The sequence below is a fragment of the Lithobates pipiens genome, unplaced genomic scaffold, assembly GCF_037356315.1.
Source record: "Lithobates pipiens isolate NorthernLeopardFrog02 unplaced genomic scaffold, aLitPip1_a1.2 Scaffold_75, whole genome shotgun sequence".
Lineage (NCBI taxonomy): Eukaryota > Metazoa > Chordata > Amphibia > Anura > Ranidae > Lithobates > Lithobates pipiens.
In genome coordinates, this window is record NW_027507898.1 from 1,102,160 (window position 1) to 1,174,248 (window position 72,089).

Here is a 72,089-nt window from a genome sequence, read left to right on the forward strand (position 1 = left end):
AAAAAAATTAGGTTAAATTTACTGCTTTATTTTTTTATTCAAAAAAGTGAATTTTTTCCAAAAATGGCACCTGTAAAGCCGCGTACACACGGGCGGACTGTCTGGCCAACTTAGTCCGTCGAAACACATTTCAGCGGACAGTCCGCTCGTGTGTGGGCTTCAGCGGACTTTTTAAGCGTGCAGTCTGGCGGACTAAGTATTTCGGAATTTTCGAAATACTGTCCATCCTACTTTGGTTTCAGCGGACAATCCGCTGGTTTCAGCGGACAATCCGCTCGTGAGTAGGCTAGTTCAACGGACTAAGTATGGCGCATGCTCAGAAAGGATTTACACGGCGAAAGGTTGCATTGCTGTGTATTGGACTTCCGATTTCTAGTCCCGTCTTACGTGCTGTACACGTCATCGCGCAAGCTTTCGACGGACTGTTTGTTCATCCGTGTGTGGTCAAGTCCGTTCATTCGAAAGTAGGACGGACTGTCCGTCGGATTGTCTGACGGACTAAGTTGGCCATACAGTCCTCCCGTGTGTACGCGGCTTAAGACCGCTGCACAAATACGGTGTGACAAAAAGTATTGCAATGACCGCCATTTTATTCTCTAGGATGTTAGAAAAAAAAATGTATAATGTTTGGGGGTTCTAAGTAATTTTCTAGAAAAAAAAACGTGTTTTTAACTTGTAAATACTGAGTCTGAAAAAGATGCCTCGTCTTTAAGTGGTTAAGGTAGCTCAATATGATTTGTGGTAATTGTAATTGTCTTCGGGGATTATTCTGCAAAAAAATTTAAACTGATTGATACACTAAAGATGTCTGGTTGTGCATTATGGTCAACACCACAATGTTTTTGTATTACAATTATTAAAACTAACATTTATCTCTTAATTTCCAGAACATTAGGAACATGGCATCCATTCCTGGAGAACTGACAATAGCTGCACTAAAAAGGAGTCCAAATTGGGGGCTCAGCTGTGAACTCAAATTCTGAAATTGTGGGTTCAGTCGCAGATAAGGGAGTTGATTTAGCAGGTCAAGGAGTGACATCAATGTCTGGAGTCCTGGGAGCAGAAGCTGGGAAGAGTTTAGCTGCTTTTGGAAGCATGCTGTCTGCAGGAACACAAACATTGGCTCCAATTGTAGCTGCTAAACTAAATGCTACTGGTTATGGTACCATGTTGGTGACTGCAGCTGAGAGTATGTTACAATTGGCAGAGTCCAGTTGCTCAATCTACAGAGGCAGAGGAAGCCACAGCTAATAGTGTTAAACAGCTGGGATCTTATATCTCTTCAAATTCATTGGCGGCAGGGTCAGCTGTAGCCACAGGTTTGTCTTGGTGGTTAGGTTCAGCTTCTGCTGCATCCAGTCTTGTCAGGTATCTCACATCAGGAACAGAACAAGCCAGTGTTGAGAAACAGATAACTACCGAGCAACCTGAGAAGACTGATACTGACATACAGAAATAAATGTATCTTTTACATATCTAAGAATGTATTTTACTATTTTGTCTGTGCTTTATTATAAATACTTATCATATATATATATATATATATATATATATATATATATATATATATATATAACCTAGTGTTGATTATACAATCCCTTCCTCATCATTAGTGGTGGCAACAAACTATGTCACAATTGAAACAGCAGATGCAACAAATGTTAATATTAATAATTGGGTAGCATGCGTATTAAAGGGAAAGCAAGAGCAAGCATACAGGGGTATCATTAAAGTGCTACTAAGATCAAAATAAAAAATTACATATATGATGCAGTCTGATATTGACATTAAGTCTTTGTTTTTATGAGTCCCCCCCTAAAACTTGGTTTCTTTACCTGTAGATCCTGCTGTTATTTTTCAACTTCCTTTAAAGTGGAACTAAATAGAATTTGTAAAAAACTGAGCAGGCAGCTCTTTATTGCAGAAGTGACATGCTATGTCAGTGGGTGGGGCTTTGGCGCCCTAGTGGGGCCTAGAGGAACTGCACTCACTAATGCCTGAACTTCAGTAATGTGACATGTGAACATTAAAGGGGTTGTAAAGGTAAATGTTTTTTCACCTTAATGCATTCTATGAATTAAGGTGAAAAAACATCTCACACTGCCGGCGCCCCCAGTTCCCCCGTTTTACTTACCTGACCCCTCGAAAATCCATCGCTCGCTCCCGCCGTCCTCTTCGCCGCTCAGCCTGGCCGCTGATTGGCTGGAGTGGATGGATTGAAAGCAGCGCAGCCATTGGCTCGCGCTGCTGTCAATCACATCCAATGACGCAGCACGCCGGGGGGCGGGGCCTTGTGATACAGCGAGCGGCTATAGCCGCCAGCTGTATCACGGGAGCGCGCCCGCAGGTGCTTCTCACCAATGCGAGGGAGCTCGCATGAACGTGAGAAGCACCTGCGGGAGGAAGCAGAGACAGCCGCCGAGGGACCCCAGAAGAGCAGGTTCGGGGCCACTCTGTGCAAAATGAGCTGCACAGTGGAGGTAAGTATAACATGTTTGTTATTATAAAAAAAATTGACTTTACAATCCCTTTAAGGCAGGTCTCCCAGACTTAAAAGTGAGCTGCAAGGGTACTGTTAACTCCTGACGTTTCCTGCCGGGAGGGCGTCCCTGGACGTCCTATTTACTTCCCCTCTGTGTACCACCGCGCATCGGGGAAGTTCTGTGCTGGCCGTGTCCCTCGGACACAGCCAGTCACAGATCGCTGTAAATGGCCAATCACAGCGGCCGTTTACAGCGCGATCTGTGTGTCCAATGAGAGATGATCTCATATGTAAACATATGAGATCATCTCTCAGCATCGCTCTCCCTCCTCACACAGACAGTGTGTGAGGAGGGAGAGACGAACGGCTGCAGCGGCCCTAAGTTTAAAAAAAAAAAAAAGTAAAATAAAGTTTCATCCGCCCCCAGTGCCATCTGTTAGTGCCACCTGTCCCCAGTGCCTTCGGTCCCCAGTGCCATCTGTCATCAATGCCATGTATAAGTGCCAACTGTCATCAGTGCCACGTGATATTAGTGCCATTTGTCATCAGTGCCACCTGTCAGTGTCACGTGTCATCAATGCCACTTATCAGTGCCATCTGTCAACAGTGTCACGTGTCATCGGTGCCACGTATTAGTGCCATCTGTCATCAATGCCACGTATTAGTGGTATCTGTCATCAGTGCCACGTGTCATCAGTGCCACGTATAAGTGCCATCTGTCAGTGTCACGTGTCATCAGTGCCCCGTATTAGTGGCATCTGTCATCAGCGCCATGTATCAGTGCCACGTGTCATTGTCCTGGTGCTCCAGGGCCTTCAAAAGTGTAATAGGTAGTCAACAATTTAGATGTGTAATTTATGCTCCTAGAACATGTGATGGCGCTCCCTGCATGTTGGGCCTCTCTAAGTGGCCAGGCTGTGAAAAAGTTCCACACATGTGGTATCGTAATACTCAGGAGGAGCAGCAGAATTTATTTTGGGGTGTCATTGGTGGTATACACATGCCATGTGAGAGAAATAACCTATTACAATGACAATTTTGTGGAAAAAAAAAATCTTAATTTTGCAAAGAATTGTGGGAAAAAAATGACAACATCAAAAAGCTCACCATGCCTCTTACTAAATACCTTGGAATGTCTGCTTTAAAAAAAAAAAAAGGGTCATTTGGAGGGTATTTCTACTTTCCTGGCATATTCGGGTCGCAAGAAACGAGATAGGCCACCAGTACATCAGATGTGATCAATTTTGTGCGATTCGCACCACAGCTTGTAGACTCTCTAAGTTTCACAAAGGCCAAATATCTACTAATTTGGGTTATTTTTACCAAAGATATGTAGCAGTATAAATTGTGGCCAAAATTTATGAAGAAAAATTAATAATTCACATAATTTTATCACAGAAACAAAGAAATTTTTTTTTTTTTTTCAAACTTTTCGTTCTTTTTTTCATTTATAGCGCAAAAAATAAAAAAACCCAGAGGTGATCAAATACCACCAAAAAAAAAAACTCTATTTGTGGGGGAAAAAAGGACAAAAAATTCATTTGGGTACAGTGTTGCATGACTGAGTAATTGTCATTCAAAGTGTGAGAGCACCGAAAGCTGAAAATTGGTCTGGGCAGGAGGGGTGTTTAAGTGGCAAGTGGTTAAACGGGTCATTTTATTTGTTTACTTGTTGCCATAATTTGTTTTATGATTATGCCATTCTGCTATGACTTACAGTAACAGAATAGGAATCCCATAAGAAAGTACAGAAATTTGTTTTGCCTGTTCATTCATGTTTTATTTTTAAAGAACATGGAACATGAAAACGTTTGAACACAACTGTATAGTGCCCACAGAAGAGCTTGAACAAACTCTGGAGTTCTATGTTTGAGAGTGGAAACTACATGTCTGAAGTTCAACAGTTCATTAAAAAATTATTGTGAGGATGGAGGAAGAAAAGTTGGAAACAACACGGGACAACGTTTTTTTTTTTTAGGACTTTATATGTGCACAATTGCTTATGGACTTTTATTTATTGTATTTAATTGTTGCACTATATAGTAGCAGCAGACCTTTGTTTACATATTTTGATATTATAGTGCGGGGATATGCAATTAGCGGACCTCCACCTGTTGCAAAACTACAAGTCCCATCATGCCTCTGCCTCTGGGTGTCATGCTTGTGGCTGTCAGAGTCTTGCAATGCCTCATGGGAGTTGTAGTTCTGCAACAGCTGGAGGTCCGCTAATTGCATATCCCTGTTATAGTGGTATTAACTTAAAGGGGTGGCTGCACTGTTATCAGTGTTATATTTAAAAAAGGTTGTATAAGAAGCACAATAGAGATAGAAAAGGATGGTGTCACATTAATGGTATATTTAAAACAGGTATACAGACATCTTATTAAGGTGTATTTTCAATATATTGATGATCTTAGCTTCATAGTAGATAAAACTTTGGTGTCGGAACATTTCCTTGTGTGTCTGAACACAAACTCATCCAATTTGGAACTTACTGTTGAAGAGCACCACAATAAAAGCAATTACTTGGATATCACCTTAATTGCTCAACAACAGTTGATGATGCAGCGCGGCGTGAGGACGTGACACGATGGAGACAGAAGGGAGGGGCCAGGTGATGCCGACAGAGAGTGCGATCGCATGAGGGAGCTGAGATGGGCGGAGATGAGCAGCACCTGTGAGTGGAGGCTGTACGGGGTGAGAGCCCAGGAAAGCAGCGCTTGAGAAACACGCTGACCCCGCTGGTCCCTTCAATTGCTTGGCATCCCGCATGTGTGGCGTGGAGGTGAACAGGAAATTGGAATGTCTGGAAAGCTCAAGATGTGGGGCGGCTCTACCTAGGCAGTTCTTCCACTGAATCACCCTGCTGTGATAAGACCCTCCTCCATCTATCCGTCCCGGTTGGGTAAGAGACCCTGGAGTTCAGGGCAGTAGAATATTGACTGTCTGTTGTGCTTGGCTGACCCTCCCCTCCTGGGATGGTATGTGGGGGGGGCATAAATGATAAAAGTGACATCCTGCTGCTTCTCAGAGACTGATAGTATCACTCAGTATTGATCCCCTATACCTCCCTAATCCTTTCCTGCTCCATCCCATCCACCCCATAGAGTGTGGTTGTGTCGATCGATTACCTCTGATGTAATATCGTATCTGCCCTGAGGCGATGTGAATTAAGTGGAAAAGTTGATTTAATACAGGTCGGAGAGACTATCTGGGCTTAACCCTGCGGGGAATGAGAAAAATCAGTTGGACTGGATTCAACGCACCTCTAGAGGAATACCAGCTAATGCAGCAGGGGGTAATTTGTGCGGTGTTGATTTTGTATGGATAAACTGCGCATTATTCCTATTAAGAAGGTTGCTTGGCCGGAAGTTACTGGAGGCGTTAACATATGGTATATATGGTGATGACGAAGATCAGCGTTCTTAGACCTCAGGGGGTCATCTGGAATTTGAACTGTGAGCTAATTATATTGTGAACCATATATTGTATGGCCCCTATATAAATAGGGGGCCTTGTAAGAGCTAACAGGCGACCCACCCCCAGAAGGGGGGGAGGGGGAAGTATTGATAGCATCAGCATCTGGAACTGGTAACCAAACAACATGAAAGGCCACACGCAGAGGGGGGTGGACTCTAAAAACGCACGAGAAAGTTTAAATGCCAGTTCAATTCAGAAATATTTAAAGTGGTTGTAAACCCTTACAACACACTTTGACCTACAGGTAAGCCTAGATTACGGCTTACCTGTAGGTCCAAGAAATATCTCCTAAACCTACACGGTTTAGGAGATATTTGCCGAAAGACAGGTACCGCTGTCTACGGCGCATGCGCCGTAGACAGCGGCGCGCAGGCGCACTCAGCGCGCCGCGGTCAACGGCCATATGCCGCGAGTGGCGGGTCCTGTGCGCATGCGCTGGAGTGACGTCATCGCGGCTTTGCCTGATGACAGCTGGCGGAGCAGCGAGATCCACCGAGAAGATGGATGCGGCGGACTACAGGGGACAGCGGTGACTTCGCTGGCTCCTGTGTCAGGTAAGTGACACATAATGGACTACTATGCGATGCATAGTAGTCCATTATGCTTTACCTTTGCAGGGAATGAAAGAGGAAGTAAACTCATCAGGGTTTACTTCTTCTTTAAAGGAGGGTAACTTAATGAGTCCGAGGACAGAAAAAAAAAAAAAAAAAGAAGCTTGAGAAACAAAGGATAGAACAGGAAAACCGAACCTGGGAAGAAACGGTTATGGAAGGGGCAGGATTAGGGACGGAGTTGGAGGAAGGTGGGGCGAGGGGAGAAATGGCACAACTGCCGACAAAATCAGAAATGCTGAAAATGTTCAGCAATTTAGAATTCTCTATTAAGGTGGAAATTAATAATGTTCGAATGGATATGTCCCATCTTTTAAGGAGGGTGGAAGAAATAGAGGAAAAAACAGAAACACAAGCACAGGAATTAAGGGGACTGAGAAATAAAGTGGAGGATATGCAAAGAAAACAAAAAGACATTCTATACAAATTGGAGGGGCAGGAAAACCAAAGCAGGCGCCAAAACCTGCACATCAGATCATTGCCAGAGCAGCAAGGAGAAGACCTGACAGGAAAGTTAAATACAAAATTCTTTTAGGTGTGCCCCACGAGTCGGGTAAGAGAGGTGTGTCTTTGTTGTCCCTTTTTAAGGGGACGGGGGGAGGGGGAGACACGGGTTATTTGTGTACAAGCTTGTCGAGAGAGCAGGGGGAAATGGTTGAAGAGCTCCGAAAAGACAGTGGGGCTCCTACGGATCTCTCCTGGTAAATAGGGGGAGGTTCTGGGGGGGGGGGGTGAAAGTTAAGTTGGCAGGGCCTGAGTCTCACCCTCAGGAATAGGTGTCTCCGTGGGTATGAGTTTAGATACCCAACGTGAGATATATGACCGGAATGGTCGTGGGAAGGTCGGGGGGGGGGGGGGGGGGCATGCACGTATCTCAGATAAATATGTAGAAGGACAAGAATGAATGGGAATCCCTAGAGTAACCGGACCCAACATAGAACCCGGTAGATGATGGAGCTAAAATACATGACATATAATGTGCAGGGATTGAGTTTGTATGGGAAGAGATTTAAAATCCCCAAATTAAACAGCGAGCTGTAGATGTAATTTTTATTCCAGAGACTCACCTAACCCAGCAGACAAATATTAAAATGCATTCAAGGGACTATCCTACCTGGTTCTATGGGGACTCACCAATAAGGGGGGCAAATGGGGTGGAAATTGGATTTTCGGAAAGCGTTAAATTTAAGATACTAGATAGAAGGATAGACCCGAAGGGGCACTATATGTTCATTAAAGGTAAAATGGGAGAAGGGATATATACCCTGGTCAATGTATACTGCCCAAACAAGAACCCTGTACATTTTTTAATAGAATATTGACCATATTGGAGGGATTCCGGACGGGAACGGTGGTCCTGGCGGGAGACCTAAACTCTGGTTTGGACCTTTTGCTGGATAGTACGTTGCATGCACAGGGGAGGAGTAAGGCACAAATTAAAAAGATAAAAGCAAAATTACATCAAGTCCAACTAATGGACGTCTGGAGGAAAAAACATGATGGTGTTAGGGACTATACTTTTTTCTCCCCTGTGCACGGGACCTATTCAAGGTTGGATTACTTGTTTGTTGAACACAAAGTATTGGAGGAGGTTAAGATTGAAATAATATCAATATCTGACCATGCCCCGGTCACTATGGAGATGGGGACCCCGGGGATCCAAAGGATACCATATACATGGCGGCTTAATGAAAGTCTATTATTGGATAAAGAGACCGAAATTGAGTTTTATTTTTCAACTAATGATATGGGTAAAGTAGCGCCCAATATTCTCTGGGAAACACTTAAGGCGTATATAAGAGGGATCCTTATCTCCATAGGTGCCAGAAAAAAAAAAGGGTAAGAGAAACGTATATTGAAAAACTTACGGAAGAAATTCATGGTTTAGAATTACAACATAAAAATAGGGGGGGTTTTCACAGGCAGTCTTCCACGAGTTGGTCAGTAAAAGAGAAGAATCACTAATCGAACAAGGCAGGGTTGCCCCTTGTCCCCCTTGTTGTTCATACTGACATTGGAACCTTTATTGTCTTATATAAGGAATAGTGTGGATATAAGGGGGATAAGATGGGCCGAGAGGAGCATAAACTAGCAGCTTTCGCTGATGATGTACTTCTCTTTATCTCACATCCTAGGACATCGCTGCCTAATTTGCTGGGAGTCTTAGAAAATTACGGAGAACTTTCCAATCTCAAAATCGATCCCACGAAGTCAGAAATACTAAATATTAATATAAACCATATAGAAGAAAAGAGATTAGCAAAAGAGTTCCATTTTATTTGGAAACAGGACATAAAGTATTTGGGGATTATATTAACTGATACTCTGAGGAAAATATATCTAATAAATTATATCCCGCTGTTGGACAAGACAAGGAGAGAAGTAAATAAAATGTCGTCCGCCCCCCTCTCGTGGTTCGGTCGCATAAATGCGATAAAAATGATGATAACCCCAAAATCCTTTATAAATATCAAATGCTCCCAATAAGGAGCTTGCAATCGTTTTTTTACAACATTAAAAAGGTATCATCTCGCGTTATATATGGTATAACAAAAAAAAAGAAAAACCCGTATCACGGGTGCCGTTTTGTGTCAAAGTAAGAAAAAGGGAGGTCTGGCTGTTCCAGACTTTAAAAAATATTACTACGCGGTGGTAATATCACGGTTGGTTGAATAGACAATGGAGAATAGCAACAAAAGATGGAGGGATATAGAATTCAACATGAGTAGTACACATTTGGGTCACATAGTATGGAATCCACCACATTCTAGGGAATTAGGACAGAACACTCATGAAATCACTCATAATACACTGAAAATATGGGATAGGATACATGCACAAAAAAACTGGAAATACAACTCCCCACTAATTTATTTGAAAGACAATGTTTTTTTTACACCAGGGATGAGGGAGCTGGGGGGAAATTAGATTAAAAAAGATGTCCAAGTGAAGGACATAATAGATAAAGGCAAAATACATACTTTTAAAAGATTACAAGGCGATACTGAGCGGTGGAGACTTGATACATGGAGGTACATTCAGCTGGAAAAATTTGTGGAAAAATTACCTGATCCAATTAGATCGGAAAAGGAATATACAAAAATGGAAAAGATGATAATAAAGGGGAATATAAAAAATAGTATTGCTCAAATATATAAAATTGTGGTGGAGGAGGAGAAGGGGGATGCCCCTCCAAGTATCAAGAAATGGGAAAGGGAAATAGGCACGAGGTATGATAGAGATAGATTGGTTAAAATATGGAGATTAGTACATGAAATGGCACCGGATACGAGGACGGTAGAAATTAACTATAAATGCCTGGCGAGATGGTTCCTTACTCCGGATAGATTGAGTAGATATCAATCTGAAACATCATCTGAATGTTGGAGAGGGTGCAAAATGGCAGGTACAATGTTACATATATGGTGGGAATGTCCCACCATAAAAGATTATTGGATTAAGATTTTAGCATTGATAAAAGAGAGGGGAATCTATCCTTTATGACCCATGGGTCTGTCTGTTCCATGGGACGGACAGATCGATAGGGCCATATAAAGTTTCATTGTTGCCAATCTTGTTAAATATAGCGAAGGGATTGATCCCAAAAAATTGGCAGAAACCAGAAAGCCCAAAGATAAGCAAGTGGATAAAGGGAGTTAATTATATTCAAAAAATAGAGAGGGAACAAGACAAAGAGAGGGAGGAGGGAAAGGTAGAGGAAAGAAAAGATAAATGGAAAGACTGGGATTGTTTAAAAAATTCTTGGAGTTATGTGTGGGAGATAACCTGAGAAAATTAGAACCGGAAAGAGTATGTAGCGTGAGAGGAGGGGTCAACTAGGTGAGTTTATAGAACTGAGGAGACGTGTGGGGGTTGGGGGGGGGGATGGTGGGACAGGGGCGGGGTTTGGAGGGGACTGCTGATATATAACTGATGTAATTTATTATGTATAATGTCAGATACGCTCTTGTTTTTATGTGTAGAAAATGGAAATTATAAATAAAGAATTAAAAAAAAAATGCTCAACAACATCAAGTAACTGGAACTGCATATAGAAGGCCAACATCGAAGAATTTAATACTTTATGCATAAAGCTGCCACCCTGGGCATGTTATTCATACTATATCGAAATGTCAATTTATTTGTTTAAAACTGTTTAAAACTGAATTGTTCTTCAGCTGGGGATTTTGAGAGGGAAGCAATGTTCCACGAACGTGGCTAGAACAAACGTAATCAAAAAAGCTCACAAATCTGTTACTAATCTATTTCGACAGAACCTGCTAGAAGAGAGGAAGAACAAAATCATGACAGACAGTATTGCAACTTTGTTTTTTTTCAACATGTTACAGTAACCAGTACCATAACAAAGCATATCATTTCCAAATACCTACCCATCCTTCATGAAGATCCTGGATTTAAGACCTTTCTATCGAAAGAAATCAAGTTCGTAGTTAGGAAGACTCTAACATTTGGCAATCTAATCTCTCCTAGCATGTCTAAACAACCCATGCATACCTGACTGCATACCACAGGCTTTTTCAAGTTTAATGCTACCCGTTGCTCAAGTTGACGTTTTACTGGAACTCCTCATACAGTTATCTCTTGTACAAACAATTATTCATTATAAACAAAAATATCAATCTTGCTAGACATTTCAGATTCTGACATGATTTGGACACCAGATCCCTCAAAGTTCAAATCATAGAATGTGTGGACACCATTGCTTGAGGGGGGCCGGTTTCCTCTGCTCTGCAAAAGAGAAGTGTATTGGATATTCAAATTGGACACATGTATTCCAAAGGCATTAAATTATGAGTACAAAGTCAGTCATTATTATGAATGATATCCCCTCCCCCGTATATATTCCATTTTCTCTCCTTCCCCTCCCTCCCCCCCCCCTTCTTTCTCCCCCCACATACACACACACACTTTCCCCATCCTCTCCCTTTCCCCTCCATTTCTTTCCCCATTCTTTTACCTCCCTTTTTTTTACGTCATGGAGTATATAGAAATATTAGGGACTTTTTCCCCTATATGCTGTCCATATCCTACATGTAGGACATGTCCTACATGATGTTTCTGATGAGGACAACAGAGTTGTTGTTTTTGTTTTTACACAACACATACTTATTACTTATATTTTTTACAAATATTTTCATATATAAAACACTTTATTTCACATCACGTTTTCCCTTTTGACATTTATTTTTATTGCCCATTTTACTTTCTTCGCTCCATTTTTATTTTCACTTTTTCATAACATGATCTTTTCTCATGATTCAGTTTGTTTTCTTGCTTTTTTTTTCTCCGGTTCCACACCATCATTTCACAGTCTTCATCATTATGCATCACACACATTTACGGATGATGCTCATATAAACCTATGCTTGGCGGGGGGGCGTGGCCTGACCAGCAATGGAGTAAGACATGGGTAGAGTGAGCTCCCAGCGCCGATTCTCCTGATCGCTATCCTGCACGTTAATTGGTCTTTGTAAGACACCACATACTGCCTCATACCCGAGTGGACCAAACGGGGAACATGTCTCCGCCGAAACGAAACACTCGGACCACGGACAAACTGGCTCAGTTCCGCCGGCTGGAACCGGAGCAACAGGCCGAAGATGGCGCGGGCACTTGCGCGGGTGAGAGACAACATGCACCTGATACAGCCAAGGTGTTAGACGCCATAGCGGCGTTGCAGGGTACGCTGACGGCCAAAATTAATGATATAAAGACTGACATCTTCCTGCTCCGACAAGACCTCTCCAAACTAAAGGACAGAGTCACAGAAACAGAAACGAGAATAGGGACGGCGGAGGACCTCATCCACCCGTTGAGACACGCCACGGAGGATATGCAGCGGCAAATTCAACAACTGCACTCCCACCAAGATGATATGGAGAACCGCTTGAGGAGGTGCAACCTCAGATTCATTGGTCTCCCGGAGAGAGTGGAGGGTACAGACCCAGCAGAATACCTGGAATCCCTCCTGATTAAGACCTATGGCAGGAAGGTATTCTCCATTATGTTTGCGGTGGAACGTGTCCATCGCATTCCGATGAGACCCCTACCGCCCGGAGCTCCTCCCCCGCACGTTTATAGCTACGTTTTTGAACTTCCGAGACCGGGACAAAATCCTGCGATTAACCAGAGAAAGGAGAAATATTCAAGTGGAAAACAACCAGGTGGCAGTGTTCCAGGATTTTTCCAGCGACGTACAGAGGAGGAGATCCCGCTTCCAGGAGATCAAGTGCTGCTTGAGAGCACAGCATCTTAATATATATATATATATATAAATATAAAATAGAGAACTCTAGTGTAAACCCATTTATTACTTTAATCTATCTCACAAACTCCTTATAGCGTCACTCTGATTAAACGTGTAGGGCAGGGCTTGGAGCGTCATCGCGGCACTTTCAGTTTCCTCAGGGCATCCTGGCCACATTGTATATTGCATGCATTTTATCTTCCCTCTTTCATATAAGTGAGTTTTTGTCTTTTATAAGAATAAATGTAAAAACTGAATTACGCTACGAGATGCGTTTTCTGTTCACCCATCCATATGAGCACATCCACTGACTATATACTGTGAAGAGGAGGATGAGATATCAGATACCATCCAAAGGGATTTGGAGCATCTACAGTATGTTTGGTTCCTTTGACCCCTGTTGGGGCTTAACCATCTGGTGGTGAGCACAGACCTGGAGGGGGGAGCACGAGTGATTTCACCTATTCACCAGCCGCTTGTACATGCATGAATGCTTAAGCACCATCCATTTTGGATTGGAAGAGTTTATATGGACTAATGATTTTTACATTTCTTTATGGACCTTTAAATTGTTTTGTTGTACATAAGTTTTTGTTTAATGGGCATGAGAGTACTTTCATATTGAACATTTACCAGTATTAATTGTATTTATTAAATGTGTTACAACTGGGAAAATGTAGTTTGAACAACAACACACACTTTTCATTCAGTGCAGCATTTAAAGGGACAGCAGGCATAAATTTGTTCACTCAATTTAGCTATTTATTTATTTAGCTACTAAAAGGGTAACATGGTATAAATAAGTGACACAAATCAGTTAGAACACATAGTTTTATTAGCACTAAGTTAAAGGCACCATGCACATGAATTTATTTATTTAATAAAATAGACACTAGTATTGGGCAGCACCACACATACCTCTCTTTTAGACTTACCTTTATAGACTCCACCTACAGGTGGGGAAGTTGAGGTAAGGCAGCAGCCAGATTTCAGATTATAGACCCTTAGCGTGGAATTAATACTTATTCATCAATAAATATGTTCACAGTTTGCTGTGCAATGCCCTTGCCCCTGGGTTCAAATGTTCTATTGTATTGCCGGCCTACCTCCTTTCTAGTAGGGAATACTACTCTTTTATTCTTTTCAGTTTCAGATTATTTTGTTCCCGGCACCATTAAATATATTCCAAATTCTCTCTTGCAGAATGGCACCAGTTTTCATGTTTTTGACCAAGGCAGGTTTGCAAAGGAAGTTCTACCCAAGTACTTCAAGCACAATAACATGGCAAGTTTTGTGAGGCAGCTGAATATGTGTAAGTACAGAACAGAACGGAAATATTTTATGTTTTGCATGCAGTGTCTACATTCTGCGAGGAAAGGACTATTCAACGGAGGAAAGGTTGTAGAATATGTGCACCAAAGGAAAGACTAAAAGTGTAAATGTCTAGGTGCCATGCATATTCCAGTCAATGTTTAAGGGTAGGCCCTTACATAAATTCATGTCCCCTGTAGGGCAATGCTAGTGTATGCACTATGACAATAAATCTATGGAGCCTCATGGTAGTCAATAAGTATGAATCCTAAAAATGAACTGGCAGAATGAGAGTCCCCACCTATTGGTGAATAGTGATGGACGAACTTCCGACGGGACGTTTCGCGAACGCGGACCACGAACGCGGCCGATAGTTCGCGAACTGGAACGTTCACGGCGGGCCCCATTGACTTCAATGGGAGGCGAACTTTGCAAACCTACATGTCAAATTTGCAGCCACAAAATAATTAATAGCTGTGCAAACATAGTCCCACCACATGACCAATGACATAACACATGTATGAGGTGAATCTGGGATCGACAACTACAAGCATTCTTTTTTTTATATGGGAAATTGTTGTGACAATTCAGGACTGTGGAGCGCATGAAGGCAATGGAGGAGAGGGAAGGTCAGGTTAGGCAAAGAAGAGGGTGCAGGAGATGATCACCAGCAGCGTGACATACAGCAATGAAACCTGCACCGTGATAGAGTCATCTGACAGCAGCACCGTGATAGAGAGCACTGACATCAGCAGCGTGACATACAGCAATGACACCTGCACCGTGATAGAGTCATCTGACAACAGCACCGTGATAGAGAGCACTGACATCAGCAGCGTGACATAAAGCACTAACACCAGCACCGTGATATACAGCACTGACAGCAGCACCGTGATAGAGCGTACTGACATCAGCACCGTGATATACAGCACTGACACCTGCACCGTAAGCAGCCCCAGGAGGAAGTCAGCATAGCACAGGGATGGTGGGAGCCCCTCATAATGAGCATAGCACAGGGATGGTGGGAGCCCCTCATAATGAGCATAGCACAGGGATGGTGGGAGCCCTCTTAATATGCACAGCAGAGGTACAGCCCTAGGAGGAAGTCAGCAAAGCACAGGGATGGTGGGAGCCCCTCATAATAAGCAGCCCCAGGAGGATGTCAGCATAGCACAGGGATGGTGGGAGCCCCTCATAATAAGCAGCCCCAGGAGGATGTCAGCATAGCACAGGGATGGTGGGAGCCCCTCATAATAAGCATAGCACAGGAATGGTGGGAGCCCCTCATAATATGCACAGCAGAGGTACAGCCCCAGGAGGAAGTCAGCACAGCACAGGGATAGTGGGAGCCTCTCATAATAAGCAGCCCCAGTAGAAATATGACACCGCTCAACCTCTTCAAAGAGGAGGGTACAGGCATATAGTACGGTGTGCTTTTTTTGGACAAGGAAGTGAGCCAAATGAAGAAAAAAGGTCTGTGTGCTAGATTAAAAAAATTGTTTATCGACATATACATGGTCTACTGGTCACATGTGTTGAATTCCTCCGAGATCCATGCCTCATTCATTTTTAGAAATGTGAGGTAGTTAACACTGTCGTGAGCTAGGCGAGTACGCTTATCGGTCACGATCCCCCCTGCTGCGCTGAACGTCCTTTCGGACAGGACACTGGACGAGGGGCAAGCCAACAGTTTGACTGCAAATTGGGCAAGCTCTGGCCAGAGGTCAAGCCTGCCCACCCAGTAGTCCAGGGGTTCATCACTCCTCAGTGTCCACATCGGCCGTTAACCCAATGTAGTCGGACACCTGACGGTCTAGGCGTTCCCTGATGCTGGATCCGGATGACACCTGTCGATTGGGTCGGCTGAAAGAATGACCTCATGTCCGAAGTCACCAACACTTCTTCAAACCGGCCTCTTCTTGCAGGCGCTGTTGGATTGGTACCTGCAACTCCTTCTCTGGGAGTGGGAATTGCTCCTCTGCCAGCGCACGCAAAAGCAGAATGCAGCATTTCTCGAAGCAAGGCCTGGAAATGCTCCACTCTGCCAGCCCTCTGTGACGGCGGTAACATTTCCGCCATTATGTGTTTGTACCGGGGGTCTAAGTACGTTGCCACCCAGTACTGGTCCTTGACCCTTATGCTTTTTATACGGGGGTCCCTATTAAAACACTGGAGCATGAAGGCCCCCATTTGCACTAAACTGGAAGCGGTGTGGTGGCGTGGCTCCTGCTCATCATCCAGGATAATGTCGCCCTCTTCATTCTCCTCTCCCCATCCACGCACAACAACAGGAATCCCAGAAAGGTTTAAAGCATGCTCTTCTTGCTCCTCCTCATCCGCCCCGGGAACCATCCTCCTCTGACTCCTCTTCAGACTCCTGTTGTTCACTTGTCTCCGATAGAGTAGCCCCCCCTGGGAATTCATCCAGCATTGCGACTTCCTCATCTTTCCGCTCCTGCTCCTCCACAGCTTGATCAATGACACGACGCAATGCACGCTCCATAAAGAAGGCATAAGGTACCATGTCACTGATGGCGCCATGGCTGCGACTGACCAGTTTGGTGATCTCCTCAAATGGGCGCAGAAGTCTGCATGCGTTGCGCTATAGCAGCCACTGGCGCGGTGAAAAAACCCCCAGCTCCCCAGAACCTGTTATGCCACAAAGTTAATACAGGTAGACGTTAACTGCACGTTTCTGCTGGAGCAGCCTAACAAGCATATAGAAGGTTGAGTTCCATCTCAGTTCCGTGTAAGATCTTCTGAAATGGGCCGAGATTTTCCTTGCCTGCCGCAAGATGTCCTGGACCCCAGGGTATTTGACGAGGAATCACTGAACAACCAAGTTTAAGACGTGTGCCATGCATGACACGTATGTGATTTTGCCCTGTTTCAATGTGCTAAGCAGATTGGCACCGTTGTCGCACACCACTTTACCAACTGTCAAATTGAGCGGTGTTAGCCACTGATCTGCCTGTGAACGCAAAGCTGAAAGGAGTGCCGGACCAGTGTGGCTCTTGGCTTCCAGGCACAACAGGCATGGCAACGTCTCACCTGGCATGTCGAATAGGTTCTGGGGAGCTTGGGCGGCACAGCGGAAGAGCCGCTAGCAGCGGAAAAGGAGGAGTCAGCCGAGGAGGAGAGGGAGGAAGATGGAGTAGGAGGAGGAGGAGGAGAAGAAGGGCCAGGCCTGCGTGCAATCCGTGGCGGTAAAACCAAATCTACACAGGTGCCACTGGTTACATGCTTGACGGCCGTCAGGTTTACCCAGTGGGCAGTAAAAGTGATATACCTTCCCTGCCCGTGTTTGCTAGACCATGTGTCTGTGGTCAGATGTATCTTGGCACCGACACTGTGTGCCAGAGATACATTCACTTGCCGCTGAACATGGCCATATAGCTCTGGGATGCCCTTCTGTGAGAAATACTTCTTTCCTGGGACCTTCCATTGTGGTGTTCCAATGGCCACAAATTTGCAAAAGGCCTCCGAGTCCACCAGTTTATATGGCAGTAGTTGGCGGGCTATGAGTTCTGACAAGCCAGCCGTCAACCGTTGGGCAAGAGGGTTATCCGGCTTCATTATTTTTTTACGCTCGAACATTAGGCCCACGGAAGCCTGCCTTTTTGCAGAAAAACGTGAGCTTGGCGTGATGGAAGGTGGAGTGGAGGACAATTGTGAAGAGAGAGGAGAAGGAGAACTAGAAGACGAGGCTGGACGGTGAGAGCCTGGAGTGTGGCTTTGTGTGTTCTGTTGCTCCCACTGGGCTCGGTGATGGCTGCTCATGTGCCTTCTTAAGGCGGTCATCCCTAGGTGAGTGTTGGGCTTACCGCGACTAATGCGTTGACTGCAAAGATTGCAGATGGCAACGCTATTGTCAGCAGCGGACACGTTAAAAAAAGCCCACACTGCGGAGCCATGTGCCGGTTTCCTGGGAGCACCAGATGTGACCGTACATGGTCGATGACTCGCTCCTGATACCTTTGCCTACCCTGACCTTCCCTCGCCTCCATTATCTCAAGATTCCTGAATTTTCAGAATTTCACATATAAAAAAAGAATGCTTGTAGTTGTCGATCCCAGATTCACCTCATACATGTGTTATGTCACGGTGCTGGTGTCAGATCACTCTATCACAGTGCAGGTGTCAGTGCTCTATATCACAGTGCTGGTGCTGGTGATCATCTCCTGCACCCTCTTCTTTGCCTACCCTGACGTTCCATCGCCTCCATTATCTCAAGATTCCTGAATTTTCAAAATTTTACATATAAAAAAAGAATGCTTGTAGTTGTCGATCCCAAATTCACCTCATACATGTGTTATGTCACGGTGCTGGTGTCAGATCACTCTATCACGGTGCAGGTGTCAGTGCTCTATATCACGGTGCTGGTGATCATCTTCTGCACCCTCTTGTTTGCCTACCCTGACCTTCCCTCGCCTCCATTGTCTCAAGATTCCTGAATTTTCTGAATTTCACATATAAAAAAGAATGCTTGTAGTTGTCGATCCCAGATTCACCTCATAAATGTGTTATGTCATGGTGCTGGTGTCAGATCACTCTATCATGGTGCAGATGTCAGTGCTCTATATCACAGTGCTGGTGATCATCTCCTGCACCCTCTTCTTTGCCTACCCTGACCTTCCCTCGCATCCATTATCTCAAGATTCTTGAATTTTCATAATTTCACATATAAAAAAAAGAATACTTGTAGTTGTCGATCCCAGATTCACCTCATACATGTGTTATGTCACGGTGCTGGTGTCAGATCACTCTATCACGGTGCAGGTGTCAGTGCTCTATATCACGGTGCTGGTGCTGGTGATCATCTCCTGCACCCTCTTCTTTGCCTACCCTGACCTTCCCTCGCCTCCATTGCCTCAAGATTCCTGAATTTTCAGAACTTCACATATAAAAAAAGAATGCTTGTAGTTGTCGATCCCAGATTCACCTCATACATGTGTTATGTCATTGGCCATGTGGTGGGACTATGTGTGCACAGCTAGTAATTATTTTGTGGCTGCAAATATGACCTGTAGGTTTGCAAAGTTCACCATCCCTGTGATATGCTGACTTCCTCCTGGGGCTGCTTATTATGAGGGGCTCCCACCATCCCTGTGCTATGCTGACTTCCTCCTGGGGCTGCTTACGGTGCAGGTGTCAGTGCTGTATATCACGGTGCTGGAGTCAGTGCTTTATATCACGGTGCTGGTGTCAGTGCTTTATGTCACGCTGCTGATGTCAGTGCTCTCTATCACGGTGCTGGTGTCAGATCACTCTATCACGGTGCAGGTGTCATTGCTGTATGTCACGCTGCTAATGTCAGTGCTCTCTAGAGGTCGACCGAAAAAAAAAGGGCTAACTTGCGTTTGAAAGACCTCTGCGCAAATACCGCGTCACATTAAATATTGCAACAACCGCTATTTTATTCCCTAGGGTCTCTGCTAAAAATATATATATAATTTTTGGGGCTTCTGAGTGATTTTCTAGCAGAAAATACTGGATTTTTACTAGTAAGCAACAAGTGTCAGAAAAGATTTAGTCTTTAAATGGGTAAACTGAGAACTTCTACACACAGAGTTCAGCCCATTGAAGAAGAAACATTGTATCATGTTGATCTTTTCTTGGCAGCCTGCCCAGAGAGGAGGAAAGTGCTTCACTGATGTCTTCAGGCAACTTACATTGACTTCTATCACAAAAGTCTTTTACAAGTCATAATAAGCATAATGACCGAGTCGTCGTCCGAAATCCGGAATTCGTAAACAAAAGTTCGTATTCCGTACAGAATTCGGACGCACGGCAATTCGTATTTCGGATCCTCCCGAACGTACGAATTTTTGGAAATTCGTAAGAATTTGAGATTCGTACGAAACTAATCGCACATGTCTTATATATATATATATATATATATATATATATATACACACAGTGGCTTGCGAAAGTATTCGCCCTCCTTGAACTTTTCAACCTTTTGCCACATTTCAGGCTTCAAACATAAAGATATTAAATTTTAATTTTTTGTGAAGAATCACCAACAAGTGGGACACAATTGTGAAGTGGAACGAAATCTATTGGATATTTTAAACTTTTTTAGCAAATAAAAAACTGAAAAGTGGTGCGTGCAAAATTATTCGGCCCCCTTACTTTCAGTGCAGCAAACTCACTCCAGAAGTTCAGCGAGGATCTCTGAATGATCCAATGTTGTCCTAAATGACTGATGGTGATAAATATAATCCACCTGTGTGTAATCAAGTCTCTGTATAAATGCACCTGCTCTGTGATAGTTTCAGGGTTCTGTTGAATGCGCAGAGAGCATCATGAAGACCAAGGAACACACCAGGCAGGTCCGTAATACTGTTGTGGAGAAGTTTAAAGCCGGATTTGGATACAAAAAGATTTCCCAAGCTTTAAACATCCCAAGGAGCACTGTGCAAGCGATCATTTTGAAATGGAAGGGGTATCAGACCACTGCAAATCTACCAAGACCTGGCTGTCCCTCTAAACTTTCAGCTCAGACAAGGAGAAGACTGATCAGAGATGCAGCCAAGAGGCCCATGATCACTCTGGATGAACTGTAGAGAACTACAGCTGAGGTGGGAGAGTCTGTCCATAGGACAACAATCAGTCGTACACTGCACAAATCTGGCCTTTATGGAAGAGTGGCAAGAAGAAAGTCATTTCTCAAAGATATCCATAAAAAGTCTTGTCTAAAGTTTGCCACAAGCCACCTGGGAGACACACCAAACATGTGGAAGAAGGTGCTGTGGTCAGATGAAACCAAAATCAAACTTTTTGTCCACAATGCAAAACGATATGTTTGGCGTAAAAGCAACACAGCTCATCACCCTCAACACACCATCCCCACTGTCAAACATGGTGGTGGCAGCATCATGGTTTGGGCCTTCTTTTCTTCAGCAGGGACAGGGAAGATGGTTAAAATTGAGGGGAAGATGGATGCAGCCAAATACAGGACCATTCGGGATGAAAACCTGTTGGAGTCTGCAAAAGACCTGAAACTGGGATGGAGATTTATCTTCCAACAAGACAATAATCCCAAACATACAGCAAAATCTACAAAGGAATGGTTCACAAATAAACGTATCCAGGTGTTAGAATGGCCAAGTCAAAGTCCAGACCTGAATCCAATCGAGAATCTGTGGAAAGAGCTGAAAACTGCTGTTCACAAACGCTCTCCATCCAACCTCACTGAGCTCGAGCTGTTTTGCAAGGAAGAATGGGCAAGAATTTCAGTCTCTCGATGTGCAAATCTGATAGAGACATACCCCAAGCGACTTGCAGCTGTAATCGCAGCAAAAGGTGGCTCTACAAAGTATTAACGCAAGGGGGCCGAATAATTTTGCACGCCCCACTTTTCATTTTTTTATTAGTTAAAAAAGTTTCAAAAATCCAATAGATTTTGTTCCACTTCACAATTGTGTCCCACTGGTTGGTGATTCTTCACAAAAAAATTAAATTTGATATCTTTGTTTGAAGCCTGAAATGTGGCAAAAGGTTGAAAAGTTCAAGGGGGCCGAATACTTTCGCAAGGCACTGTATGTTGCGCTGTGTCTTTAAGATTCTTTAAAGGATAAATCCACCTTTGGGAACGTGTTACATGTTCCATCCGTTTTTAAGGTGAAACATGTAACATGTTCCTACTGCTGCAGCCATTCACCGTTCCCTCCTCTCCCTCTGGCAGCAGCATGGGGAGAAGTTCCCTATACTAGCTGTCACTTTTTGAAAACAGTGCGGCCGCACGGGGCTCTGCTCACACGGCTGCATTATTCATTCACAGCACAGGACTCTGTGTGTGTGAATGATCTACAAGCATCGCCATCCTTTGCGGCTGTTGGTTTGCAGTTCTCAATGATCTACCACTGCGCTGTTCAGTGCTATGGTAGTTCATTGAGTCTTCTTGTCAGTGTGAAACTGCCTGGCTGTACGATGTACAAGGCAAACAGCTTACACTGACAGTCTGCAGGAGACCTGCATGGTATCAGCAATCTGCTGATCGCTGGTGCCATGTTTTCCAGGCTCCAAAAGGCAAAAAAAATTGCATTTATTTATTTGAAGTGAACTTCTCATTAACCTCCCTGGCGGTTTCCCTGAGTGTGGCTCGGGGTTAAATTTCCGCACCATTAGCGGTAACCCCGAGCCACAATCGGGATTGCATTGCAGGATCCTGGTGCAGTGTACTTACCTTGTCCCCAGGATCCTGCAATATCCCCCCCGCTGTGTCTGTGTCTTCCACCCAATGCCTCTGTGTGCCGGGCTCCATTCCCTGCGAGCGGCGCATGGGGGTAGAGCCAAGCGGCAAATTCAAAAATGTGAAAAATCATAATACATACAGTACACTGTAATCTTAATGATTACATCACTGTATGAAATGATTTCACATCCCTTTTGTCCCTAGTGCTTTGTCCAGTGCCCTCCATGCAGTTTTATATTATAAATACAGAGGAGTAGTGATGGACAAACTTCCAACGGGACGTTTTCGTGAATGCGGACCGCGAACGTGGCCGATAGTTCGCGAATCAGAACATTCACGGCGGGCCCCATCGACTTCAATGGGAGGCGAACTTTGCAAACATACAGGTCAAATTTGCAGCCACAAAATAATTAATAGCTGTGCAAACATAGTCCCACCACATGGCCAATGACATAACACATGTATGAGGTGAATCTGGGATCGACAACTACAAGCATTCTTTTTTTATATGGGAAATTGTTGTGACAATTCAGGACTGTGGAGCGCATGAAGGCAATGGAGGAGAGGGAAGGTCAGGGTAGGCAAGAAGAGGGTGCAGGAGATGATCACCAGCAGCGTGACATACAGCACTGACACCTGCACCGTAATAGAGTGATCTGACAACAGCACCGTGATAGAGAGCACTGACATCAGCAGCGTGACATAAAGCACTAACACCAGCACCGTGATAGAGAGCACTGACAGCAGCACCGTGATAGAGAGCACTGACATCAGCAGCGTAACATAAAGCACTAACACCAGCACCTTGATATACAGCACTGACAGCAGCACCGTGATAGAGAGCACTGACATCAGCAGTGTGACATAAAGCTCTAACACCAGCACCCTGATAGAGAGTACTGACATCAGCACCGTGATATACAGCACTGACACCTGCGCCGTAAGCAGCCCCAGGAGGAAGTCAGCATAGCACAGGGATGGTGGGAGCCCCTCATAATGAGCATAGCACAGGGATGGTGGGAGACCCTCATAATGAGCATAGCACAGGGATGGTGGGAGCTCCTCATAATGAGCATAGCACAGGGATGGTGGGAGCCCCTCATAATATGCACAGCAGAGGTACAGCCCCAGGAGGAAATCAGCACAGCACAGGGATGGTGGGAGCCCCTCATAATAAGCAGCCCCAGGAGGATGTCAGCATAGCACAGGGATGGTGGGAGCCCCTCATAATAAGCAGCCCCAGGAGGAAGTCAGCACAGCACAGGGATGGTGGGAGCCCCTCATAATAAGCATAGCACAGGGATGGTGGGAGCCCCTCATAATAAGCAGCCCCAGGAGGATGTCATCATAGCACAGGGATGGTGGGAGCCCCTCATAATAAGCAGCCCCAGGAGGAAGTCAACACAGCACAGGGATGGTGGGAGCCCCTCATAATAAGCATAGCAAAGGGATGGTGGGAGCCCCTCATAATATGCACAGCAGAGGTACAGCCCAGGAGGAAGTCAGCACAGCACAGGGATGGTGGGAGCCCCTCATAATAAGCAGACCCAGGAGGAAGTCAGCACAGCACAGGGATGGTGGGAGCCCCTCATAATAAGCAGCCCCAGTAGAAATATGACGCCGCTCAACCTCTTCAAAGAGGAGGGTACGGGCATATAGTACGGTGTGCTTTTTTTGGACAAAGAATTGAGCCAAATGAAGAAAGAAGGTCTGTGTGCTCGATTAAAAAAATTGTTTATAGACATATACATGGTCTACTGGTCACATGTGTTGAATTCCTCCGAGATCCATGCCTCATTCATTTTTAGAAATGTGAGGTAGTTAACGCTGTCGTGACCTAGGCGAGTACGCTTATCGGTCACGATCCCCCCTGCTGCGCTGAACGTCCTTTCGGACAGGACACTGGATGAGGGGCAAGCCAACAGTTCGATTGCAAATTGGGCAAGGTCTGGCCAGAGGTCAAGCCTGCCCACCCAGTAGTCCAGGGGTTCATCACTCCTCAGAGCGTCCACATCGGCCGTTAACCCGATGTAGTCGGACACCTGACGGTCTAGGCGTTCCCTGATGCTGGATCCGGATGACACCTGTCGATGGGTCGGCTGAAAGAATGACCTCATATCCGAAGTCACCAACACATCTTCAAACCGGCTTCTTCTTGCAGGCGCTGTTGGATTGGTACCCGCAACTCCTTCTCTGGGAGAGGTAATTGCTCCTCTGCCAGCGCACGCAAAAGCAGAATGCAGCATTTCTCAAAGCAAGGCCTGGAAGTGCTCCATTCTGCCAGCCCTCTGTGACAGCGGTAACATTTCCACCATTTTGTGTTTGTACCGGGGGTCTAAGTACGTTGCCACCCAGTACTGGTCCTTGACCCTCATGCTTTTTATACGGGGGTCCCTATTAAAACACTGGAGCATGAAGGCCCCCATTTGCACTAAACTGGAAGTGGTGTGGTGGCGTGGCTCCTGCTCATCATCCAGGATAATGTCGTCCTCTTCATTCTCCTCTCCCCATCCACGCACAACAGGGATCCCAGAAAGGTTTAAAGCATGCTCTTCTTGCTCCTCCTCATCCGCCCCGGCACCATCCTCCTCTGACTCCTCTTCAGACTCCTGTTGTTCACTTGTCTCAGATAGAGTAGCCCCCTCTGGGAATTCATCCAGCATTGCGACTTCCTCATCTTCCCGCTCCTGCTCCTCCACAGCTTGATCAATGACACAACACAATGCACAATCCATAAAGAAGGCATAAGGTACCATGTCACTGATGGCGCCATGGCTGCGACTGACCAGTTTGGTGATCTCCTCAAATGGGCGCAGAAGTCTGCATGCGTCGTGCTATAGCAGCCACTGGCGAGGTGAAAAAAAACCCAGCTCCCCAGAACCTGTTCATACATGTAGACGTTAACTGCACGTTTCTGCTGGAGCAGCCTATCAAGCATATAGAAGGTTGAGTTCCATCGCGTCGGGCAATCGCAAATAAGACGTCTGACAGGCAGATTGTGTCGCCGCTGAATGTCTGCAAGGCGAGCCATGGCCGTGTAAGATCTTCTGAAATGGGCCGAGATTTTCCTTGCCTGCCGCAAGATGTCCTGGACCCCAGGGTAATTGACAATGAATCGCTGCACGACCAAGTTTAAGATTTTGCCCTGTTTCAATGCGCTAAGCAGATTGGCACCGTTGTCACACACCACTTTACCAACTGTCAAATTGAGCCGTGTTAGCCACTGATCTGCCTGTGAACGCAAAGCTGAAAGGAGTGCCGGGCCTGATGTGGCTCTTGGCTTCCAGGCACAACAGACGCAGCACGGCATGGCAACGTCTCACCTGGCATGTCGAATAGGTTCTGGGGAGCTTGGGCGGCGCAGCGGAAGAGACGCTAGCAGCAGAAAAGGAGGAGTCAGCCGAGGAGGAGAGGGAGGAGGATGGAGTAGGAGGAGGAGGAGAAGAAGAGCCAGGCCTGCATGCAATCCGTGGCGGTAAAACCAAATCTACACAGGTGCCACGGGTTACATACTTGACGGCCGTCAGAAGGATCACCCAGTGGGCAGTAAAAGTGATATACCTTCCCTGCCCGTGTTTGCTAGACCACGTGTCTGTGGTCAGATGTATCTTGGCACCGACACTGTGTGCCATAGATACATTCACTTGCCGCTGAACATGGCCATATAGCTCTGGGATGCCCTTCTGTGAGAAATACTTCCTTCCTGGGACCTTCCATTGTGGTGTTCCAATGGCCACAAATTTGCGAAAGGCCTCCGAGTCCACCAGTTTATATGGCAGTAGTTGGCGAGCTATAAGTTCTGACAAGCCAGCCGTCAACCATTGGGCGTCATCATTTTTTTACGCTTGAACGTTAGGCCCACGGAAGCCTGCCTTTTTGCAGAAAAACGTGAGCTTGGCGTGATGGAAGGTGGAGTGGAGGACAATTGTGAGGAGAGAGGAGAAGGAGAAGTAGAAGACTAGGCTGGACGGTGAGAGCCTGGAGTGTGGCTTTGTGTGTTCCGTTGCTCCCACTGGGCTCGGTGATGGCTGCTCATGTGCCTTCTTAAGGCGGTCGTCCCTAGGTGAGTGTTGGGCATACCGTGACTAATGCGTTGACTGCAAAGATTGCAGATGGCAACGCTATTGTCAGCAGCGGACACGTTAAAAAAAGCCCACACTGCGGAGCCATGTGCCGGTGTCCTGGGAGCGCCAGATGTGACCGTACATGGTCGATGACTCGCTCCTGATACATTTGCAGTCTGCTTTGTCTCTCCTGCGCAATGCAAGTTATTCCTGCTTCTCCTCCCTATCTGCTGGTCCATATCTCCCTCCGAACTCCCCTCCTCTTCCTCTCTTGTGAGCACCCACGTGACATCACTAGACATGTCATCATCGACGTCACCTTCCCCACCGCTATAAGTAGAGATCTCGAAGTAGGCAGCAACACCGGGGACCAACCTCCTCCTTGGGCTGATCTGGGTACTGGCGTCAGACTGCTGAGTAGCAGTTGTTGCTACTTCCTCTTCCTGATCCAATACCAAGAGTGGCTGCGCATCAGAAATGTCTTGATATGGATCGGAAAATAATTCCTGTGACTCAAGCGGAAGGTATGTGGAGGTGGTGGTGTTGTTGGTGGTAGTGTCTTTGGGGGTGCACATAGCAGAGAGTGAAGAAGAGGGTGCAGATCGAGAGGATGAGGAGGGTGCAGAAGAGTAAGGCTGAGTGAGCCACTCAACCAAGTCTGGTGCGTCCTTTAAATGAATTGAACACACCTTCTGCAACTTCCCACTTTGGATCAAGCCTGTTGCTCCTGCCCTACCCCTGCGGAAGGGCCTGCCTCTTCCTCTGCCTGTCATTTTTTAAATGACCCTGTGACAAAACTCTCAGTCCCTATACTGATGAAGGACTGCTGCAGTATAGGGCAGCGGTCAGCAGTAGTGCACCTCAACCCTATGTATTGTGGACCTATACCAGTCCTTACGGAATAGCAGACTGTACCTCACTCAACTCTAGGTACTGTAGCACCCTAGACCAAGTTACCAGTCCTTATAAGGACCTTTGTGGAACAAGTAGGTTGTGTGTGACTGATTAGCAGGCTGTACGTCAGTCCCTATACTGATGAAGGACTGCTGCAGTATAGGGCAGCGGTCAGCAGTAGTGCACCTCAACCCTATGTATTGTGGACCTATACCAGTCCTTATAGAATAGCAGACTGTACCTCACTCAACCCTATGTACTCTAGCACCCTAGACCAAGTTACCAGTCCTTATAAGGACCTTTGTGGAACAAGTAGGTTGTGACTGATTAGCAGACTGCAGCAGAAGGGCAGCAGTCAAGTATAATATTCTTATTGTATAATATATTCTAATGATTAAACTGACTGTCCCTGCAGCACACACCGTCCTGTCCCTTTCTCTAAACTGACAAAAAACACTCAGGCTGCTGCAACAATCAGTAGCACAGCAGTGCCTCAAACCTATATCCTGAACTACACCTAACACCTATACCAGTCCTGAAAAGAACTTTTGTGTACCAAATAGCTAGCGATTTGGGTCACTGCAATCTCTCCCTGCTCCACACAGCAACCTCTCCCTATAGTGACAGAAGAAAGAACGTAAAATGGCCACCGGATCAGGTCTATTTATAAGTTAGGGGGAATGTCCAAGTGTCCATGTGCTGTAATGTCTCAATTGGCTGTCCTGTACCCAGGGCTGGACTGGGACAGAAATGTGGCCCTGGACTTCATCCAGACCGGCCCACTTACAGTTTGAGTGTCCCATCAGCACTCCCTTACATCAGAGTGTCCCATCACCAGCCCCCTTACATCAGAGTGTCCCATCACCAGCCCCCTTACATCAGAGTGTCCCATCAGCACCTCCTTACATCAGAGTGTCCCATCACCAGCCCCCTTACATCAGAGTGTCCCATCAGCACCCCCTTACATCAGAGTGTCCCGTCACCACCTCCTTACATCAGAGTGTCCCATCAGCACCTCCTTACATCAGAGTGTCCCATAACCAGCCCCCTTACATCAGAGTGTCCAATCACAAGTCCCCTTACATCAGTGTCCCATCAGCACCTCCTTACATCAGAGTGTCCCATCATTAGCCCCCTTACATCAGTGTCCCATCATTAGCCCCCTTACATCAGAGTGTCCCATCATTAGCCCCCTTACATCAGAGTGTCCCATCACCAGTCCCCTTACAATCAGAGTGTCCCATCACCAGTCCCCTTACAATCAGAGTGTCCCATCACCAGTCCCCTTACAATCAGAGTGTCCCATCACCAGTCCCCTTACATCAGAGTGTCCCATCACCAGTCCCCTTACATCAGAGTGTCCCATCACCAGTCCCCTTACATCAGAGTGTCCCATCACCAGCCCCCTTACATCAGAGTGTCCCATCACCAGCCCCCTTACATCAGAGTGTCCCATCACCAGCCCCCTTACATCAGAGTGTCCCATCACCAGCCCCCTTACATCAGAGTGTCCCATCAGCACCCCCTTACATCAGAGTGTCCCATCAGCACCCCCTTACATCAGAGTGTCCCATCACCAACCCCCTTACATCAGAGTGGCCCACTGAGCCATCGGCCCACAGGGAAACTCCCGGTAGTCCCGATGGCCAGTACATGCCTGCCTGTACCCCAAGATGGATGTGTCATCATAGGTCAAAGTTCTTTTACACAGTAAACACAGAAGCCCGCCCGGCGAACGGCGGCAATAGTCCGGCGATCGGGCGGACCACGAACAGCCGAAATTCGCCACGAAACAACCTCCGGGCGAACCGTTTGGCCATCGCTACAGAGGAGTGGTGTCGCCCCTGTATGAGACTTGATTGTCAGTGAACCCACATCTCTAGTACAATAGAAAAAGAATCCCTGAAAAAGAGTGTATATCCTCTGATGGGATTTTAAATAGTTTACTGGCAATAGGTAATAGTAGAAAGACTCTAATCTCTTCTACTCTTGTACTATTACCTATTGCCAGTAACCCTATTTAATTCCCCATCAGAGGATATACACTCTTTTTTAGTGATTCTTTTTGTATTATAAATACTGCCTGGAAACTGGAAATTGTCCATAGCAACCAAAAAGTGTGCCTTTATGTCAAAAGTGGTTTTAGACCAGCTAGAAAACGGCAATAGTAAATTAGAACACTTGCAAAATTGAGTGATAGTTAATTATGTGGAAATTAATTTTATTACTATCATATTATTATTTTTTAGAATTATTTATATTTATTATATTATAAGTTTGTGTTTCAAACTTCATCATACCCGGGATGTCTACTAGACTCTTGTTTGGACAGATTTAAGTGTGTTATTCCTAACACAAATCGCCAAATTTCTATGCAAAATAATTGTACTGCTTTGAGACGCAAAGATCTGACATAATCATACCGCCAGGGAGGCTACGGCTGGGTTCACACTATTGCAATTTGGATGCGGTAGCTGCAAAAATGTCAGTCCAGCGCATTCGTGCGGGAGCCTCAGCACAGAGCTCTGAAGGAATGGCACCAATGTTCAGTTTCTTCAAAGTACATGCGCTGGTGACATCACTGGCTGCTGCTCACTGGAATATCTCCTAAACAGTGCACATTTATTATATATTCCTATTACCTACATGTAAGCTTTATTATAAACTTACCTATAGGTAAAAATGTCATAAAAGACTTTACTATCACTTTAATTCAGAGTGGATAATCCATCTCCATCTAGTGGTCAAGTTTTATAATGACACATCAATCTATACAATTCGTATTCGTCTTGAAAGGCAGCACCCTTTACAAAATCCATGATCACCTCCTAATCAATATCATCAACTAAAAATCAAACAAATAAAAAGAGACCGCAGGTGAAACGTGTTCCCCTCCCATGCAGGAAATGTGCACAGAACGCCCCTTTCCTGTGTGAACAGACCCTCAATGTCACCCCAAACCCGGGTAGCAGTCTTGTGACAAAATATGCTTGGCTCTCCGCTGAAAAAAAAGTACAGGAGCTACTTTGGCGCTGGCTGCCCTATGCTGTCACACAACAAATGCACCAAAACAAAACAATGTGTCGGCCAGGTGTGAAGGCGGCCTGATTGTTAATGGCAATTAAATATATGGCACATTGAACAATCTTTTCAGTCTTTTCATTGTATAGATCATTATTTTTCAAACTTTTATCAGTCAAGGCACCCTTTAAAAAATATGGACAGTCTGGGGGCTCCCCATTTCAAAAGGTAAAAACTATTCTAATAGTTTTGCATAACACAGCAGCATCCACACATGTAGGACCCCCAACATTAGGGGGGGATTTATTCTTCCAAAGCAAATCATCTTTTATAAACTGGTATTGACTAGGATTCCAAGGTTTCTCTTTTCCCTCAAATTTTCTCCATCACTCAGCTAAAGTGCCCTCAAGAAGGTTGTAATGGTGCACAATGGAAACCTGTGGCTGAAAGGCAGCTTTATCCACATGCTGGCTTGTATACAATTTTGGGGCAATTTTCAGGCATTTTGCCAAGGCACCTCTGAAGAAACCTCACGGTGCCCCAGGGTGCCTGGACATCCTGGCTGATAAAAGCTGCTATAGATAATATGGTTATATATATAACATTGTTTTAAGTCCCTCTTATGCTGGGTTGTCTCTTCCCAGACAATCCAGTGTTGTCTTGCTGCGATCCGCTACTCAGTTGTCACATCCTGGGTCCCATGCTGCCATCCTGGTCATTGAGAGTTGGCTGCCTCTTCTGGGTTCAGGCACAAGCCCCGCCCCCACCCCTCCAGATGATGCACGCCACGTCTGCCTATCAGATGCTGCAGATCCCTTCTCCTGTAGCCTCCTAGGATACATGATGTGGTATCCCAGGAGAGTGGTATGAAAAAAGTTAACTGAAGAATAGCATTTTACTATACAGAGGGGGGTGGGGGCTGTGAGTGCATGTAGGGGGGGTCATTTTAGGATTGTAGGCTCCACTTTAAAGTGTATCCCCAGCCAACTTTCACAAGGTGGCCTTCCTTATTGCCATCATGTCTGCGAGGTGAGTGCTAGCAATATTGTCTTGTATAAAACTTGTATGGACAAGGTTGTCTTGAGGCCTGGAGCCTCCTTTCATCGTAAAGTGGATGTAAACCTGATTCATGAACTTTTTTCATGTGCTCTGATTAAACCAAGAGTCCTTTGGTGAAATCGATTGGTCAGAAGTGACGATCTAGTGATCCTCTCTCCCATTCGCTAACATACTTTTGACCAATAGATTCCAAGCCTGCCCACCACGACAAGGTAGACTCTTCTAGGGCAGGACCTACACTAAACTACACTAAGCTACCCTACTGGATGCTAGTCATCGATTTTCTAATGTTGGATGTATGTTTGTAGTAGGCCTCGTCCTATAATCTGTGTGTGCGATCTGCTCTCTCCTAATCAGTCGTTTTCTTTCCTTCAACCTCTCCAAATCTTACAGTGTATGGCTATCTAAATGTGCTTCTAAAGCCCTAAGTTTTATCACCTTAATGCACTCTATGTACTAAGGAGAAGGACCTTCTCTGCTGAAGCCGCCCACCCAACCCCCCTTTTCCTTACCTGAGCCCATCCGATCCAGCTTCCACCGCTGTCTCTCTCCTCATTGGACAGACTGATAGCAGTGGGAGCGATTGGCTACAGCTGCTGTCAATCAAATCCGATGACATGGGGGTGCGCGGTGGCCAGAGTCCCGCTTTCTGTGTCAATAGATGCAGCAGCGAGTCTCGGGAGTGAGCACGCACAGGTGCCCCCAGGGAAAGCGGCTTTCCGTGGGGGCACCTGATGAAGAGGAGGGTCCTGGAGTGCCAGTGGGGGGTACCCAGAGGGGCTGCTCTGTGCAAAACCATTGCATAGAGCAGGTAAGTATAGGCATGTTTAGTATTTTTTTTTTTTTTTTATAAAAATACCCAGTCTAAAAAGAAAATATCTGTTATTACTATACTTATACATTCATACAATTTTTTTTTTTGTTTTTTTTGTTTTTTTTCTCAAAACATCAATTACTATAAAACTGCTAGAAGTATGCTGTATAGAGGAAAGATGTTAAATATTTATACATTTACATGTATACATTTTCTATACATTTTTTTCAAACCCTTAACTATTAGGCCCCCTTCACACGGGACGAATCGGATGGATGGGCTCCGCTAGCTCAGTGGGGGATCGCTCCGTTGATCCTCGCTGAGCCGGCAGATGACAGGTCTGTCTCCGCTCCCTGTGCAGGGATGGACCTATCAGAGCCCCGCTGTTCTCTATGGGCACATCGGATGAAAATGGACTGCGTAACCGTTCTCATCCAATCCCATCTGATCCGCTGGACGGATGGCAAACATATCGCCATCTGTCTGTTTTGAGCAGATCTTGTCAGGTCGGATGGCAGGTGGGTGTCAGCGGACACATCTTCACTGACATCCGCCTGCCCATATGAGTCAATGAGTGGCCGGCTCAGATCTGACTGAAAATGGATCCAAGCGGGTCAGTCGTGTAAAATGGGCCTTACAGTTGTCACCAAACTGCAGCCCTGGGGCCAGATGTGGCCCTTTGCTTGCTTTTATCCTGCCCTTGAAGCATTATTCCTCCCACCAACTCCAATGATGGGGCAATATTCCTCCCACTGACACCAATGATGGGGCAATATTCCCACCACTGACTCCAATAATGGGCCACTATTCCCCCCCACTGACACCAATGATGGGGCACTATTCCCCACTGACTCCAATGATGGATCACTTCCTCCCACTGACTCCAATGATTGGGCACTATTCCTCCCACTGACTCCAGTGATGGGGCACTATTCCTCCCACTGACTCCAGTGATGGGGCACTATTCCCCCCACTGACTCCAATCATGGGGCACTATTCCTCCCACTGACACCAATGATGGGACACTATTCCTCCCACTGACTCCAATGATGGGGCACTATTCCCCCACTGACTCCAATTATGGGGCACTATTCCCCACTGACTCCAATAATGGGGCACTATTCCCCTCACTGACTCCAATAATGGGGCACTATTTCCCCCACTGACTCCAATAATGGGGCACTATTACTCCCACTGACTCCAATAATGGGGCACTATTCCCCCACTGACTCCAATAATTGGGCACTATTTCCCCCACTGACTCCAATGATGGGGCACTATTCCTGCCACTGACTCCAATAATGGGGCACTATTCCCCCCACTGACTCCAATGATGGGGCACTATTCCCCCCACTGACTCCAATAATGGAGCACTATTCCCCCACTGACTCCAATGATGGGGCACTATTCCCCCCACTGACTCCAATAATGGGGCACTATTCCTCCCACTGACTCCAATAATGGGGCACTATTCCCCCCACTGACTCCAATAATGGGGCACTATTCCCCCACTGACTCCAATGATAGGGCAGTATTCTCCCACTGACTCCAATGACAGGGCACTATTCCTCCCACTGACTCCAATAATGGGGCCCTATTCCCCCCACTGACTCCAATAATGGGGCACTATTCCCCCCACTGACTCCAATCATGGGGCACTATTCCTCCCACTGACACCAATGATGGGACACTATTCCTCCCACTGACTCCAATGATGGGGCACTATTCCCCCACTGACTCCAATGATGGGGCACTATTCCCCACTGACTCCAATAATGGGGCACTATTCCCCTCACTGACTCCAATAATGGGGCACTATTTCCCCCACTGACTCCAATAATGGGGCACTATTACTCCCACTGACTCCAATAATGGGGCACTATTTCCCCCACTGACTCCAATAATTGGGCACTATTTCCCCCACTGACTCCAATGATGGGGCACTATTCCTGCCACTGACTCCAATAATGGGGCACTATTCCCCCCACTGACTCCAATAATGGAGCACTATTCCCCCACTGACTCCAATGATGGGGCACTATTCCCCCCACTGACTCCAATAATGGGGCCCTATTCCTCCCACTGACTCCAATAATGGGGCACTATTCCTCCCACTGACTCCAATAATGGGGCACTATTCCCCCCACTGACTCCAATAATGGGGCACTATTCCCCCACTGACTCCAATGATAGGGCACTATTCCCCCACTGACTCCAATGATGGGGCAGTATTCTCCCACTGACTCCAATGACAGGGCACTATTCCTCCCACTGACTCCAATAATGGGGCACTATTCCCCCCACTGACTCAAATAATTGGGCACTATTCCCCCCACTGACTCCAATGACGGGGCCCTATTCCCCCACTGACTCCAATAATTGGACATTATTTCCCCCACTGAATCCAATAATGGGGCACTATTCCTCCCACTGACTCCAATAATGGGGCACTATTCCCCTCCTGACTCCAATAATTGGGCACTATTTCCCCCACTGACTCCAATGATGGGGCACTATTCCTGCCACTGCCTCCAATAATGGGGTACCACTCCCCCCACTGACTCCAATAATGGGGCACTATTCCCCTCACTGACTCCAATAATGGGGCACTATTTCCCCCACTGACTCCAATAATGGGGCACTATTACTCCCACTGACTCCAATAATGGGGCACTATTCCCCCACTGACTCCAATGATGGGGCACTATTCCTGCCACTGACTCCAATGATGGGGCACTATTCCCCCCACTGACTCCAATGATGTGGCACTATTCCCCCCACTGACTCCAATAATGGAGCACTATTCCCCCACTGACTCCAATGATGGGGCACTATTCCCCCCACTGACTCCAATAATGGGGCACTATTCCTCCCACTGACTCCAATAATGGGGCACTATTCCCCCCACTGACTCCAATAATGGGGCACTATTCCCCCACTGACTCCAATAATGGGGCACTATTCCCCCCACTGACTCCAATAATGGGGCACTATTCCTCCCACTGACTCCAATAATGGGGCACTATTCCTCCCACTGACTCCAATAATGGGGCACTATTCCCCCCACTGACTCCAATAATGGGGCACTATTCCCCCACTGACTCCAATGATAGGGCACTATTCCCCCACTGACTCCAATGACGGGGCAGTATTCTCCCACTGACTCCAATGACAGGGCACTATTCCTCCCACTGACTCCAATAATGGGGCACTATTCCTCCCACTGACTCCAATAATGGGGCACTATTCCTCCCACTGACTCCAATAATGGGGCCCTATTCCCCCCACTGACTCCAATAATGGGGCACTATTCCCCCCACTGACTCAAATAATGGGGCACTATTCCCCCCACTGACTCCAATGATGGGGCCCTATTCCCCCACTGACTTCAATAATTGGACATTATTTCCCCCACTGACTCCAATAATGGGGCACTATTCCCCTCCTGACTCCAATGATGGGGCACTATTCCTGCCACTGCCTCCAATAATGGGGTACCACTCCCCCCACTGACTCCAATAATGGGGCACTATTCCTCCCACTGACTCCAATAATGGGGCAGTATTTCCCCCACTGACTCCAATGATGGGGCACTATTCCTCCCCACTGACTCCAATAATTGGACACTATTTCCCCACTGACTCCAATAATGGGGCACTATTCCCCCCACTGACTCCAATAATTAGGCACTATTCCTCCCACAGACTCCAATAATGGGGCACTATTCCTCCCGCAGTAAACTGATCCTTTCCTTAGAAGGTTTGGAGACCCCTGAACTAGTACTACACCACTTCATGTAATGTATATAAAAAGAAAATGTGTCACACAATGGGGATTAGAAACAGATATGGAGCACCATTGGGATCAACACGAATGTCAAACCAGTAGTTGAGCATTTCTTCCAAGGTGATTGGGGCATCAGCGGGCAGTCTGCGGGGCAGTCGGGGAACAGCAGCCCGGCACAGAGGACAGGTCCTGCTCTGCTGCGCCCATCGCTGGATGCATTCCAGGTGGAATTGGTGACTGCAGGGCAGAGTCGTAATGTCTTCTCCATTTTGAAAATCTATTAAACAAATGGAACATGTCAGCTGGTCCTCACCACCCGGCTGGATGGGTGGCGGTGGTGATGGGGGTTGTTGAGGAGCTCTGCCGCGGTCTCTAGGAGAACGGCTCCTATGGTCCTCCTGTCTCCTCCGACGGGCTCTAGACCTCGTCCGATGGGCGATGGGTGACTCTCCGCCGTCCTGACGAGAACGCCTCTGCCGGGATCCGGGACGAGAAGGACGACGCATCCCGATGGTATAAGGGTGCCTTTTATACCTGAAAAAGGCTAAAAAATTATAATATTAATAATAATATTATAATTAGCAATAAGATGGTAGAAATAGCGATAACTATCAATTAAAATCGATAAAATCGCAGTCAGTCACAAGGAAAAGCAGTCAAACGCTGTGAGATCGCAGAGCAACAGCTCAGAGCAACCGCACTCAGCAACTCGTAATGAGAAGTGACCTGAGACAGGCTCAGCCTCATCCCCCTCTAGTAAGCGCCTATCATTCATCTTATGGTGACCTCACAGCATCGTATTTGTTGCCCATATGTCATCATACAACACTGTACACATCTACATCTTATATCATTACATTCATTTCACATTTCATTACATTCTAATGGGTTTTTTAAGGGTTTAATTCTTTAAAATTGTCACTAGGTGGCAGTCTCCGTTTTCCCATAGCTAATTTGCATACCACTATGTCCCTGTCCAATCAGCTGAAGGCTGTGCAGTGAGGAGAGTGGGAGTTGGGCGCCATCTTGGCTAATGGTTGTGTATGAGAAATTGATATGAGTTTATATTTGCTGGGAAAGCTGAAGAAATCACCCAATCCGGGAATTTTGGTGAGTGAGGAGAGCAGAGCTTTACAGGTGAGGAGTACAGAGGGGAGGAGAGCCGGGGGTAGGTAGGAGAAGGCGGTGGGGGGGAGGTAAGTAGGTGGGGGGTAGGTCTGACAGAATGTACTGTGTGCGCTCTGTGGTGTGAGGTGAGCTCTGAGGTGTAATGGGGAGTATATAGCCGGCTGTAGAGGTGATAATATCCGGGGGAGGGGGGGCAGACATAGCTGGAGCCCCCCATCACCCCTCATCTGCCCCCCCCCCCAGTCTGTGCCTCCTAATCCCCCTCATCATTGCTGGATAAGAGGGGGTGTGGGGGAGGGGAGGGCGGACTTGAGGCCCCTATAATGTGTAAGCTGACCCCCCTCCCCCCTCTGATGATATAAAACAAATGTAATATATTGCAGAGTAGCAGCCCTCAGATCTGCATTATATTTCCTGGTCACCATGGTGATCATTCAGTAACACTTCCTGTCCTCCATCCCATATACATAGAGGGGGCTGCTATGACTAGAAATAGGAGGGGGAGGGGACTTTCACTGCCCCAGACCCCTAATACAGGGATGGTCACATGACACTTCCATGACCACTAATGATGGGGGGGGGGGGGGGGTAAAAGTGTTTGTAAACCTCAGACATGAAATATGAAGAATGCATATCCCTCTATAGCTGGGGTTGGCAACCCGTCGATCGCCACACAGTGACTGGTTGATCGACACCTCAGCTTGCCGAGCCGACTATCAGATGTGGGACTGTTTATTGGCAGCGGAAACGCCGGCCACACAGAGAACAGCCGGCGCATCAGCCGATGCGGCTTCTATAGTGCGGCAGTGTCAGACGGAATGATATTACCGCCCCCTCTGTATTCCTGCCTTAGCAGAGAAGCGGAGTGCAATATACCAAACAAGTAGTGTGTGCCCGAGGTGCCCGGGGAGCTGTGGGCAGACCTACCACCCCCTGGGGAGTTTCCAGACAGACGGAGCTGCTTCGGCAGTCTGTGTCTGTTCTGTCCCTGGATGCCCCCTCCTCACCCAATGGATGCTCGGGGGCATCGCACCCTTCACCCCAATTCTTCACTGCTCTCAGTTGTAGTCGGATCCAATGACCAATGGTAAAGGGCCAGTTCACACCACATGCAGTCCGGTGCATTTTTTTCTGCCTAAAAAACGCATGGATAGTAGGTTATATGCTTTTCAATGACATCGTTCACACCAGTGCTTGCATTTCCAGTGCGTTCCAGAAAAAAAATAGAACATGCTGCATTTTTCCTTCATTGGACTGTGCTGCAATACTGTAAAACGCATCAAAAATGCACTGGAACACACAGGTCCTTACGGCCAGTTCACACCATAGAAACGCAGTCCGGATGCGTTCCAGATGCTTTTCTGCATGCACGTTTTTGGTGCATTTTTAATGCAGTCCAGTGCATTTCCCTCCCATTTTTTCTTAACCCTAAATAAGGACATGTGTGTTCCAGTGCGTTTTTGATGCTTTTTACAGCATTCCAATACAGATCAGTGCAGGAAAAATGCAGCGTGTTCTACTTTTTTTTTTCTGGAACTGGAAAGCCCTGAAACTGACCGCACTGGTGTGAACTATGCCATAGGAAACCATATAACCTACTTTCCATGCGTTTTTGATGTAGGAAAAATCGCACAGGACTGCATGTGGTGTGAACTGGCCCTAAATAAGAACATATGTGTTTCAGTGCGTTTTTGGTGCATTTTACAGTGTTCCAGTTCCAGAAAAAACTTTTCCTGCACTTGACTATATTGGAACACTGTAAAACATGCCAAAAACGCACTGGAATGCAACTAAATGCACCAAAAACGCACTGAAACACACATTTAAGGTTAAGAAAAAAGAGGTAGAAAAAATGACCTGGATTGCATCAAAAACACGCATGCCGAAAAGGATCTGGAACGCATCCGGACTGCGTTTCTATGATATGAACTGGCCCTAAATACGGATATGTGTGTTTTAGTGCATTTAGGTGCATTCCAGTGTTTTTTTGTTTCTTTTTACAGTGTTCCAGTGCAGGAAAAATGCAGCGTGTTCTTCTTAACCCCTTCCCGCCGAGCGTACACAGATGTGCGTACTCGGCTTCCGGGGGTTATACCGGGATGATGCCCGCACCTGCAGGCATCATTCCGGTACCGTTTTGCAGAGCGGGCGATCGGCTATCCAACCATAACAAACGATGCGGCTAAAAGCCGCTCGGCTGTTATGCCGGAGGATTGGGAGGGGACGTCCCCCCCCCTCCCGCCGCTCTTACCGGTGCTCCCGTTCAATCAGGAGCACCGATCTCACATCCGCCGCTTCCAGCGGCTGGGGAGGGACTGGAATGAAGCAGTAAGCGGCTTCATTCCAGTCTCCTAATTGTAAACACGGAAGCGACATCATGACGTCACTTCCCGTTTACTCGGCTGCCAATGGCGCCGGTTTTAAAAAAAAATATACAGTATTCAGAATCTTCGTTTTCGGCGATCTGAATACATTGACGTGTAAAGGAGGGATGGGGGGTCTTTTAGACCCTCCATCCCTCAATAAAGAGTACCTGTCACCACCTATTACTGTCACAAGGGATGTTTACATTCCTTGTGACAGCAATAAAAGTGATCAAAATTTTTATTTTTTTTAAAAAACAATTTATTAATTTTAAAATAAATAAAAAAATAAACATTTTTTTAAAGCGCCCTCCGTCCCCGCGATACGCATACGTAAGTCGTGCCCACATATGTAAACGGTGTTCAAATCACACATGTGAGGTATCGCCGTGATCGTCAGAGCGAGAGCAATAATTCTAGCACTAGATCTCCTCTGTAACTCTAACCTGGTAACCGTAAAAAAATGTTTAAATTGTTGCCTATTGAGATTTTTTAGGTACCGTAGTTTGTCGTCATTCCACGAGTGCGTGCGATTATAAAGTGTGACATGTTTGGTCTCTCATTACTCGGCGTAACATTATCTTTCACATTGTGCAAAAAACTGGGCTAATTTTACTGTTTTTTTTTTTTTTTTAAATTCATGAAAGTGTCCCTTTTGCCAAAAAGTTGCGTTTAAAACACTGCTGCGCAAAAACCGTGTGACATAAAATATTGCAACAATCGCCGTTTTATTCTCTAGAGTCTCTGCAAAAAAAATATATATAATGTTTGGGGGTTCCAAGTTATTTTCTAACAAAAAGTATGGATTTTAACTTGTAAACACAAGATGCCAAAAATAGACTTAGTCATGAAAGGGTTAAAAACTATATAACCTACTTTACATGCGTTTTTGATTCCAGAAAAAAAATGCACTGGACTGCATGTGGCCCTAAATAAGGAAATGTAACATAAAACGCAAGGATGTGAACTATAGCCATACTGTAGTGTGTTTCTGCAAAACTAAAAACGCACTAAAAAATGCACAGGTGTGAACCAGGCCTTACTCGTGGATTGAGATTCAGGCAGCTGGGTGGATCCCAACAATATGGTCGGGATCCTTCCAGATCCTATAGCTGCTCTGCCATGTCAGCTGACAACGGGCAATAGTGCTTGTCTCCCTTCCCAGGTACTGAGCGGCTGTACAATACAGGAGTCACTCATAGCTGGTTGTTCACACCACATGCAGTCCAGTGCATTTTTTTCTACATCAAAAACGCATGGAAAGTAGTTTATATGGTTTTCTATGGCATATTTCACACCAGTGCGGTCAGTTCCGGGGCTTTCCAGTTCCAGAAAAAAAAAATGTAAGTATTGCATTTTTCCTGTACTGGAACGCGGTAAAATGCATGAAAAATGCACTGTAGTGCATCAAAAACGCACCGGATCCCATTACACTGAAAAAAAGAAAAAAAAAGCATCTGGAATGTATCCAAAAATGCACTAAAGACACACATGCAGAAACACATCCGGAACAGATCTGGAATGTGTTTTTGTGGTGTGAACGGCCCTAATTGTCCTATCTGTGAACTGAAGCCGTATGGGCAGAATTATTATTGCATGTTTCTTCTGACATGTGCTGCACAATGCTCTATTCTCTCTAATTGTCTTCATTTGCACAGTAGTGTAATAGAATCGCATTATCACGGGTCGATTGTATAAAAGCTCAGATTCAGTTTTTCTGGTGGATTTTATTCTACTATAAATGGATTCTCTTATTAACAATAGAGAGAATAACAATAGACTCTCAAATGTTTAATATTAATAATAATTTTGAATAAAAAAATGCAATGATTGTATTACTGCTTGTGTTGTAGCCAAATGATTTCATACTTGGATGTGAAGGGGACTCTGAGGCCTCGTACACACGGGTGAATGTCGGGCTCGTTCGGCCCGTGTGTACTGCAGCCAATCCGACAAGCTGTTCTTTTAGCCAGCTTCTCTGGAAGGGTTATGACTGAAAGAGGTCTGCTGAGCGACTCCCATTCAGTGCTGACCGGAGTGTTCTGGTGGGTGGGCTGTTCCCCTGGCACAACAGAATCACACAGCAGGAGAGATCGCCGTACTAACATTGCATTGATAGTACAGCGGCTCCCCCTAAATTGTCAGTTTTCTTTTTTTCTTTGTTTAGCCCGCCGCGTAGAACAAAAAAAACGATTATTGTGTAAGAGGCTTAGAAGTAGAGCTGGGCGATTTAAAAAAAAAAAACTCGATTCACGATTCAAATCAAGTTTGTTTTTTTTGGTTTTTTTTGATGGACAGTCCTGAGGAGCTGTGGGCAGGAGTTTTTAGGCGAGGCCGAGGCTCCGGCCTAGTCCTTGGCTTCCGGCCTTGTGGACTAGGCCGAAGCCATGGCCTCGCCTAAAAACTCCTGTCCGGAGCACCTCAGGACTGGCGGGTTGGTGAAAAAAAAATCTAAAACAATCAATTTGTTTTAAATTTTGAATCGATTTGACCTCTCAACTCGATTCAAGATTTAAATAGATTTTTTCCCCAGTCCTACTTAGAAGTGACACTAAACTCTGATTTTAACACCATCTTTTCAAATATGTATTCTTAACTCAAAAAATATCCTCTGTGGCTCTCAGCCCCCTCCAAATTCTTTTCTTTTATTTTTTGCTCACACATGATTGCAACTAATATAATATGCACTGCTTGTTTAAAAGAAATGGGTGTGAGAGGGAAAGGAGAGGTTGAGGAGCTCAAGGAGGATGAGGATGGTAAGGAGGCAGAGAAACACACAATGAGAGATAATTTCATGAAAAATTTCCCAGGACCATTAACTACTTAATGGCCCACCACACATTTACTGCCGCAGGGCGGCCCGGCTGCACAAAAACAACATACCTGTACTTTGTTTGCACTTCCTGGTCTGGGGCACGTGCGTGCAACCCGCTCCCACTGTGATTGGACACAGCAGGACCTAATCAGCGGGTCCGCGATCGTTCAGAGGAACAACAGAACGGTGGTTTGTAAACCAGGCAGTCCGTCGTTTTGTCACAGAAGAAGAGAGAGATGTGTGATTCCTACTAATCAGGAACACCGATCTCTCTCTATATCTAGTGTCAGCCCACACAGTAAGAAAGCACAACTAGGGAACACATTTAACCCTTTGATTGCCCCTTATGTTAACCCCTTCCGTGCCAGTGTCATTTATACAGTGACAATGCATTTTTTTAGCACTGATCACTGTATTGGTGTCGCTGGTTCCCAAAAAGTGTCACTTAGGCTGCTTTCACAGTGCAGCGGGAGCGGCGTCGGCGGTAAAGTGCCGCTATTTTTAGCGGCGCTTTACCGTTGTTTTAGCGGCGGTGTGCGGGCGCTAGCGGGGTGGTTTTAACCCCCGCTAGCGGCCGAAAAGGGGTTAAACCCGCCCGCAAAGCGCCGCTGCAGCAGCGCTTTGCCGGCGGTATTGCCGCGGTGTCCCATTGATTTCAATTGGTAGGAGCAGTGAATACACCGCTCCTTCACCGCTGCAAAGATGCGGCTAGCGGGACTTTTTTCACCGTCCTGCCAGCGCATCGCTCCAGTGTGAAAGCCCTCCGGCTTTCACACTGGAGTTAAAGGGGCCGGTTTTTTTCAGGCATTACACAGGCGCTATTTTTAGCACTGAATACCGCCCCAGTGTGAAAGCAGCCTTAGTGTCAGATTTGTCCAGCGCAATGTCGTAATCCTGCTAAAAATCGCTGATCGCCGCCATTACTAGTAAAAAAGAAAAAAGTCCCTAAATCTATCCCCTAGTTTGTAGACGTGATAACTTTTGCGCAAACCATCAATATATACTAATTGGGATTGTTTTACCAAAAATATGTAACAGGATACATATTGGCCTAAATTGATGAATGTTGTTTTTTTGATTAGATATGTTTATAGCAGAAAGTAAAAAATATTTTTTTTTTCAAAATTGTTGGTCTTTTTTTGTTTCTAGAGAAAAAAATAAAAACCGCAGAGGTGATCAAATACCACCAGAAGAAAGCTCTATGTGTGGGGGGAAAAAAGGGGCATACATTTTTTTTAGGTACAATGTCGCACAACCGCACAATTGTTAGTTAAAATAACGCAGTGCCGTATCGCAAAAAGTGGGCTGGTCATTAAGGGGGTAAATCCTTCCGGGACTGAAGTGATTAAATGGGGGATATGTATGGATTCAATTTGTTGAATAAGGAGGATATTGTTGTGACTTTAAGCCCCCTTTCACACAGGCTGTGCGATCAGGTCGGCCTGTCTGTTATTCAGGTGGATCTGATCAGACCATCCATTCACCTCTATGGAATGGTGGATGTTAGTGGACACACGTCTGCTGACATCCTCCGATATCCAATCTGATCCTGTCCACCAAATCCAGGACCACCATCCATCTGGCGGAGAGGTGGTCCGTTTTCATCCAATCTCCCCATAGAGGAGAGTGGGACTCTGAGGGGTCCGTCTCTGCACAGTGAGGTTGGTGGGTTTTGCCATTGTTTATGTCACATGGTTTTTGTGCAGCGTTTTTTCAAACGCAGCTTTTTGGGGGGGGGGGGGGGTTAGAGACTACACCTTTTTACATTTTATTGTGAAAAAACACAATACATAACCCAATTTTTTTTTTAAATATAAAAGATGATGTCACGCTGATTGGATAGATACCAAACATGTCACGTTTTAAAATTGCACACGCCCGCACAACGGCGACAAACAACATAAATTTTACTATTCATAGGCAATGCTTTAAAAGCCTTTACAGGTTACCACTTTAGATGTACAGAGGAGGTCTAGTGCTAGAATTCCTGCCCATGATCTGACATTCGCAGCGATTCCCCACGTGTGGAATGATTGTTTTGTGTGTGTTCAGGACCAACGTACGCTTTTTTTCTAATTATTTATACTATTTTATTTTGACACCATCGCTTTAATTAAATTATTTTTTTAAATCACTTATGTTGCCGTCACAATGAATGTAAACATCCTTTATGACACCAATAGGCATGTGTCAGGTATTATTATGGGGGGATCTGGGGTCCTCCTTTGCACTTAAAAGCATTCCAAATGTCAACAACAGTGGTTTTAAATGCTTGTATTATTTTTATGTTTTATTTTTATTAGTAATAGCTGTGCTCTGCGATTTTTATTTATTTTTATTTTTTATGGGACTGCGACATTGCGGTGGGCAGATTGGACACTTTTGACACATTTATGGGACCATTGGCATTTATACAGCGATCAATGTTATAAAAAAACACTGATTACTGTGTTCTTTGTGTGGGTTTCTAACTGTATGGGGGATGGGAATTACTAGAGGAGGAGACATATGGCTGTTCCGCCTTAGTAGGAACAGACGATCTGTCTCTCTTCTGACAAAATGGGGATTTGTGTGTTTACACACACAAATCCTTGTTCTGGCACTCGTGCCTGTGATCGTGCGTGGGTGGCAGCGATTTTGCCCACCGGCCACGTGCATCGGGTCCCCAGTGGTGCAGCATGCGGCCTCTTAAAGGGGATTTTGCGGTAACGAGCCACTTTTCCGACATATATGTGCGTGAGTCAGTCGGCAAGTGGTTAAGACTCCAGTAAAGTGGAAGTAATGTCATGCCATCACTTCCAGGTTACTATATACGAGACCCGATCAAAGACGATTCCAGTTTTGTCCGGGTTGCCGGCAGACGTGGCGGCTGGTCGCTTGGGCCTCCTGGTGGGACGGGCGAGCTGCGGAAGGCGGGGAGGGGGAACGTTCTCTCCGCTGCTTAGCCGCATCGGTTGTTATTACAAGGAAGGGATGGTTGGCTCTAAAAAACGGTACCGGGGTGATGTCTGCAGTTGCATATCACCCCAATATAACCACTTGAAGCCAAATGATGTACAGGTACGGGATTTGGTGGAAAGTGGTTGTAAACCCTTACAAACCACTTTTACCTACAGATAAGCCTAGATTAAGGCTCACCTGTAGGTGCAAGAAATATCTCCTAAACCGTGTGGAAAAGACAGTCACGCTGTCTACGGCGCACGCACTGTAGACAACGGCACGCAGGTATACTGAGTGCCATTTCTAGCGGCAATTGTGCCTTTAGTGGTGGCTCCCGCGATTCAACACACAATCAGCGCCGAAACCCTTTCTAGTGATTAGCGCCTGTCTTCTCTCTTTTTTTCCCCTAAAATTGCCAGTCAGACCTCTTCCCCTGCAGGATGGAATGTTGGAGGAGTTCAGTACACCATTCGAGTACAAAACATCCCCAGAAATTGAATTTACTGTGTGTGAATTTACAGGGGAAATTGTCCTTAGCTTAGTGAATGTGGTGAAAATCTGTCGAAAAATCAGTATTTATACTTTCACATGATTGGATTATGGAGGTCAACAGAGCTTCACCACATTCAGTAAGCTAAGGAGTGACACAGTGATCAGACTATTTACCTTTAGTAAATCGACCCATAGTGTTTGCAAAAGTAAAAGGTCGTTTTTTTTTTTTTTTATGGAGTAGGAAAGGGTTAAGCCCCCGTTCACACACCGAATCCAAGTTTGAAATAGATTTCAAAGCTGCAGGTCATCGCAACTTCAAGTGCAAAACTGAAATCGCAAAAAATAGTGCAGGAACTTCTATTTCAAATCGGCGAGGCACCTCAAAGTCGAAGACGCACCCATTCGATCAGTTCCATTGTCAACAAGGTGCGACTTGTCATGCGATTTTGGATCTGTCAAATTCGTATGACAAGTGACAACGATGTGAATGGGTACTTAACCCATATCTGGTATTTTTTCTAAAAGTTTGCTACTAAGAAAATGTTCCCTTCATATTTTGTCTGGGAGAGGCAACAGGAAATCTCACCAAAGTGAATTGATCTCCCATCACACCCCTTACATTGCTTTGTATGGCCCCCACATGCTTGTATGCATGCCTGATAACATTGGGGATGCTCCTAATGAGACGACAGATGGTGTCTTGGGGTGTCCTGGGGTATTTCCTTCCAGATCTGGAGCAGGGCATCACTGAGCTCCTGAACAGACTGAGGTGCAACCTGGCGGTGTTGGATGGATCGAAACATAATGTCCCAGAGGTGTTCTATTGGATTTAGGTCAGGCGATTGTGGGGGCCATTCAATGGTATCAATGCCTTCATCCTCCAGGAACTGGCTGCATACTCTTGTCACATGAGGCCGGGCATTGTCATACACCAGGAGGAACCCAGAACCCACTGCACCAGCGTAGGGTCTGATAATGATTTCTGATTTCATCCTGATACCAAATGGCAGTCAGGGTGCTTGCCTGATTCTTACCCTCTGCCACCCCTGCCTGTGTCTTAACCCCTCTGCCACCCCTGCCTGTGTCTTAACCCCTCTGCCACCCCTGCCTGTGTCTTAACCCCTCTGCCACCCCTGCCTGTGTCTTAACCCCTCTGCCACCCCTGCCTGTGTCTTAACCCCTCTGCCACCTCTGCCTGTGTCTATCCCCTCTGCCACCTCTGCCTGTGTCTATCCCCTCTGCCACCTCTGCCTGTGTCTATCCCCTCTGCCACCCCTGCCTGTGTCTATCCCCTCTGCCACCCTTGCCTGTGTCTAAACCACCCCCCCCCACACCTGCCTGTGTCTAACCTCCCCCCTGCCTGTGTCTAAACACCCCTGCCTGTGTCTAAACCCCCCGCCACCCCGCCTGTGTCTAAACCCCCCCGCCTGTGTCTAAACCCCCCCCGCTGCCCCTGCCTGTGTCTAAACCCCCCCCCCGCTGCCCCTGCCTGTGTCTAAACCCCCCCGCTGCCCCTGCCTGTGCCTAAACCCCCCGCCTCCCCTGCCTGTGTCTAAACCCCCCAACCACCATTGCATTTGATTGAACTCCCCCACCACTGTTGCATGTAAATCTTACTTCCTGATAAATTACATTTTAATTTTCATTGCCATGATATAAAATAATGGTTGTGGGGGCTTTTGGTGGGTGTGATTTTTTTGGGGGGGGGTAGGTGGGCTGGGCAGCATTTCATTCCTGGACCCAGGCAGCACAATGTCTTGGGCCAGCCCATATATGTTTTCTTTTTTTTTAAGCTGTGTACTTACCTGAATTTGCCTTAGGCTGAGTTCACACTGGCATTAAGAGCAGGTGTTTGAGAGGCGTTTTAAAAAGCCCCCCAAATGCCTATGCACAAGATACAATAGATATATAGTGCTGTTCACACTAAGCGATAGCATCCTGTTGCTTCAAAATTGAAGCCTCATGTCGAGTCAGGAGGTGTTTGAAGCCTTTTCAACGCCCCCCATTCAAGTCTATGGTAAATGCTCTGGTAGGCAGTTGCAGGGCATTAAGATTTGTTCATTTACTGTAATGGAATAGGCATTTGTGGAGCAGTTTTAACGTTCATCAAATGCTTCAAAACTGCCCAAAGGGTGTTTGGGGAGCATTTTTAACTCCTCATTAATGCTTGTAAAATGCCTGTCAAATGCCCAGACTAAAGCTCATTGATGCCGGTCTGACGCCCACACTAATGCCATACAAACTCTATAGGAGTGTTTGTTGAGCATTAGATATTTATATCAGCATCTTGCAGTCCTTATACAGCAGGTCGTCCTTCACATTTTTGTTACCACTGTGACAATCATATTATTTTGTATTTATACATGCACTGTATACTTTCTTCATAATTGTTTTGCAAGAAGTTAATGCCCATATTTTATGTCTTTAGACAGTTCTACTTCATCAGTTTGTCTTCCTGAAGAAACAGACTCTGCCCTGCAAAACGTGTCGAGAACATATTCAAGACGCTATGAGTGGAATCTTTAAAAATGTATGACGGCATTTATATAACATGTTGTATAATTGTCCTCACCTTGATTTAAAGTGTACAGTTTTGTATTATGTGTTTAACTTGGTGCCTTATTTAGGATGTTTTTACTGAACATAGACAATAAAAGTTGTTTTTTTACTTGGAGATTTTTTCTTGGTGTGGTACCATTAAAGTCCTATTGAACTTTGTGTCTTAGGGAATGCTCTCTTTATGCATGTGTAATATATTATGTATGCACTTCCTGCCCTGGAGTTGTTGGCTTCGAAACCCTGGAAATTGAGAGAGAGAGAGAAAGTCTCAGCCAAATGTCCCATCCATGCTACAAGCCAGAAGAGCATACTCGCCAACTGTCCTGGGAAATTCTCAGGATTTAGACCTTTGTCCCGGTCTTACAGTTTCCTGGGAAATGTCCCGGTCTAAATCTTTTTTCCCACTAGAGGCTGCGGCGGTGTCCTGTCAGATAGTGTCCGCATTCGCAGTACACATGACAAGCAGATTCTGAAAAGATCCGAAGATGAACGGCGCCTGTGTCGTGAGTCCAGGTTCTAGCCCCACCATCCAAGTGGAGTGGACATAGTTAGAATAAAAAAGAGCCGAGCAAAGCGAGGCCGTGCCCGAAGCGTGGCGAGCGACACAAGCCCGCAAGGGTCCCTCTAACTATGTGCAGCCCTATGTCCACTTGGATGGTGGGGCTTACACCTGGACTCATGGCGCAGGAGCCGTTCATCCTTGGAAATTTTCCGAATCTCCTTGTGCTCCATACTGTGCAAGCGCTGCGCCTGCGCAGTACACAGCGGACACTGTTCCATAGGTGGACATTTTTGGACAGAACACCGGCACTAATAAAATGTCTCTGCCGGCTGCCATTTTACTGAAGACCAGCTATCGTGAGGAAGAAAGAAGAGGCTGAACCCAGGCTCTGCCTTTTGGTTCTTCCCTTCAGCTGGTCATCTGTAATTGGGCGGAGGCCAAATCACCTGCGGCCCACACCTGAGGGGACACTTAATGTAAGGAGGGACTCCACTGGCTGGGGACACCTGATGTATAGGGGGACTCCGCTGGCTGGGGACAACTGATGTATAGGGACACTCCGCTGGCTGGGGACACCTGATGCAAAGGGGCACTCCGCTGGCTGGGGACAACTGATGTATAGGGGCACTCCGCTGGCTGGGGACACCTGATGCAAGGGGCACTCCGCTGGCTGGGGACAACTGATGTATAGGGGCACTCCGCTGGCTGGGGACAACTGATGTATAGGGGCACTCCGCTGGCTGGGGACACCTAATGTATAGGGGTACTCCGCTGGCTTGGGACAACTGATGTATAGGGGGACTCCGCCGGCTCGGGACAACTGATGTATAGGGGGACTCTGCTGGCTCGGGACAACTGGTGTATAGGGGGACTCCGCTGGCTCGGGACAACTGGTGTATAGGGGGACTCCGCTGGTTCGGTACAACTGGTGTATAGGGGGACTCCGCTGGCTTGGGACAACTGATGTATAGGGGGACTCCGCTGGCTGGGGGCACCTGATGTATAGGGGGACTCCGCTGGCTGGAGACACCTGATGTAATGAGGGAATCAAAGTTACACAAAAAAGAAAGCAAAGAACATATAAAACACACACCACAAAACGTGCTGGAAAAGCACATCAACCACAACCTGCATAGATGTGAATCTAGCCTTAGCGAAGGTTCTGGTTTTTCCCCACAGTTGTATTGCAATATCCTATTTGGGGAGGGTCATTTCTCATAACCCCCCTGAAAAGAGGGCTTCACAATTCATGTACTGACAAGAAGCCTATTGATAGGAGGAGAAAGAAGAGAGACAGAGATGAGCTCAGTCAAATCGGCCAACATTGGAGCCATGTATGACCAGCTTTAGTTAGCTCTCATAACAGACTATATAATGTTTGTTTGTTTTTGAGTCATGTCTAAAAAGAAGTATAAAAAACATGGGTCTTCCACATGCCACTTAGGCCCCTTTCACACATGCGGACAATTTTGGATGAAATACGGACATACATGCATCCCTATGACCCGATATCATCCGTCTCCGCTATGGTCCGATTCTGCAGACGGAGGAAAATCCTATTTTTCTATCCTTCTGCAGAGCGGATCGGATGAACACGGACAGACGGCCCATGTTCATCCGATCTCCCATAGAGGAGAGCGGAGATCTGACAGGGCGGTGTGCAGGGACCGCCCTGTCATCCGCCGGCTCAGCGGGGATAAACGGAGCGATCTCCGCTGAGCAAGCGGATGTTCACGGGGCGGATCATTACGGATCCGTCCCGTGTGAAAGGGGCCTCACAGGGTAGCCCACTATGAAGACATATAAGACATACAGGACAGCACAGTGGTTCATGGCTCTACCTTCATGGAGTTTGTATGTTCTCCCTATGCTTGTGTGAGCTTCAAGATCATATGGTAGGTTAACTGGCACAAGTATGTATACTTGTATATTCACTATATTACCAAAAGTATTGGGACACCTGCCTTTACACACCCATGAACTTTAATGGCATCCCAGTCTTAGTCCGTAGGGTTCAATATTGAGCTGGCCCACCCTTTGTAGCTTCCACTTTTCTGGGAAGGCTGCCCACAAGGTTTAGGGGTGTCTATGGGAATCTTTGACCAGTCTTCCAGAAGCGCATTTGTGATGTCAGGCACTGATGTTGGATGGGAAGGCCTGGCTCACAGTCTCCACTCTAATTCACCCCAAAGGTGTTCTATCGGTTGAGGTCAGGACTCTGTGCAGGCCAGTCAAGTTCCTCCACCCCAAACTCACTCATCCGTATCTTTATGGACCTTGCTTTGTACACTGGTGCGCAGTCATGTTGGAGCAGGAAGGGGTCATCCCCAAACTGTTCCCACAAAGTTGGGAGCATGAAATTGTACAAAATGTCTTGGTATGCTGACGCATTAAGAGTTCCCTTCACTGGAACTAAGGGACCAGGCCCAACCCCTGAAAAACAACCCTACACCCTAATATCCACTCCACCAAATGATTTGGACCAGTGCATAAAGCAAGGTCCATAAAGATACAGGTGAGTGAGTTTGGGGTGGAGGAACTTGACTGGCCTGCACAGAGTCCTTTCCTCAACCCGATAGAACTCCTTGGGGATGACTTAGAGCAAAGACTGCGAGCCAGGCCTTCTCGTCCACATCAGTGCCTGTGCTCACAAATGTGCTTCTGGAAGAGAGGTTCAACATTCCCATAGACACACTCCTAAACCTTGTGGACAGCCCACAGAAGAGTTGGAGCTGTTATAGCTGCAAAGGTGGGCCAACTCAATATTGAACCTTACAGACTAAGACAGGCAGGCGTCCCAATACTTTTTGTAATATAGTGTACATCTGAGATATGAATCTTAGATTGTAAGCTCCTGAGGACAGGGGCTGATGTGAATGTACAAAAATATCCTAAGTGCTGTATTAATTGTTGGTGCATAAATACATACTTTTAGTAAATAAAAAACCCGGGGTCAGGAATAAACTTTGCAAGTCTCTTCTGCCAAAAACTTTCTACGCCCCGCGTACTTTTCATTATTATTATAGGGCTTTAGTTCCACTTTAATTTAAAATGTATGTTCAGCAGGTTTTGTACCAGAAACAAAGGCTTGTGTCATCAAAATTAAACTGAAATAATTTTAAAATAACTAACATTTTTTAAATAAAATATAATTAAAATAAAAGGCAATAATGTACAAGGAACCCTCTACAAAACGGAAAGGGATTCTGGGCAATGCCAAAAAAAGCCTCTTTTCACATTCGGAGCCTCCAGTTTCCTCTCCTAGAAAGTCATAAAAAGATGACATTTTATTTGAATGGATGGGAAATCTGTTGGTAAAATATGACATTTAATGGAATTTGGGCTAAACTAAGAAATATGGTCTTACAAAGGTTCTCTGGAAAGAGACAACCTGTAAAGCAATGAGGGGCGGGTCCCACCGGTGCGATGTCCGAGATCGGTTGTGATTCGCACTGCAGTGCAAATCACATGCGATCTCTGTATGATGCGATTACAGCAACACAGATAGTATGGCTGAATTTGCATCGCATTTGGACCAAACTCGCACAGGACCGCCAATGCGATCCGATTCCTGTCCGAATTTGATTTGGGGGTATCATTAACTTTTAACTGACTCTCCCAGCAGTTCACATAGGGCAGTGTGAACTGCCGCCGGGAGACATGCGATGTGGGAACCCGCAGTGGATTCGCAGGGTTCCCGTATCGCAGTAGAGTGAAACGAGCCTAAGTGCCGGTCCAGACTAGTGCGATGCGAGAACCCTGCGAATCACACTGCCATATGCGAACTGCTGGGGGGTGTCATTATATGTTAACGACACCCCCATTTCAGCTCGCATATCACACTGCGAACTGACAGTTCGGACATGAATCGGATCGCATATGTGTGAACACATATGCGATCCGATTCTGGTCCGAACAGAAAAAAGGGTCCTGTGCGTGTTTGCACCGAAAGCAGTACGATATCAGCCATACTATCTGTATGGCTGACATCGCACCCGCACAGACATCGCATGTAACATGAACAGCAGTGCGCTGCGAATTACATGCAATGTCTGGCATTGCGGTAGTGTGAACCAGCACTTAACCACTTGCCGACCGCCGCACGACGATATACATCGACAGAATGGCACGGGCAGGCATATGGGCGTATATATAAGTCCCTGCCTTCCCGCGGGTGGGGGGCCCCCCGGTGCCTGCGGCGGTCGGTATTCGTTCGGGAGCGATCCGGGATGAGGGGGCGGCCATTCATTCATGGCCACCCCCTCGCAATCGCTCCCGACGAATGGAAATCCTTCGTGACATCACTTCCTCTCCTGTAATGTAAACACAGGCAGAGGAAGTGATGTAATCTCTCCTCGTGTCGGTATTTTTCGTTCCGGCACCGAGGAGAGAGGATCGGTGAGTTGCACCAACACGACACTTCACAGTAGAACATGCCAGGCACACTCACACCCCCCCTTTACCCCCCGATCACCCCCCCAATTACCCCTGCCCCCCCCAGTCACAGTGACACCAATGCATTTTTTTTATTTTTTTGCATTGGTGTCATTTGTGACTGTAATAACTGTTAGGGCAGTTAGGGTTAGCCCCCTTTAGTTCTAATGTACCCCCCTAACCCCCCCAATAAAGGTTTAACCCCGTGATCACCCCCCGTCGCCAGTGTCACTAAGGCTGGGTTCACATTGCAGCGGTTTATGAGAACGGATGTGATTCGCACCGCACTGCAGTGCAAATCACATCCGATCTCTGCGATTCGAGTTCAGCCATTTGCCGCACCCGCCGCACCCGCCGCAAATTCGCACGGGACCCTTTTTTTGGTCCGCAGCAGAATCGGATCGCATGGGTGTTCACACCATGCGATCCGAGTTTGCAGATCGCACTGCGATATGCGAACTGATCTGGGGGTGTCATTAACATTTCACTGACACTCCCAGCAGTTCGCATAGGGCTGGGTGAACTGCCGCCGGGAGGCATGCGATGCGGGAACCCGCCGCGGATTTGTGGCGTTCCCGCATCGCTCCAGTGTGAACCCAGCCTAATAAGCGATCGTTTTTCTGATCGCTGTATTAGTGTCACAGGTGACGCTAGTTAGGCAGGTAGGTATTTAGGTTCGCCGCAGCTTTTTATAGCGCCAGGGACCCCCATATACTACCGCATAAAGCCCCCTGATTGCCCCCTAGTTAACCCTTTCACCAGTGATCACCATATAACTGTTACAGGTGACGCTGGTTGGTTAGTTATTTTTTTATAGTTTCAGGGCACCCGCCATTTATTACCTAATAAAGGTTTAACCCCCTGATCACCCGGCGGGTGTCATTTGTGACTGTAATAACTGTTAGGGCAGTTAGGGTTAGCCCCCTTTAGTTCTAAGGTACCCCCCTAACCCCCCCAATAAAGGTTTAACCCCGTGATCACCCCCCGTCGCCAGTGTCACTAAGGCTGGGTTCACATTGCAGTGGTTTATGAGAACGGATGTGATTCGCACCGCACTGCAGTGCAAATCACATCCGATCTCTGTGCGATTCGAGTTCAGCCATACAGATAGTATGGCTGAATTCGCGTTGCACCCGCCACACTCGCCGCAAACTCGCACGGGACCCTTTTTTTGGTCCGCAGCAGAATCGGATCGCATGGGTGTTCACACCATGCGATCCGAGTTTGCAGATCGCACTGCGATATGCGAACTGATCTGGGGGTGTCATTAACATTTCACTGACACTCCCAGCATTTCGCATAGGGCAGTGTGAACTGCCGCCGGGAGGCATGCGATGCGGGAACCCGCCGCGGATTCGTGGCGTTCCCGCATCGCTCCAGTGTGAACCCAGCCTAATAAGCGATCGTTTTTCTGATTGCTGTATTAGTGTCACGGGTGACACTAGTTAGGCAGGTAGGTATTTAGGTTCGCCACAGCTTTTTATAGCGCCAGGGACCCCCATATACTACCGCATAAAGCCCCCTGATTGCCCCCTAGTTAACCCTTTCACCAGTGATCACCATATAACTGTTACAGGTGACGCTGGTTGGTTAGTTATTTTTTTATAGTTTCAGGGCACCCGCCATTTATTACCTAGTCTCACTAGTGTACCCGTAAATTTAGGGGTGTCTACTTTCCAAAATGGGGTCATTTGGGGGGGGGGTTTGTGCCATCTTGGCATTTTATGGCCTTCAAAACTGTAACGCCCTTAGAAAGCCTGAAGGCGGTGCTTGGTTTTCGGGGCCCCGTACGCGGCTAGGCTCCCAAAAAGTCCCACATATGTGGTATCCCCGTACTCAGGAGAAGCAGCAGAATTTATTTTGGGGTGTCATTTCACATATGCCCATGGCATGCGTGAGCAATATATAATTTAGTGACAACTTTGTGAAAAAATAAAATAAAATAAAAAAGTTTGTAATTTTCCCGCAACTTGTGGCAAAATATAGAATATTCCATGGACTCAACATGCCTCTCAGCAAATAGCTTGGGGTGTCTACTTTCTAAAATGGGGTCATTTGTGGGGGTTTTGTGCCATCTTGGCATTTTATGGCCTTCAAAACTGTAATAGGTAGTGAGAAGTGAAATCAAAAATTTACGCCCTTAGAAAGCCTGATGGCGGTGCTTGGTTTTCGGGGCCCCGTACGCGGCTAGGCTCCCAAAAAGTCCCACATATGTGGTATCCCCGTACTCAGGAGAAGCAGCAGAATTTATTTTGGGGTGTCATTTCACATATGCCCATAGCATGTGTGAGCAATATATCATTTAGTGACAACTTTGTGTAAAAAAAAAAAAAAGTTTGTAATTTTCCCGCAACTTGTGGCAAAATATAAAATATTCCATGGACTCAACATGCCTCTCAGCAAATAGCTTGGGGTGTCTACTTTCTAAAATGGGGTCATTTGTGGGGGTTTTGTGTCATCTTGGCATTTTATGGCCTTCAAAACTGTAATAGGTAGTGAGAAGTGAAATCAAAAATTTACGCCCTTAGAAAGCCTGAAGGCGGTGCTTGGTTTTCGGGGCCCCGTACGCGGCTAGGCTTACAAAAAGTACCACATATGTGGTATCCCCGTACTCAGGAGAAGCAGCAGAATTTATTTTGGGGTGTCATTTCACATATGCCCATAGCATGTGTGAGCAATATATAATTTAATGACAACTTTGTGTAAAAAAAAAAAATAAAAAAAATTTTTTTGTCATTATTCAATCGCTTGAGGCAAAAAAATAAAATATTCAATGGGCTCAACATGCCACTTATCAATTTCCTTAGGGGGTCTACTTTCCAAAATGGGGTCATTTGGGGGGGTTTTGTACTGCCCTGCAATTTTAGCACCTCAAGAAATGAGATAGGCAGTCGTAAACTAAAAGCTGCGTAAATTCCAGAAAACGTACCTTAGTTTGTAGATGTGACAACTTTTGCGCAAACCAATAAATATACAGTTATTGACTTTTTTTTTACCAAAGACATGTGGCTGAATACATTTTGGCCTAAATGTATGACTAAAATTGAGTTTATTGGATTTTTCTAATAGCAAAAAGTAGAAAATATCATTTTTTTTCAAAATTTGCGGTCTTTTTACGTTTATATCGCAAAAAATAAAAATCGCAGAGTCAGTCAAATACCTTTAAAAGAAAGCTCTATTTGTGGGAAGAAAAGGACGCAAATTTCGTTTGGGTACAACATTGCATGACCGCGCAATTACCAGTTAAAGCAGCGCAGTACCAAAGTGTAAAAAGACCTTTTACATTTACCAGCAAAATGGTCCGGTCTGAAAGTGGTTAAAGCGGAGGTCCACCCTAAAATGGACCTTCCGCTCATCGGAATCCTCCCCCCCTCTGGCGCCACAATTGGCACCTTTCAGGGGGGAGGGGGGTGCAGTTACCTGGATAATCCAGGTAACTGCACCCACTTCCGGGATAGCTCTCTGCGGAAAGGGGCATAGATTACGCCCCTTTCCGCAAGTGCCCGCCCCCTTCCGCAAGTGCCCCGCTGCCTGCTGGGAAACACACAGATCCCAGAGGCAGCGGGGACCATCCTTATTGCGCAGCGGAACTCGCGCATGCGCAGTAGGGAACCGGGAAATGAAGCCGAAAGGCTCCATTTCCTGATTCCCATACCCAAGATGGCGGCGGCAGCACCCGAGTGACGATCTAAAGATCCGCTTCGGGTGCCGACATCGCGGGCGCACTGGACAGGTAAGTGTCACTATTTTAAAAGTCAGCAGCTGCAGTATTTGTAGCTGCTGGCTTTTAAAAAAAAAAAACGCGGAGTCCCGGCGGACTCCCGCTTTAAACATTATTTTGTAATCTTGAGATCCTTTAACTTGCAATACTAACAGAGTAAAACTTATACAGCCCTGCCCTCTGCTGGTAGAATTGCAGACTGCAGTTCTGCTATGCAGTAGTGTAACTAAAGGCAACATTTATTTAGTAATTGATGGAGTGGAGAGCGATTAGAACATCTGTCAGGTTTTTACTGCTTCCTTTCCCCCTATTAGGGAGATTCACCTGTTGTATTTGTCATGTTTACAGTTATCACTGAAAATTTATTAAAATCTAAAATGTTGGGTTGTCATCAGAATAGTAATAGAGGGGAAATGTTTAAAGAGGAAGTAAACCCTGATGGGTTTACTTCCTCTTTGATTCCCTGCAAAGGTAAAGCATAATGGACTACTATGCATCGCATAGTAGTCCATTATGTGTCACTTACCTGACACAGGAGCCAGCGAAGTCACCGCTGTCCCCTGTAGTCCGGAGCCTCCATCTTCTTGGTGGGTCTCGCTGCTCCGGCGCTGTCATTCGTCGGAGCCGTGATGACGTCACTCTCACGCATGCGCACGGGAGCCGCCACTCGTGGCATATCGTCGTTAACTGCGGCACGCTCAGTGTGCCTGCGCGCCGCTGTCTACGGCGCATGCTCTGTAGACAGCGGTGCCTGTCTTTCGGCAAATATCTCCTAAACCGTGTAGATTTAGGAGATATTTCTTGGACCTACAGGTAAGCCTTAACCACTACAGCCCCGGACCAATAAACACCTTAAGGACCAGAGGTCTTTTTACAATTTCGCACTGCGCTGCTTTAACTGGTAATTGCGCGGTCATGCAATATTGCACCCAAACGAAATTTGGGTCCTTTTCTTCCCACAAATAGAGCTTTCTTTTGATGGTATTTGATTGCCTCTGCGATTTTTATTTTTTGCGATATAAATGGAAAAAGAGCGAAAATTTTGAAAAAAAAAAGATATTTTCTTGTTTTTGTTATAAGAAAAATCGAATAAACTAAATTTTAGTCATACATTGAGGGCAACATTTATTCAGCCACATGTCTTTAGTAAAAAAAATGTCAATAAGCGTATATTTTTTGGTTTGCGCAAAAGTTATAGCGTCTACAAACTAGAGTACATTTTCTGGAATTTACACAGCTTTTAATTTATGACTGCCTATCTCATTTCTTGAGGTGCTAAAATGGCAGGGCAGTACAACCCCCCCAAATGACCCCATTTTGGAAAGTAGACACCCCAAGGAAATTGCTGATGGGTATGTTGAGCCCATTGAATATTTATTTATTTTGTCCTAAGGGATTGAATAATGACAAAAAAAAAAAAAATTTTTACAAAAAGTTGTCACTAAATGATATATTGCTCACACATGCCATGGTAATATGTGGAATTGCACCCCAAAATATATTCCGCTACTTCTCCTGAGTATGGGGATACCACATGTGTGGGACTTTTTGGGAGTCTAGTCGCGCACGGCACCCCGAAAACCAATCACCACCTTCAGGATTTCTAAGGGTGCAAATTTTTGATTTCACTCCTCACTACCTATCACAGTTTCGAAGGCCATAAAATGCCAAAATAGCACAAAACCCCCCAAAATGACCCCATTTTGGAAAGTAGACACCCCAAGCTATTTACTGAGAGGCATGTTGAGTCCATGGAATATTTTATATTTTGCCACAAGTTGCGGGAATATTACAAACTTTTTTTTTTGCACAAAGTTGTCACTAAATTATATATTGCTCACACATGCTATGGGCATATGTGAAATGACACCCCAAAATACATTCTGCTGCTTCTCCTGAGTACAGGGATACCACATGTGTGGGACTTTTTGGGAGCCTAGCCGCGTACGAGACCCCGAAATCCAAGCACCGCCTTCAGGATTTCTAAGGGCATACATTTTTTATTTTATTCCTCACTACCTATCACTACCTATCACAGTTTTGAAGGCCATAAAATGCCAAGATGGCACAAACCCCCCCAAATGACCCCATTTTGGAAAGTAGACACCCCAAGCTATTTGCTGAGGGCCATGTTGAGACCATTGAATATTTTTTTTTTGTCCCAAGGGATTGAATAATGACAAAAAAAAAAAATTTTTTTTTTACAAAAAGTTGTTACTAAATTATATATTGCTCACACATGCCATGGTTATATGTGGAATTGCACCCCAAAATATATTCCACTACTTCTCCCGAGTATGGGGATACCACATGTGTGGGACTTTTTGGGAGTCTAGTCGCGCACGGCACCCTGAAAACCAATCACCACCTTCAGGATTTCTAAGGGTGCAAATTTTTGATTTCACTCCTCACTACCTATCACAGTTTCGAAGGCCATAGAATGCCAAAATAGCACAAAACCCCCCAAAATGACCCCATTTTGGAAAGTAGACACCCCAAGCTATTTACTAAGAGGCATGTTGAGTCCATGGAATATTTTATATTTTGCCACAAGTTGCGGGAATATTACAAACTTTTTTTTTTGCACAAAGTTGTCACTAAATGATATATTGCTCACACATGCTATGGGCATAAGTCAAATTACACCCCAAAATAAATTCTGCTGCTTCTCCCGAGTACGAGGATACCACATGTGGGGGACTTTTTGGGAGCCTAGCCACGTACGGGACCCCGAAAACCAAGCACTGCCTTCCGGATTTAAATATAAAATGCTACCAAAAAAACTGTTAGCGATCGCAGGGATCAGGCCTGACTCTGCGATCACTGCAGTTATGTGTTTAGTGTTTTGTAAGTGACAGTGATCGATCGATACTGCACTTGGGTGGGCTGGGCAGAGGGGCAAAACGCAGGTGCTAGCAGGTATCTGGGCTGATCCTGCTAACAATGCGTTTTTTTGGAACCCTGAACTGCTGGGGACGCTAGTATAGATCTGATCAGATCAGATATTGATCTGTTCAGATTCTATACCACTACAGGAGGTTTATACTTTGCGTGTGGGTTTTGCCGGACTGGCACTAACCTAGCGCTGCCTGGGGCGATGCAGACCCTGACCCTAAAACCTAATTGATATCACCCACCGGGTGACCAGGGGGTTAAACCTTTATTGGGTAATAAATGGTGGGTGCCCCGATGCTATAAAAAGCAAACTAACCAGAGTCACCCGTAACACTTATACGGTGATCAGTGGTGAAAGGGTTAACTAGGGGCAATCAGGCGGTTCACATTTTTATTAGGTAGTATATGGGGGTCCCTGGCGCTATATAAAAACCTGACGGGGAACCTAAATAACTAACTGGCTAACCAGCGTCACCAGTGACACTTATACTGTGATCGCTGGTGAAAGGGTTAACTAGGGGCAATCAGGGGGTTAAAACCATTATTGGGTAGTATATGGGGGTACCTAACGCTATAAAAACCTGGCGGTGAACCTAAAAAAATAACTAGCTACCTAACGACACTAGTGACACTAATGCAGCGATCAGAAAAATGATCGCTTAGTGACACTGGCAAAAGGGGGTGAAAGGGTTAACTAGGGGCAATCAGGGGGTTAAAACCATTATTGGGTAGTATATCGGGGTACCTAGCGCTATAAAAACCTGGCGGTGAACCTAAAAAAAAACTAGCTACCTAGCAACACTAGCGACACTAATGAAGCGATCAGAAAAATGATCGCTTAGTGGCACTGGCAAAAGGGGGTGAAAGGGTTAACTAGGGGCAATCAGGGGGTTAAAACCATTATTGGGTAGTATATCGGGGTACCTAGCGCTATAAAAACCTGGCGGTGAACCTAAAAAAATAACTAGCTACCTAGCGACACTAGCGACACTAATGCAGCGATCAGAAAAATGATCGCTTAGTGACACTGGCAAAAGGGGGTGAAAGGGTTAACTAGGGGCAATCAGGGGGTTAAAACCATTATTGGGTAGTATATCGCTGTACCTAGCGCTATAAAAACCTGGCGGTGAACCTAAAAAAATAACTAGCTACTTAGCGGCACCAGTGACACTAATGCAGCGATCAGAAAAACGATCGCTTTAGTGACACTGGCAAAAGGGGGTGAAAGGGTTAACTAGGGGCAATCAGGGGGTTAAAACCATTATTGGGTAGTATATTGGGGTACCTAGCGCTATAAAAACCTGGCGGTGAACCTAAAAAAATAACTAGCTACCTAGCGACACTTGCGACACTAATGCAGCGATCAGAAAAATGATCGCTTAGTGACACTGGCAAAAGGGGGTGAAAGGGTTAACTCTAGGGGCAATCAGGGGGTTAAATCTTTATTGGGGGGTGATAGGGGTCTACCCTGGATCTAACACTAACTGCCCTGACAGTTTTAACTGTTACAACTGACACTGAATGCAGTGATCAGTAAATAAATGATCAATGCAATCAGTGACACTGTGACTGGGGGGGGGGGCGATCGGGGGGGTTTGTGTACCTATGTGTACCTATGTGTCAGTGTAGTGTTTTGGTGCACTTACTTTTAGTCTTCTCCTCGTAGTCCGGTCAAAAAGACCGCCCCGAGGAGAATGACATCACTTCCTCCTTCCTGTGTAAACAATACACAGTGGGAGGAAGCTTGTCATTGGCCAGGAGAGATCCAGAGGGGGTGGCCAGAAACCAACGGCCATCCCCTCATCACGGATCGCTCCTGGAGCAAACCGGACCGCCGTATCCAGCGGGAGGGGGTCCGATCGGACCCCCCACCCGCTGGAAGGCAGGCACGTACATCTACGTGCTTGTGCCTGCCTGTGCCATTGTGATGACGTACAATGGCAATACGGCGGTCCTTAAGTGGTTAATCTAGGTTTACCTGTAGGTCAAAGTGGTTTGTAAGGGTTTACAACCACTTTAAATGGAAACACTAGTTCTGACAACAACCAGGGATTGTATTTCTTTATATGCATTTTTACCAGTACAAGCCGCATGGGGAAGGATCAACCTCTTTTTCCATTAGGGGTCTGTCCCAGGGTATTTTTTCTTTGACAACCAGGGATTTCCTCTCACTTCCTGTTTTGGCTATTGGACAAGAAGTTAAGTGATATCTTCCCAGTGGGACACAGATTGCAAAACAATACCCAACGGGTTATAACCCTCCTTTACTCTATACAAAATGAAAAAAATGTTTTGCCTTTAGTTCTACATTAGGCTGGGTTCACACCATAGCGATGCACAGAGGCGGCTCTCCAATTAGGCAAATTAGGCGATCGCCTTAGGCCTCGCGATCACAGGGGCCTCGCCATCGCCGAATTTGCCTGAGCTGTGTAAGCGGGTGCCGTGGATCCCCATCCCACTTGCTTTCCCCGGCGGCAAATGACAGGAGCAGTCCAGGTTGACCTCCTTCACCTCCTGCTCGAGCCGTCGCTAAAAGACTGGAAGGCTCTGTCTTTCTCTCTCTCTGCTTCCTGCCCATTCCCCTCCTTCCTCCTGTCAGAGTTGATCAGAAGATCGGAGTGTTTGTGTCTGTGTGCAGAGAGAGAGAAGCTGCTGCGGGCTCTCTCCCCCCTTCCTCCTCACCACTGTACTAGTGTTTCTTCCCCCTCCTTCTTATTGGACAGGGGAAAAAAAACACTAAAATGAAGCAGAGAGGAGGATTGTGGGAAATGTAGTCCCGAGGGCTGGACATAGCAACACTAAGGGAAGAAACTGCAGCCCCCCCCAGCATGCCCAGTTGAAGAGGAGGGAGAGAAAAGCAGAAGCCCGGGAGAATTTTGAGGAAGTGCACCCAGGACTCCATCAGAGAGAGAATCCCACTGCACTGCACCAACAGAGAGAAATCCACACAGCCTAGCACTGTCCCTTCTGAAGAAAGGCATGAAGTTATTTCCAGAATACAGATCAGGACACTACCCAGCGGAGTCGCCACAGGCAACCCAGAATGAGATTACCCCTGATCGGAGGAACCATTGTTGCTGCATCCCCAGGTCTGGTAAGAGGGCGGGTCGGCCATTATCTACTGCCTTCTATAGGAACTGCCCACCCTGTTATTCTTTGGCCCTGATACTGCCCACAGGTCCTATTCACATCTGCAACATGCACCAGCGATTAGAGAGGAAGATTTAGGACTTAGTGCTGGTTCACATTGCAGCGATGTTCAACATCGAATGTGATTTGTACCACACTGCAGTGCAAATCACATGCGATCTCTGTGCGATGTGATTTCAGCCATACAGATTGTTTGGCTGAATTCATATGGCATTCGGACCATATGAATTCAGCCAAACCTCTTTTCTGATCTGCAGCAGAATCGGAATGCATGGGTGTTCACATCCATGCGATCTGATTCCTGTCCGAATTTGTAGTTCACACTGCGATTATGCAAACTGATTTGGGGGATGTCATTAACTTTGTATTGACACTCCCATCAGTTTGCATAGGGCAGTGTGAACTGCTGCCGGGAGACATGCGATGAGGGAACCCACAGTGGGTTTGCAGGGTTCCCACATCACTGCAGTGTGAACCAACACTTAGGCTCGGTTCACACTGGTGCAATGCAAGAACCCTGCGAATCCACTGTGGGTTCCCACATCGCACCTAACTCGCAGGTGGTTCACACTGCCTTATGCGAACCACTGGAAGTGTCAATACAAAGTTAAAGTGTTGCACAGAAAAAAAAATAAAATTCATGAAAATTCCTAACAAAAAAAAAATATTGATTTTTTTTTTAACTTCCCTCTCAATGCCTGTTGCTAGGGGGTCCCTACAAGGGGGTCCCTTGTAGTCTGCCTTCTTCAGTGCCTGGACTGGTGACATCACTTCCCTTCGGTGCAGGAAGGGCTCAGCTCTGCCCCCTCCCGTCAGTCATCTGGGACACGTGACAGGTCCCAGATGACTGCACGGCCAATCACGGCGCGCGGCGCCGCTCGCGCATACACAGTGGGTGCCCGGCTGTGGCTTCACACATTCCGGCACTGCCGAGCGGAGGGGGGAACGAGCGGGGCTTCGTTCCCCCGCATCACTAGACCCTGGGACAGGTAAGTGTCCGATTTATTAAAAGTCAGCAGCTGCAGTATTTGTAGCTGCTGACTTTTAATTTTTTTTTTTTTTTTAAGAGGAACTCCTCTTTAATGACACCCCCACATCGGTTCACATATTGCTGTGCAAACTGTCAATTCAGACATGGATTGCATCATATGGGTGTGAACACCTATGTGATCCGATTCTGGTGCAGACCAAAAAAGGGTCCTGCATGACCTTGGTCCAAATGCGATGCAAATTCAGCCATACTATCTGTATGGCATAAATCGCATAGCACAGACTTCACATGTGATTTGCACTGCAGTGTGGTGTGGTGTGAATCGCATGTGAGGTTGCACAGCACACTGGTGTGAACCGAGAATAAAAAAGGCCCTATAACTGTAGTGGCCCCAGGGCTATGGCCGGTGTCTTGTCAAATAACGTCCTCCATCGGATAGTGTCCGCTGCGTACTGCGCATGCGCAGTACACAGCAACACAGATTCCGAAAATTGCCGAGGATGAACGGCGCCTGCGCCGTGAGTCCAGGTTCTATCCCCACTATCCAAGTGGACATAGAGTTAGAATAAAAAAGAGCCGAGCGCAGCGAGGCCGAGCCCGAAGCGTGGCGAGCGAAGCTCGCCCGCGAGGGGCCCTCTAAAATTCACAACCCTATGTCCGCTTGGATGGTGGGGCTACCACCTCCACTCACGGCGCAGGCGCCGTTCAGCTTCAGAGATTTTCCGAAGCTTCGTCTGCTCCGTACTGCGCATGCGCAGTACGGAGCGGACACTATTTGATGGCCGGACACCATACGGCAGAACACCGTCACTACCATATGGCAGCTTAAGCAGCCACCTCAGGGCGCCAGGATAGGGGGGCAGTAAAATCCTAATCCCCAGCTACTTGCTGAGGATTCAGATTTTTACAGTGCTCTATTTTTTTTTTTTTTTACACACTTCCAGCCCCTATAGCAGCTGGGAGTGTGTGTACTTTAGTAAAGCTGACTGTCGCCTTTCATCTGGAAGTGTTACAAGTGGCTGGTAAGCCGCCTATCACTGCCAGCACTGACACGATGTGCAACCCCCTTCATCATGTTTACCGGACACCACTGTCCCACCTGCGGGCCCGGTGCTGTCATGGTGGGTGGCTCTGGGAAGGGCGGCAGTAGCTTAGTAGACCTTCATCCACTCAGCCACCCTCCTGTACACAGACCGGGAAGTGTGATGTATGACACGTCAGGGGTGGGCTGGGCCGGGGGGGCAGAGTGGCAATTGTTGCCTAGGCCACTCTAACCTATGTTGAAAACGGCCGCTGCCTTTTTATTTTTCCTCATGTAGGAAGTTGGGCCCGGCGGCCCAGACGGACGCTTTTGCATTCCGGGAGTTGTAGTCCACGCTCAAGTTCCCAAGCAGGGCAGAGGAAACTACAACTCTGGTGAGCCTGCATTTAGGGACATTGATGAGGCTGCATTGATGGGCACTGATGTGGCTGCATTTATGGACACTGGTAAATCTGCATTAATGGGCACTGATGAGGTTGAATTGATGGGCACTGATGAGGCGGCACTGGTGAGGTTGCATTGAAAAACCAGGTGGGCATGGATGAGCTGATTCAGTGGTTCAATGGGCCACTTGACTGGACAGGCTGCCAGCCCTCCCCTGTATGATGTCACTATAACAGTTGTTGCCAATTAAAGGGGTACCCCACCTTCTCTATTTTTTTCGCGTGCATTCGAAAACCACTAGGAAACTGCTATTCCTTTAGACCCATTTAGATTACAGTTGTGTTGATAAATATTGATTTACCTAGTCTTGTATTGATTTTTTTGCTATTGATATAGAGCTGATTTTATAGATACCGTATTTTTCGGCGTATAACACGCACTTTTCCCCCCCTTAAAATTGGGGGAAAGTCGTGGGTGCGTGTTATACCGTCTGTTCGGCTCCGCTCGTAGTCCCACCTCCCTGCTGTTTCTGCGAGCGTTGCCGAAAAAGACCGAGCCGACTCTACTGTGTACTCGGCTTGGCTCGCAGTCCCGCCCATACTGGGCGGGACTGCGAGCCAAGCCAAGCCTAATACACAGTAGAGTCGGCTCGGTCTTTTTCAGCAGCGCTCGCTCCAGAAACAGCAGGGAGGCGGGACTACGAGCGGAGCCGAGCAGACGGCTCGGTCTTTTTCGGTGCCACTCTGTCTTTTTCGGCGGCACTCGCTCGGTCTGTCTCGGCGGCGGGATATTTAAACATGGAAGGCTGCAAACGCCGCTGGGCGAGCTGGAAATGACACTGGCAAGCTGCAAATGACACTATGCAAGGCTGCAAACAGCGTGGGGCAAGCTGCAAATGACACTGATCATTCTGCAATGATGGACAAGGCTGCAGATGCACACTGATAAGGCTGCATTGACAGGCATTTAAATGTAAGTTTTTTTTCCCTTAAACTTCCCTCCTAAAACTTTTTTCCTTAAAATGCAACTTGGGGTGCGTGTTATACGCCGGTGCGTGTTATACCCCGATAAATACGGTATATTTGTTTACATTTATTACCTGAGGGCAGTTCTACTCTGCTTTGTGAATTGCACTTTTTGTACAAATAGTGTCAACCACTAAGCATGTGTGTAATTTCCTATATCCTACAGTAAGGTGAAAGGTACTATATGCTACGTGTGTCTGTTCTGACTCAATCAACCAGGTGTGTCAGAGGGGCTGAGGGTGTTCTTGGAGTTGAAGCGCAGAATAGGGAACCCAAAATTACCAGGTGACACACATTACCCCAGTTTTCATTGACAGGGGACCTTAACTGCTGTGCTCAGGCAGCGTTAAACGTGCCAAACATCTGATCTGCAGCACTTTATTTTAGAGGTGACAGGACATCTTAATGCCGCTGTGTGCAGGCAACGTTAAGAGCCCTGTTACACTCACTTCTCACGTAACCTAAGACACCTGATGTTCTGCCTGGCCAATGAGGAGTGACGTTGCCTCCACACAAGTCACTTTTCCCATCCACTGCACGAGGATCTCAATCTGTGAAGGCCTGCTGCGCAGTTCAAGGGCATCGGTGGGGCCTCATGTCTAGGTTTTGCCTGAGGCCGCGTACACACGGGCGGACTGTTCGCCCAACTTTGTCCGCTGAACAGTGTTTGGGCGGACAGTCCGCTCGTGTGTGGGCTTTCAGCGGACAGTTTCAGCGGACAGTTGGACGGACAAGGTTTTTCGGAATTTCCGAAAAACTGTCCGCTGAAACCTTGTTTCAGCGAACAGCCCGCTCGTGTGTAGGCTTGTTCGTCAAACAAAGTTGCGCGCATGCTCAGAAAGGATTTTCACGCCGAAAGCTATAATGCAGTGTATAGGACGTTGTATTTTTCGTCCCGTCGTACGTGCCGTTCACGTCATCGCGCACGGTTTCAGCAAACTGTTCGTCCGTCGTGTGTGGCCATGTCCGTCCATGCTAAGTTTGAGCGGACTGTTTGCCAAAACTGTTGGACGGACAAAGTTGGGCGAACAGTCCGCGCGTGTGTACGCGGCCTAAGGCCTCACAAAGCCTAGAGCCGCCTCTGGCGATGCAGGAACGCCGCGAATCCACAGCGTTTTCCCGCATCGCATGCCTCCCGCCGGCAGTTCACACTGCCCTATGCGGACTGCTGGGAGTGTCAATGAAATGTTAATGACACCCCCAGATCCGTCCGCATATCGCAGTGCGATCTGCACACTCGCACAGGAATCGGATCGCATGGTGTGAACACCCATGCGATACGATTCTGCTGCGGACCAAAAAAAGGGTCCCATGCGAGTTTGCGGCGGGAGTGATGCGAATTCAGCCATACTATCTGTATGGCTGAACTCGCATCGCTACGGAGATCGGATGTGATTTGCACTGCAGTGCGGTGCGAATCACATCCGGATCTCTTACCCGCAGCGGTGTGAACCGGACCTTAAGCAGTCAGTGTAAATAAAGAACTAAAAATAATATATAGCACAAGCCACCGGCCACCATCATTTTCAGAATAAAATAAAAATATATTTTTGGCTCCAGGTCTACCAAGGGTGCTTTATTAAAGAGTACCCTATTATATTAAAGGTCCAATCTGCTCAAAACTGCTATTTTACTTTTGGGCGGAGTTTTTTTTGTTTTATTTTTAATCTTTCACTGGCTCCTTATGCTTCTCGGGGATTAAAGAAACACAATCTGACTCCATTGCAGCCCTGCTGTAACTTTTGTTTATATTGTAAGATAAATAAAAAATCCAATAAGGAAATGAACGCCTACATATAGTGCATCCGTAAAGTATTCACATCGCTTCACTTTTCCCACATATTGTTATGTTATAGCCTTATTCCAAAATGAATTAAATTCAATACTTTCCTCAAAATTCTACAAACAATACCCCATAATGACAACGTGAAAAAAGTTTGTTCGAAATCTTTGCAAATTTTGTAAAAATAAAAAAACGAAAAAAGAAATGCCATGTACATAAGTATTCATAGCCTTTGCTCAATACTTTGTTGAAGCACCTTTGGCACCAATTACAGCCTCGAGTCTTTTTGAGTATGATGCTACAAGCTTGGCACACCTATTTTTGTGCAGTTTTTCCCATTCTTCTTTGCAAGACCTCTGAAGCTCCATCAGGTTGGCTGATGAGGCTGCCACCACCATGCTTCACTGTAGGGATGGTATTGGCCAGATGATGAGCGGTGCCTGGTTTTCTCTGACATGACACTTGCCATTCAGGTCAAAGAGTTAAATCTTTGTTTTATCAGACCAGAGAGTTTTGTTTCTCATGGTCTGAGAGTCCTTCAGGTGCCTTTTGGCAAACTCCAGGTGGGCTGTCATGTGCCTTTTACTGAGGAGTGGCTTCTATCTGGCCACTCTACCATACAGGCCTGATTGGTGGAGTGCAGAGATGGGTGTTCTTCTGGAAGGTTCTCCTCTCTCCACAGAGGAATGCTTGGGCTCTGTCAGAGTGACCATCGGGTTCTTGGTCACCTCCCTGACTAAGGCCCTTCTTCCCCGACCTCTCAGTTTTGCCCGCTTTAGGAAGCATCCTGGTGGTTCCAAACTTCTTCCATTTATGGATGATGAAGGCCACTGTGCTCGTTGGGACCTTTAATGCTGCACACATTTTTCTGTACCCTTCCCCAGATCTGTGCCTCAATACAATCCTGTCTCGGAGGTCTACAGACAATTTCTTGCAGTTCATGGCTTGGTTTGTGCTCTGACATGCACTTTTACCTGTGGGACCTTCTATAGACAGGTGTGTGCCTTTCCAAATCATGTCCAATGAACTGAATTTACCACAGGTGGACTTCAATCACTTTGTAGAAACATCTCAAGGACGATCAGTAGAAACAGGATGCACCTGAACTCAATTTTGAGTGTCATGACAAAGCTATGAATCCATGGGATTTTTTATTTTTTTATTTTTAATACATTTATAAACAAACTTCTTTCACGTTCTCATTACGGGTTATTGTTTGTAGAATTTTGAGGGAAATACATAACAAAATGTGGAAAAAGCGAAGTGCTGTGAATACTTTCCAGATGTACTGTAAATCCTAAGCAGTGGTGAAACTTTCAGGGTCGCAGCAGTCACGCAGCAGGCCCTGCCGTTCTGCCACTGTGGGGGGCCCCAAGACCTGGCATCTCCCCTGCACCTCTGGCTGTCTGTTTTTAGTATGCAGTGGGGGGAGGTGAGAGGCGGCGATCAGAAGTTGTATGGTGCCCGCGGGATCTCCCTGGGGCTTGTAGTTCTCTCTTCGAATGTATACAGTGGAGAGGGGAGGGGCCTCACTCTTCAGCGTGTCGCTCTGCTTCTACACTCTTGCCGATACATGCCCAGGTCAGACGCCCCTCCCCTCTCTACTGTATACAATCGGAGAGAGAACTACAAGCTCCAGGGAGATCCCACCACCCGTGGATGCAATAGAGCTGCTGATCGCCACATCCCACCTCCCCCCAGGTGGGAGGTACAGAGATGTGCTGGGGGTTGGAGGTGCACAAAAAGTGGAGACCAGCTAGGGACAAGGGAACCTCTGCAAGGTGGAGGGGGGGTTGCGGCTGTCTGGGGACCCTGATGTAAGAGGGGGCCCTCTGGGTTCTCTGAAGGGAGCCCTCTGGGGACCCTGAAGTAAGGGGGCCCTCTGGGGAACCTGATGTAAGGAGGGGCTCTCTGGGGACCCTGATGTAAGGAGGAGCTCTCTGGGGACCCCGATCTAAGGGGGAGCTCTCTGGGAACCCCAATGTAAGGGGGGCTCTCTAGGGACCCTGATGTGATGAGGGGGGCTTTCTGGGGATCGTTATGTAAGGGGGGCTCTCTGTGGACCCTGATGTAAGGAAGGGGCTCTCTGGGGACCCGATATAAGGGGGAGACTCTCTGGGGACCCCGATGTAAGGGGGATGCTCTCTTGGGATTGTGAAGTAAGAGGGGGCTCTCTGGGGACCTTAATGTAAGGGGTAGGCTCTCTGGGGTCCCTGAAGTAAGGGGGCCCTCTGGGGACCCTGATGTAAGGGGGCCCTCTGGGGACCCCAATGTAAGGATGTCTGGGGGCCCTGATGTAAGGAAGGGCTCTCTGGGGACCCTGATGTAAGGAAGGGCTCTCTAGGGACCCTGAAGTAAGGGGTCTCTCTAGGGACCCTGATGTAAGGATGTCTGGGGGCCCTGATGTAAGGAAGGGCTCTCTAGGGACGCTGAAGTAAGGGGGGCCCTCTGGGCACCCCGATGTAAGGATGTCTGGGGGCCCTGATGTAAGGAAGGGCTCTCTAGGGACCCTGAAGTAAGGGGGGCTCTCTGGGGACCCTGATGTAAGGAAGGGATTGTCTGGGGACCCCAAAGTAAGGGGGAGGCTCTCTGGGTACCCTGAAGTAAGGGGGCCCCTCAGGGGACCCTGATGTAAGGAAGGGGCTTTTTGGGGACCCTAAAGTAAAGGGGAGGCTCTCTGGGGACCTTGAAGTAAGGGGGGCCCTCTGGGAATCCTGATGTAAGGAGGGGCCCTCAGGGGACCCTTATGTAAGGAGGGGCTCTCTGGGGACCTTGATGTAAGCTCGGCTCTCTGGGGACCCTGATGTAAGGGGGGGCTCTCTGGGGACCCTGATGTAATGGATATTTCCCCTTTTTCTTTATGGACTTTACAGTGCTTTGAAAAAGTATCCTTACCCCCTGAAATTTTTCACATTCGTCATGTTACAACCAAAAACATAAATGTATTTTAAAAATAAACAAATTATGTGCTATATCACTCACTCAGGTGAAAAAATTGATATAATTGCCGTGGGCAATGCGTGAGTGAATGTTGGTGCAACTTCAACTGTCTCCCCCTGAGGAAGACACGTGATCGCCATGTGTCGTCACAGAGAGGGGAGGGTCCAGGACAGTGGAGGAGACAGTCACTTGCTCTCTGAGCTAGCTGCTGATTCGCACAAGTCTGCAAACCAATTGGAGAGGATTTTAACATTGTATTTTTTCTATAGCCTGGTGCTCTGCAAGCACCTATAAAGTGTGAGTACCCTGATATGTACCTACAATAAATTTCTATATTTAAACGATAATGTACTATCTGGCCTCCTTTGTATTTTAAATTGAGGATACCATCTTTGGATTACACCTGGGGGAGCTTGTAAATCCTGCTACTTAGAGCCCAGAGGTGGTTCAGCTGCTGTTGTGGACCAAATTTAATTGTGCGGTCACACAATTGGAGGTGAGCGCAGTCACATGGGGGGAGCACGTGTGTGAAGTCACAGTTAATATTATTTGGATCATCATCTCAGAGTCACTTTACGGGACATTATATTATATATATATTTTTTCACTGGGAACTTGTTGAAAATAAGTTTTGAATAATATATATATATATTTATTTTTTTCACTGTGGACTTGCTGAAATTAAGAATTTTTGATATCTTATTTTGACGTTTACTTCAATATTTTTATATTTCTTTTACTGGGCACTGTTTGCTTCTAATATATATATATATATATATATATATATATATATACATACATACATACACACATATATACATACATATATATACATACACAAACACACACACACATATATATATATATATATATACACACACACATTTTTTTATTTTTTTATTTTCTTCACTGTGGACTTGCTGAAATTAAGTTTT

At 46.4% G+C, this 72,089-nt stretch overlaps 1 long non-coding RNA gene across 1 annotated transcript; it reads left to right on the plus strand.

Moving 5' to 3' along the window:
* The first annotated feature begins 5,125 nt into the window (after positions 1 to 5,125).
* On the plus strand, positions 5,126 to 48,326 carry LOC143959447 (uncharacterized). Its single transcript, XR_013270233.1, has 3 exons — positions 5,126 to 5,387; positions 14,045 to 14,153; positions 48,157 to 48,326. It is a non-coding gene; the product is annotated as an uncharacterized LOC143959447 (long non-coding RNA).
* The last annotated feature ends 23,763 nt before the right edge of the window (positions 48,327 to 72,089 follow it).